Source organism: Anomaloglossus baeobatrachus, chromosome 3 (assembly GCF_048569485.1).
Source record: "Anomaloglossus baeobatrachus isolate aAnoBae1 chromosome 3, aAnoBae1.hap1, whole genome shotgun sequence".
NCBI classification, from domain to species: Eukaryota; Metazoa; Chordata; class Amphibia; order Anura; family Aromobatidae; genus Anomaloglossus; species Anomaloglossus baeobatrachus.
The window spans coordinates 607,081,547-607,153,635 of NC_134355.1; positions in this window are offsets into that span (position 1 = coordinate 607,081,547).

Below are 72,089 nucleotides of genomic sequence, written 5' to 3' on the forward strand. Positions count from 1 at the left end.
CTGCGCATGTGCACTTTGATCTGCCCTGCTGAGGGCAGAGCAAAGTACTGTAATGTGCAAGAAGCACGAGAAAAGGTTAAAGACCACCAACGTATACGCACTACAGTACTTTGATCTGCCCTCAGCCGGAGAGATCAAAGTGTGCATAGAGGCCTCACTGTGAATGGCGCATCATGCACACGGGGCTGGGCAAGAGATTGCTCGAGATGGAGGAAGTGTTTGACCGAGACAGCGACAACCATCAGACCAGACCGCCCCTAGGTGAGTATGATAAAGGAGTTTTTTACGTTATACAGCCCGGCCTGGACTCTTATATACAGTATTCTGTAATGCTGTATATAAGTTCTCACTGGTGATGGCCGCAGCTCACAAGGGATAAACCTGGTGACAGCTTCCCTTTAACTGTAAAATTATTACAATTACTACAATCTGTATGTGTGCCGCCCCCGCGACAGCCGACGTGCTGCTTGGACCCGGATCCACAGTGGCTCGAGGGGTCTCCGGATCCGTGAGGGACCACCGCTGCCGTTTGTGGGGGGAGCACGGGGATGATGGTGTGTGGCAGCTCGAGATGTTAACCCCTCCGTAGGCAGGGGGAGTGATGTCCCGGGACCCGGTGGTGGATGGAGTGGGGGACCTGTTGGGTGAACAGGGATATCAGGTACTCACACAGTCCAAAGTCACTGACGCTGACACCAGGTAAACCAAACTCTTGAGTATCCTGCTTTCTTTGGGCGATTACGCTGGGTCCGTGCAATTTTGGTATTGCAGGTTGGTCTGAAGACTTTTCCCTTGGCACTGTGTATCCTACTTGTGGATCCCTCTCACATGAAGCGATTCAGGTCCCGATTACCTGTGTGGCTAGCAGGGTGAGCCTGCTCTCAAGGTTCACGCTTGGGATTTTCTGGACGGTTGTGGGAAGTCCTATCCCCCTTGTTGCGCTAGTACCACGATTCTGGAGCGGGTGGGGAACGGTTCCTGAAGATTCCGTTCCCGTCGGGTAAATTACTGGGCTGCGTGAAGCTACTTCCCACTAGGGTCCGCGTACCCTGTCGTGCCCTGGCCCCTGCCCAGTTGTAGCACAAGGCAGCCGGCCCGCTCTCTGTAGCAGCACCGCAACCCCTGTCACTACCCTCTGCGACCAGGGTTCCAGCTCCTTCTGTTCAGGCCAACGTCTGGCACCTGGGACGGGTACAGGAGCCCAGCTCTACAGCGTGACCTGTCCTGTCACCACTGCTCACTGCTCCACCTCCACACTCCAACTCTACGACTGTACAACTGACATCTCTGCCCTCCCTCTTCCATCCCCCCATCTGAGTGGCCCTATTCCCCTCAGGCTGCCCAATGGGTGGTTGGTGGGTGTGGTGCAGAGTGTTCCTCAGGATTTTGATACACCTGTTGGTAGCAACACCAAATGGACAGGACCCGTAACCAAGGAAGATCGGGTACCATGCAGAAGGGCAGATTGCACGGCACCCTTGTGACGACCTGATAGGCCAGGGCGTCACATATGAGTTTCTTCAGCTTCAAAAAAATCTCCAACATCTAACTTTTTATTTGTTTTTACAAACATGGCAAAATAGTGTCCCAATTTTGGAATTTCTGGGCAGATGGCAACTCTGGTCGGATCTGAGACTCCTAAGAAACCAGAAGAGATGAGCAAGTTGATTTGAAGCAAATCAAATTTTCTTTGAATTTCAGAAAATAATTTGCGTTTACTATAATTCAAATTTTTGACATTCACATTACTCAAATCCAGCACACCATTATTTTGCTGGATTTCTTTTAGCGTCGAGAAAGAGTTAAAAAAATAAACATAATACTCACTTTTACCCAGCACTCATTTGTCTCATGGTGTACATCATTATGGCCAATTTTCAGGGCTCTTTAGTGCCTCCAGTACTAACTAAAGGCCGCTTTACACGCTGCGATATCGTTACCGATAACGCTAGCGTGCGTACCCGCCCCCATCGGTTGTGCGACACGGGCAAATCGCTGCCCGTGGCGCACAACATCGCTCAGACCCGTCACACTACTTACCTGCCTAGCGAAGTCGCTGTGACCGGCGATCCGCCTCCTTTCTAAGGGGGCGGTTCTTTCAGCATCACAGCGACGTCACTAAGCGGGCGCCCAATAGAAGCGGAGGGGCGGAGATGAGCGGGACGTAACATCTCGCCCACCTCCTTCTTTCCTCATTGCAAAATCGTTCATAGGTGTCACATGCAATGACATCACTAAAGCGGCTGGATGTGCATCACAAATTCCGTGACCCCACCGAGATTGTACCGCACCGGGGCTCGGCCGGCTGCCGAGCCACTCGGATCCGTGCTCGTCGGTGGGTGGCTCGAGCTCTTCACGAACCCGGGGGTCACGTCGCTCTGAAAGGGGGTTGGCGCTACACGTAGGGACTTCGGTGGGGAGGTCCACGGCCGGAGCCGCGGTTGTTTGTAGGGGATTTAAGTTTGTGACACCACCCACAGGTTGTGGTGAATGGATGGACACCACCGCTGCCGTTGACTAGGCTCCTGGGGACGGTGTTGCGCAGCTTGGTTTTGACCCCCTCCGTGGGTAGGGGGGATGATGGCCCCAGGGGCCCGAGGGAGGTGCTGAGGCGAGGGGATGGATGTGTGCTGGGGTGTCGGTGCGGTGCAGCGCGGTGCGCAGCCCGAAGGCACTGTTGTACTCACTATGACAAACACGCTGGAGTCTCTGGTAAACCAAACAAGATGGTGAATGGTGCTCACAGCCGGCTGCAGTTTTCCGCTTAACAGGTTGGTGGTTTCCGCCTTTCTCCTGCAGCTCATTTATGTAGAAATCATGACTCCTATGCCTGAGCAACAGTAGTCCGCTCCCTGGCTTGATATGTGTCGGGAGAGCCCTCTTTGCCCGCAGACGCTGGCCCCTCGGGTCTCTATGCCTGGGCGGTGGCTTTACCCCTATGGTTGGGCTGTTGTCTTCAGTCAGGTCTTATGTGAGAAAGGTCCTAAAGTCCAGTCCTCAATCAGTTGATTTGACTCAGCCCGGTTGTTTCTGGGCCTCGTACTGGGTCTGAGTACCCCTCCTGGTGCTCCAGTTTCCAATCGGTTCCCCGGTTCGATACCGGCGGGCCACTGCCCGTCCCTGGTCCCTACGGTTCCACCGGCAGTAATCCCAGCTCCTGCAGGTGGCCACCAACATCTGCCTCCTTGCCAGAGGTGACTGGGCTCCAACCCAGATGCCTGTTGTAGATTATGGCAGACCTAGGCACAGAGAAACCAAGGAAAAAAAAATGGTGAAAATATACCCTGCTGTAACTAAATAAAAGCATAGTGCATATAAACATAGGATACTTAGAAAACACTGTTTTTGATCAAAAAAAGCATAAAGCTATCCCACCAAACGTCAAGGTGTACCCAGTTGGGATAGTACCTACACTCTCTAATATTAAAACCTTACCATGGGTCTAAAATAGGCCTCAATGTGGCTAAGGGCTGAGAGCGACTGGGTCCCAACAGGACACACACAGTCAGGGGGATTCAAAGAATTAAATGTCCAGCTCGCTGAGAAGGGGGCCACTCCCTGTTTGTACTGAATACAAAAAAACGACATAAAAACAAAAAAGTGAGCCGGAGTAGGAGATGGTATACATGGTACTTGTGAGACCATGTTCACACTGGCCATGAGACAAAGAGAAACCAAGGAAAAAAAATGGTGAAAATATACCCTGCTGTAACTAAATAAAAGCATAGTGCATATAAACATAGGGTACTTAGTAAACACTGTTTTTGATCAAAAAAAGCATAAAGCTATCCCACCAAACGTCAAGGTGTACCCAGTTCTCTTTGTCTCATGGCCAGTGTGAACATGGTCTCACAAGTTCCATGTATACCATCTCATACTCCGGCTCACTTTTTTGTTTTTATGTAGTTTTTTTGTATTCAGTACAAACAGGGAGTGGCCCCCTTCTCAGCGAGCTGGACATTTAATTCTTTGAATCCCCCTGACTGTGTGTGTCCTGTTGGGACCCAGTCGCTCTCAGCCCTTAGCCACATTGAGGCCTATTTTAGACCCATGGTAAGGTTTTAATATTAGAGAGTGTAGGTACTATCCCAACTGGGTACACCTTGACATTTGGTGGGATAGCTTTATGCTTTTTTTGATCAAAAACAGTGTTTACTAAGTACCCTATGTTTATATGCACTATGCTTTTATTTAGTTACAGCAGGGTATATTTTCACCATTTTTTTTTCCTTCGTTTCTCTTTGTCTCATGGCCAGTGTGAACATGGTCTCACAAGTTCCATGTATACCATCTCATACTCCGGCTCACTTTTTTGTTTTTATGTAGACCTAGGCACAGGTCTGCCCTTGAACTTTACTCCACTCCACTTCACAGTCAAAGCTAATCTAGACTACTGTTTTTCCCGCCTCCGGGCTTGTGAACTCCTCGGTGGGCAGAGCCAACCGCCTGGCTCTGCCCCCTTGTGTGAACATCAAACCCGGAGGGAGGTGAGAAGGGTTTTGTAGTTTGGCTGCCATCACCTTATCACCTTACTAAGGGGGAGGGGGGGTGTATGGAACTACCTGTGACAACCTGGCTAGTCCAGGGCGTCACAAGATTGCTTCAGCGATGTCGTAGCGTGTAAAGCGGCCTTTAGCCTCACAATGTTGACTAGGCCTCACAATGTCAGGACATCATTACATTACATGAGGCCTTGTCAACGCCAAAGATCCCTGAAGAATGAAACATGGCCTGAGGAGCTGTGTTATAGGAAAAGTGAGGTCCGGGAAAATGTGAAAATTATATTTGGTAATTTCCAAAACCCTGCATTTATTATGGTCTGGTGTCTGAAGAGCTCAGCTGAGCACTCTTTTGCTCTCTATGAAAGAGTCACTGCCAGACTGCTCTGGCAGCGGCTTATGTCCAGGAGAACAAAACTGTTAAACATTGAAATTCAAAAACACAGATCTTTTTCTTCACCAACATAATCTTTTTTGGGGGTCCGCCATTCACTTTTTCATATACTGTTCCTGGATGGTCAAGCGCCAATAATCTCACCTCGTTTGAAATCACTCAGGTACCGTATTTTTGGTTTATAAGATGCACTGGATTATAAAACGCACTCCAAATTTAGAGGAGTAAAATAGGAAAAAATCATTGTTAATATTAAACTAAGGGTCCGTTTTATAATCTTAGTTTATCTTAATCCTAATGCTTACCAGGGGGGAGTAGCGGTGGTAGAGTGGCTCAGGATTGTCACAGGAAGCAGGATCAGCAATGCTATGGGCTCAGAGTAAGGAGTGTTGCATCTCAGAAGGGTCAGTGGACAGAGTGTCAGAGAGACCGCAGCCTCAGGGGTGTCACGGCGGTGGGTGCCATTGATCTGTCGGCATGCTGTCACTGCAGTGGAGGACTCAGGAGGGTCATAGGACAGGGTGTTGAGGTGTCGCTGCGGTGGTGGGCGCCTGATCTGACTGCACACACCATTGATTCGCCTGCAGTTTACACGATGGACTTCAAGAAAATAGCCGTGGAGGCGGCGCGTGCACAGAAAGGTCTCTGCGGCCATTTGCTTTAAGTCCAACGCGTCAATCTGTGTACGCGCCGCCTCCGCAGCCATTTATTTGAAGTTCATTGCGTCAATCGTGGGTGATTCAATAGAGTCCGCAGTCAGCTCAATGCACCCGCCGCCACCATGACACTGCAGTGATGCCCTCAGTATCGCCGACCCTGCCTCCACCACCGCCGCCCCGGTAAGGCTATGTTCACACGTTGCGTCGGAGTACCTGCAGTTTATTCTGCACGTTTTCCTTCCCTTCGTTTTTGACCAAATGGCTTTTGGCCATTTTTTAGCGCTAAAAACGCATGCGTATTTACCGCGCTTTTAGTGCGTTTTCAGCGCTTTTTACCTGCGTTTTCACCTGCGTTTCTGCAGATGCGTTTTGTAGATCAAGACACTGAGAAATAAAGTTGGAATAGTCAAAAAGAATGAAAAAAGAGAAAAAAAGGATAAAATTAACTTTTAATAAAAATATATGGAACATTATCAATTTTAATGAAATAATAGCGGTTATGCAAATTTTAACAGAAAAATAGGTAAAGTTTAATATTTTTTATCATTTAAATTTTCGGTTTTTGTGTGTGTGTAAAGGAACATTATAACCCTTTAATTTTTGTCCAGAAAAACATGCGTTTTTGAAGCCAAAAACGCAATGAAAAAGCAGGTAAAAAGCATGAAAAACGCAGGAAAGTTGATTTTGGTTGCGTTTTGCCATTTCTCATTGACTCCAATGTTAAGGAAACGCTGCAGAAATGGCAAAAACAACTGACATGCTGCTTCTTTTTCAGCATGGTTTTTGACCACAAATAAGCAAATTAAACGCTGCTGAAAAAAAAGCAAAGTGCAGACAGGAGTTCTGCTTTTCCCATAGACTTTGCTGGCAAACAAAAACGCATGCGTTTTAGTGCAAAAACGCTGCTGCTAAAAACGCTGCAGAAACGTGGAAAAAAATGCAACGTGCGAACATAGCCTAAGACAGTTTTGAGGGGAATAAAAGTGCGTCTTACAGTCTGGAAAATACGGTAATTTGTTTTTCCCTTTCTGATGTTGATTCAACTAATCTGCTCCACAGAAAATGTGCCCACATGATTGTTTGCTAGATGCCATGGTCACATTTCTCATTTTCATATAGAGGCTCTCTAATCATGGAAGTGTTTCTAGTAAAATGTCAATTCAATGTACAGTATGTCTTACTGCTGAGGGTTTGTTCACACATTGTGCTTTTGCCGCATTTTTTTTCCCTTAAAAAAGACAGTATTTTAATGTCTCAGTAAAGTGAATGAGAATTCTGAAATCTCATGTGCATATTACTTATTTTTTCTTTGTAGATGTAATTCAGTTTCAAATCTATAGCATGTAAATTCTTACAGATTTTTTTTTGGTGTTTTTCACCCATTTTAATAAATGGGGAAAAACACTTAGAAAAAAGCATCAAAAATGCGTAAAAAATGTGCGGGTTTTTTTACAGCTTTTTTTCCTGCCAAGAAAATTGTATTTGAAGGAAAAATGTCTCCAGCAAATACCGTACTTACATAGTTAGGTTCTTGTTCATATATTTTTGGACAGACAAAATTTTTCACATTTTTGTTCTGTACATTACCACAATGGATTTTGAACAAAACAAATCAGATGCAGATGAAGTTCAGACTTTCAGCTTTAATTCAATGGGTTAAATAAAATGATTGCATAAAAATTTGAGGAACTAAAGCATTTTTAAACTCAATTACTCAATCAATTGCAAAAATATTTAAATTTAAAAATAAATGAAACTTTTTAATTGTATATAATTTAAAAAAATATATAGGGTGAGCACCTGCTGAAATTTGCTATGAAACCCTAGTGTACTACTAGGTCACATTACACCTGAATTACATGTGTGCAGGATCTGCTCTTGTGTCTGATGTCTCCTCCCTTCTGGATTTTTGATCCTAAACTTCACCCTCTCTTATCCTTTTGCACAGTGCAGAGACATTACTGGTGACTGCAAAGTGATACTGAAATGTGGACAGCGACGGCTAATTGTTAGTTGGTGCTGCTCACTGTGTCACATGTTGCGATTGGATATTCAGACTATGACACGTTGGGGTTAGATACAAGGATCAGTGTAGTGGATCACACAATATGGGATTAGATATTTGGCCATGCTTCATCTACTTCAATGGGAGCAGTGGTGTAATGTGTGACTCCGCACCATCTATTCTTATGGGAGCAGTGGTGTACTATGACCCCTATGCAAGCAGTGGTGCAATGTGTGAGAGTTGTATCACAGATGATGGATTAGGTACATGGGTGGGGTGACCTGGTCACAGCTGAGTCTTTTTTATGTGTGTTGCCATTACTCAAAGGGGTCTCAGAGCACCGGACTTAAGAGTACTTTACATGCTGCAATATCGGTACCGATATTGCTAGCGAGCGTACCCGCCCCCGTTGGTTATGCGTCACGGGTAAATCGCTGCCCGTGGCGCACCGCATCACTAACACCTGTCACATGGACTTACCTTCCCTGCGACGTCGCTCTGGCCGGCGATCCGCCTCCTTTCAAGGCGGTTCATGCTGCGTCACAGCGATGTCACATGGCAGCCGTCCAATAGCAGAGGAGGGGCGGAGATGAGCGGCCGGAACATGCTGCACAGTTTCTTCCTTCCTCATTGCCGGTGGATGCAGGTAAGGAGATGTTCGTCGTTCCTGATGTCACACATAGCGATTTGTGCTGCTGCAGGAACGACGAACAACATCGTACTTGCAGCAGCAACTATATTTGGAAAAGGAGCGACGTGTCAATGAGCAACGATTTTTCACGTTTTTGCGCTCGTTGATCGTCGCTCCTTGGTGTCACAAGCTGCGATGTCGCTAACGGCGCCGAATGTGCGTCACTAACGACGTGACCCCGACGATATATCGTTAGCGATGCTGCAGCGTGTACAGCACCCTACACACCTCTAACTAATGCACTAATGCACCTCTCACTTTTCAAGGTTTAAGGTAGAAATGCTGGTTCAGGCCCTGTCCCATGCATCCATGGTGTGCCATTATGCTATTTGTACTACAGGGCAATTAATGCTACTTTAGTGGTATCTGCCCCTAATTTTTTTAAATGTGGAGACTCGAAGTTGGGTCTCCATCCTGTGTGTTGCCTGTAGTGGCAGGGGTCTCAGGGTACCAGGCCTACACCTGCCTCTCATCCACCTCTTCATTTTAAATTAAATTGAAATAGGTAAATACTGGCCCAGAATAGCTGTCTCATGCATGGCCTATGCCTGACTGCTGCGCCGCAACACTATGGGTGCTCTGGGGCAATTGATACCACTTTTCCTGGTATTTGCCCCTAATTTTTAAAAATAGGCACAGAGTTATCAATTAGTATTTCTCTCCAGTGATATATATGTTTTAGAGACCCACACAAGTATCCAAATCTTTTTATGGCTAGGTTCGCACACTGCGTCTTTTTGACGCTGCGTTTTTGTGCGTTTTTGGCCGCTAAAAACGCACAAAAACGCACCTGCGTCGAAAAAACGCATCAAACGCATTAACGCGATTTGGTGCGTCTTTGGCTGCGTTTTGCTGCGTTTTTGATCTCTGCGTTTTGCTGCGTTTTTCCAATGCATTGCATGGGGGGAAAACGCAGAAAAACGCAGGAAAGAACTGACATGTCCATTGTTTTTTTTTAACTCAAAAACGCAGGTAAAAAAAACAGATGTGTGTGGACAGCAAAAATGAAAACTCATAGACTTTGCTGGGGAAGCAAAGTCCTGCAGTTTTGAGGGCAAAAACGCAGCCGAAAAACGTGCAAAAACGCCGCGAAAAACGCACTGTGCGCACATAGCCTATCTCTGCTAATATACTGTGGCAGAAGCACAAAATTAACAATCAGTATTTATATGCTGAAATGTGGCAAGCCGAAAGACCACAGATTTAGCTATCAGAATTTAGATGCTGAAATTTCAATCGCTGGCAGGACCTCAGAAGTAGCAAGCTCTATTTAGCTAATAAAATGGCAATTTTTGGCTGTGCCACAGATTTTCCAATCTCTATTTAGATAATGAAATGGAAATTTTTGACTACCACAAATTTTCTAATTTCCATATTTAGATGATAAAATGGCAATTGTTGGCTGAATCACAGATTTTGCAATCTCTATTTAGATGATGAAATGGCAATTTTTGGCTGGACCACAAAAGTAGCAATCTCTATTTAGATGATATCGCAATTTGTGGCTGGACCTTGAAGAAGCAATCTCTATTTAGCTGATGAAATGGCAATTTTTGGCTGGACCACAGATTTTGCAATATTTTTAGATGATGAAATGGCAATTTTGGCTGGACCACAGATTTTTCAATCTCTATTAAGATGATAAAATCTCAATTTGTGCCTGGATCTCGCGAAGTAGCAATCTTTATTTAGATAAAGAAATGGCAATTTTGGGTTGACCCACATAATTTGCAATCACTGATGAAATGTGGATTTGTGGCACACAACTTTCCCTACACTGCACACCCCTGCACTTCCCTATTTTATATATATATATATATATATATATATATATATATACACACACATACACACATATATATATATACACATATATATATATCAATCCTCCTATCAATCAGTAAAAGTTAAAATTAAACCACCTTGCTAAGCTATCTGTCTAGCAGCAGCAATGTCCCTAAACTGTAACAATAATAAAATGGCGCTGACGCCGAATGTCAGCTTTTTATATGCATGGGGACATGTGTCATAAGCAGCCAATGGCACAAACCTTTGCGTCTGAACATTGTGGGTGTTTTCTGTGCCCTGATTGACTGCCGGAACATCCACACATAAAGTTAAGAGAAATTAAACAGTCCGCCGGTCCTCGGACCTCTCCCCACCCCCTCCCCTCATCAAAAATATCCCCCCCGCTCGTCATACAGCACCAGTATCCAAGCCAAAGTGATAATATGTTAGACAAAAAGCATTAGTGTAACTGCCATCAGTTACCGAACAAAGCCGAATGTTGCCAATTTTTGAGAAAAATGCTTGGTCATCTGAACACGATTCCGAACGGGCAAGGCTCTTTAAATTAGGTTCGTAGCTAAGAGCATTATCAATAGGGACTAGAATAGGATAGATGTAGGCTTGAAAGTACTTTTGATTTTACGTTGCAGCGACAAGGATTGTAAGGCAGTAACCGCTGGTTAGATGCCTCTAATGTTAAACTAGCCCTGCTACAGCAATTCTTACTACACTAAATACAGCTAAGAGAGGTATTATTAGAGAATAGAATAGATTTGTTATGTTGCAGCAGCAAGGACTGTAAGGCAATAATCCCTTCCTAGATACCTCTAATAGACTATCTAGTCTGCAGCAGGAAGTCCCACACTAAATGCAGCTAAGAGCGGTATTATTAGACAATAGAATAGATTTGATTTAGCCCAAATAAAGGACTTTGGGTTTTACATTGCAGCAGCAGGGACTATAATCCCTGCCTAGATGCCTCTAATACACTATCCCTTCTCCAGCATCTATCTCTACACTAACAGCAGAATTATTAGAAAATAGAATAGATTTGTTACATTGCAGCAGCAAGGAATGTAAGATTAAAATTGCTGCCTAGATTGGCCGGTAATCACTGCATGTTTAGTGGCTGAAAAACAGCTGCAAAACATACGGGTGAGGACTCAAGCATGACGCTCGAGCACCAGGGATACTCAATTATCGAGCACGCTCAAGCACCTCGATAATTAATCGAGCAGTGGCAAGCATGCTTGCCCATCACTAGTAACCAGGAAAACAGTGACATATTTGTCAGATCTCCTTGTCCCTCCTGTGTGTAACGCCTGCCTGGATCCACAGACTCAGATGGGCTGTAAAGGGGAGGCTAGAGGGAAACCACTCACCAAGCAGGACCCCCAGAACCCTGAAACCCTTTAACCCCTCTACAGGGATTTGGAATTACACAGGGAAATGGAGATCACTACCTGTGGAAGGCTGCAGTCTGATGAGAGTAGTAGTCAGGTAGGGTCAAACCAGGAATTGCGGAACAGGGACAGAATCGGCAGGCAAATGACGTAGTCAGCAAACGTAGCAGAGGTCAAATCCGGATCAGGCAGCGAGGTACAAAAACAGTAGGCAGGAGGGTAGTTAGAAAACACGCAGAAGTCAACACACAGGAATCACCAAACAGAATAGGACGTAACAGGAGCCAGGAAAATCAGAACTATCTCTGGCAGTGGTCATGTGACAGGAGGGGGAAGGGTTTGGTGTCTTCCCATTGGCTGTAGCTGAACGCTGGCAACTTCAGTTGGAAGACACATGCCACCCACAGTCAGCCAATGGTACTGCAGATCACAAGCTAACCCAGCCCAGTGGATGATCGGAGCCTGCGCCCACCGCTGGCATTGACTCCTCTCCCATTACCAGCACCATCCATGGCAGGAACATGGCGTCGCCTGGCGATCGGAGCAGAAGTCGCTGGAGCAGACTCCGGCGGTGATGTAACACTGTGCTAATAGTTTAATTGAATGTCTAGATTCAGCTGATGACCATAATAGCATCTGAGAAAATGGTTTCTAGGGAAATGCTGCTTGGTAACCCCATTGAGAAAAATAGGGTTGCTAAGTATTGTATATCCCGTAACAGCACTGTCAGACATTATTAAGAGTTTTAGCTCATAGCTGGTTTGGCATTACAGTGACAGTAGAGAAGGAACCAAACCATTCCTCACGTCAGCATGTGTTATTTAGGCAGCTCTGTCATCAGATTACAGCAGATTATTATCATGACAGGTCGACTCTGCTGTTATACCCAAAGGCACAAAAAATATTCTGCCATTTGTAGAATAAGTGCTAATGATGAATACAGTCGGCTTATAGATATAGTGCTTAGTTGTAAGGTCCCAATATAAAATTAGCTTGACCCTGCGTCTCCCACAATACTATGATGTATCTGCCTCTATATAGTATTAAAGAATACTATATGTTACTGTAATCACGGATCATGGAATTACAAAATTTCTTATTTCAGCTTTCTCTAGGACTAAGTGACACAAAATACATGGATGAAAACCTAAAAATTACACTGATATGAACTTGTTGAATATCCCAATCTCCAGATTTGGGGATAAATTTGGAGTTGGGTTGACTTTTGGAACGATCATCATAACCTCCACTCTTCTGGGCAGACTTTCGATTGTGTCTACTGGTCATTCTGTGTATTGAATGGGAATCGTTAGTCCAATTTATCAAAAAGGGGTTGAGGTCAGGACTGTTCAAGTACCTCTAGCCCAAAATGACAAATCATGCCCTTATGGACCTTACTTTGTGAAATAGTCAGGCGATTTGCCCATGACGCACAAACAACGGGGGCGGGTACGCTCGCAAGCGATATCGCTGGCGATATCGCTGCGTGTAATGGGGCCTTTAGACAGGACAGGAAGTATTGTACTTTAAGGACACTTCTTATCATTCAGAGGCACATTCATCACCGTTACATGAGAAGGCACTTTACTTATGTATAGTATTCAGGCTGAAGCAGATACGGTGAACCTCCATCTTCCCGGTAAAGGGCCACACGGTCAATGTGTTACTCTGTGAACCCTGCACCCAGACTACTGACTAATCTCTGACAAGGGCCACTCCAAGAACCGCTACCCTCTCAACATAACCAGAGCTGGGCAGATTCTTTTCCTCTCTAAGGTCTCCCACATCTGGCCGACACTGGACCCACTTCCCTTCCAAGGCTCTCTCTAGTAGGCTTCATCCACCTTCCTGTGTGCTGGATTTCTGCTGCCAATAATGGTTTATTTTTGCTTATCTTGCTCCCTTGTACTTGTCTGCTCTCTAAAGTTCTTCACAACACACTAACTAACTGGAAAAACAGTTTCTTTCTGTGCACTGTAGCCCCTCCCACTGTGGGCTAGTCCCAACTGTTAACTGTCTCTGACCCTGCAGTCTGTTGTTGGGCAGACGTAACATTCACCCAGTTACAACATCACGTGAGCCCCATAAGAGCCAGTGCCAACACCGCTGGAACGGAGGTGAGTGTTATTGTAATTATGTAGGCAAACACTCTGACTACTAAAAGATTGTCCGAGCAGTTAACAACCCCTTTAACCCCTTCACAACATATGACGTACATTTTGGATTAATACAGCTTGTACAATAGTGTAAGTTGGGTGTCAAAACTGCTGGCAATAAAAGTGAGTACACCCCTAAGAGAAAATGGCCAAATGTATCTGAAGTGTCAATATTTTGTGTGGACACCATTATTTTTAAGCACTGCCTTAACTATTTTGGGCATGGAGTTCACTAGAGCTTCACAGGAGCCAGTGGAATCCTCCTCCACTACTCCATGACAAAATCAGGGAGCTGTTAGATGTCAGAGACCTTGCGCTCCTCTACTTTCCATTTTATGCCCCACAAATGCTGAAAAGGTTTTAGGTCTGGAGACATGCTTGGCCAGTCCAGCACATTTACCCTCAGTTTCTTTAGTAAGGCAGTGCGGGTCTTGGAGCTGGGTTTGGGGTCATTATCATGTTGGAATACTGCCCCGCGGCCCACTTTCTGAGGAGAGGGAATCATACTCTGCTTAAGTATGTCACAGTACATGATGATATTCATGTTTCCCTGAATGAACTGGAGCTTCCCACAGCCAGCCGCACTCATGCAGCCCCAAACCATAACACTGCCACCATCATCCTTGACTGTAGGCAAGACACACTTGTCTTTGTACTTTTCACCTGGTTGTTACCACACACACTTGACACTATCTGAACTAAATAAGTTTATCGTGGTCTCACCTGCAAACTGTTTGAGAACTTTCTTGTGCATTATTTTTAGAAGAGGTGTCTGGGACAACAGCAATATAGACCAATTTATTTTTAAGTAAAGCAAAAATTATTTTTTTCAGAGCCTTCTTTGCCATGAGGTATCATGTTGAACGTCTACTGACCAGTATGAGAGAATGTGTGAGCCATAACACCAAATTACTTTACATTGTATCAAGGTGTCATATCTTCGGTGTTGTACCATGAAAAGGTATTATAAAATATTTACAAAAGTTGTGTGATACACTGTACATATATACACTACTCACAAAAAGCTAGGGATATATGGCAATTGGGTGAAATTTTTGTAAAATATAAAAAGTTCATGCTACAGAGATATTTTATTATGAAAGTAGGGCATCTAAGTTAAAGCATGCAATAGTGATTTCCTAATCTCAAACAATTTGTTAAAACAAAAGACAACAGCAGTGGTGATAAACATCCCCCCACCCCCCAAAAATGTCAATGTCTAAATAACTTGTCATGTGGCTTTGAGCACTAATGACAGCTTGACAGCGACGTCTCATGCTGATCTCAAATAGAGGTATTTTCCGCTCAGGCATGGCATCCCACTCTTCTTGAAGGGTGGCCCTCAGGTGATTGAGGTTTTGTGTTACAGAGTTGTGAGCCTCTACATGGCAATTAAGCTGATTCTATAGGTTTTCTATGGGATTCAGGTCTGGAGAAAGTGAAGGTGACTCCATTTGAGGTACTCCAGTTTCCATAAAAAATACTGCTAAAAATGTTTTCGTTAAACTTTTATTAAATATCAATATATTGAAACATAAAATGAGGGGGGGGGGGTGTTCAGAAAAATATAAAATACCCTAAGGGTCTAAAGTACAATATAAAATACATGCCAATCCATGCCTGATTTCTGACAGGAGAGGAGGACTTTTATCCACAGCCTTACATCCTTACAATCAGCTGAAGGGGACTTCTGTGGTTATTTAAACCCTCTATCCTCTTTTGTCTCTTCTTATCAATATAAGAAGCAGACTTACTTCTGATGAAACATGCAGAATGTTTTTCCTGAATGGATTTATAAAAACAACTGATTAACCATTGAAGGGTTCACTGACCTGTTATGGGCTGAGAGCCCTCTGCTGTGAAATATTTCATCAGAGTGAGGCTATATTTATGAATGGAAAAGAGGTCCCACTGATGAATTCTATTACATTGTAAAAATATCTTTAGTTGAAGAATGAGAATCTAAACTGATATATTACAACGTGTGATACACTATGGAACATATGTAATATTTATACCCCTGATGAGCCTCCACCCAAGGAGGCGAAACGCGTTGGGTAATATTTCTTGGGGCTAACTTGTTTATGCTTTTTTTGACATAAAAAGAATACTGTATGTTTTATCCCACTACAGTACTCTATAATTATATCTTCTTACACTGTCCTACCAATAATACATATAGTTCAAGTTTCTGTATTTGAGAGATATATGCCAAATCTATTTATAAATATACATTTTATGTAAGTCTCTTTTTCAATGCATGGTTAATTATTGGATCTGGATGATAATAATTGTATATTAAAAATGTTTCTGCAATGAATGTTAAAAAATTGATGTATCATCATTTGTAAAGTTGACTGGTGGAGCGATATAAGCCTTTCCCACCATTTGCTGGGATATACCGCTGGCTGGTCCACTAGACTGTATTTTATATTGTACTTTAGACCCTTAGGGTATTTTATATTTTTCTGAACACCCCCCCTACTTTATGTCTCAATATATTGATATTTAATAAAAGTTTAACGAAAAAATTTTTAGGAGTATTTTTCTGTGATTATATTTTTGGGTTACTCCCCTTTGATCGTTTTTTCTGTGATTTGTTACTCCAGTTTCCAACAACCATTCTCAAGTGATGTGACCTCAATGAGCTGAAGAATTGTCATCCATGAAGATGAAATTAGGCCAGTGTTGTTTATGCAGGGGCACAATCACTGGATTAATGAAGTTATTCAAGCAGTAGGGACTTGTCCCTGTGTAACGGGGTGCCAGGGGTGCCTCGGGGATTGTAGTCGTGGCCACTTCTGTTAGGCTTACCCCTGGTGCCGCCGTCACTTTTGGGACAGGAGATGACTTGGTGGGGCAGAGTGTGGTGGTGCAGACGCCGTCGTCAGTTGAACAGAGACTCTGCAGACATGGATCAATTGAACCAGCAGGCATTTTTATTACGCGCTTTTTCTTCACAGAGGCACAACACTTCAGGTGACTTCACACTTTTTGGCTGAGGGGAAAAACCTGCTCCTGACGTCTCCTCCGGTGGGGATGTGCCCGGCTAATCCACTTCACCTGGCTCCCACTACGGCTATCACAGACCGGACCCACACCAGTACTGCTTCACACTTGAGGTTCCGCCTTCTCCTCTTCTCTCCGGCTTTCCTATTCACCCAGCTCCCACACTCTTCCCCTTCTCTGCTTCTTCTCTCCCATCCCGGACTCAACTGCCCACTGGTTCTAATTTTTTCCTTTTACAACTCTCCTTCTCCCTCCCCTTTCTGCTGCCGGCTCCTCCTTTCCTCTGCCCTGTTTCTGTGGAGACAGCCGTCCCACCCGGCCACTAGGGGAACCCCTAAAAACAGTGCATATAACAATAAACCATTTTTATTAAATAACATCAACATTCCGGGGGAACTGTACCTCATTGTAAGGGGTCTGCCCACCCCTTACATACCTCCCCTCTTTAAGCCTAAGCCTCCCGGCAAGGCACAAACCTAAAAACCACATTTATGTAATAAAAATACAAACATGTCCACCTTAGGGCACACGCAAGGGGCGCACCAGTCCGGCGCCCGGAGTCCCTCCTGAGAGCTCCCGGTCTTAGAAGAAAGCGTGCCCGGAGGCCTTCAGTAAGCACTCCCGGTCTTTGCAGGTCTTCCGCCCGGAGGCTTTTGCAGCACTCCCAGTCTTAGACGGCAGGAACACAAAATAGCAAAGTTTCCTTTAACCACACGGATGGAGCCCTTGGCTCAGTCCAGCGTCAGGCTCCCTCCGGGCTCAGTAGCTTGAACAAATTGCAAACAGCAGAACTTCTCCGGCTCTGAACAATGCCGGTATCTAACATAAACAGGTCCACTATCTTCCGGTCACGACGATTCACTCGGGGTGATAAGCATGTTGCCATTCCGCCCGTTGAGCCTTCACGTAGTCAGACAAGGACTGACCAGGCAACCGGCGCAGCCTCCGGAAGGGTTCATAGTTGACGGCTGGCTCCGGTGTCTCAGTCTCCGGTCTTGTCTCCTCAACCCCCGACGGGGGCGAGGGGGTCGCTGCACGGGATGGCTGGGGGCTGCCCATGACAATCACCTGGTGAGTAACCAGGCTCTGTTGGATAGCCAGCACCGCCGGGGTCCCCTTCTCTGGGTCAGCGCTCGGTCCGGTCATGACTTCAGGTGCTACTGCCAGTGTGCTTTTCGGGCGGGAAATCTCAGCCAGTACCGGTCTTTGCTGTGCACGCCGCCGGTATTGGCATTCTTCCCACTCGATTTCTTGCTGCCATTGGGCAGCCTCTTGGGTAGTGGGCATCCAGGTCACTCCTACCGCAAATAGGCCCCGGCATCCCACCTCTCTCATGAACCGCACCTTCTCTCCCGGGTATAAAGTGTGAAGGCGTTGTGGTAGGCCCTCAGTGTTCAGGTTCACCCGATTGTAAAAGTAATGATCACCGGTCTCTTCATCCTCGATGAAACCATAGCCCTCTTTCTGGTTGAACTTTACCACAGTTCCGACGGTACACTGTCGTTCGAATTCTTCACTCCGGGGACCGGCCATCATTTCACGGGCCACGGTCTCGGCCAGCAACCTCTCCTGTACCGGGTCAGGTTCTGGTGATGGGGACTTCCGCCGAGTCTGGGACGACGGCTGCACTGGATCCCAGAAGAAACCCCACTCGTCCTTTTCTAGCTCCCGGGCGTGTGATTCTTCCGGGGCCGGAACTGTTGCGTGGGTTGAAGATCCCACCGCGACCGGCGGGGGTACCTCCGGGTACCGGTAGGGAGTTCCCAGGAGTCTGTTCCCCGACGGCAGCTGTGCCGTGTAAGTAGCTCGGACCTCGGTCGTGGTCTCCCCGGTTGCGGCGTCCCAGGTAGTAACCCAGGTAACCTTCGTGGGCCGCTCCTATCCTCCGGGCACAGCCGGTAAGTTAGAGGTGAGTCCTTCCGCAGCTGCAGCCGCAGTCGGCTTCTGGTGTCCTCTGCCCAGGCCAGTCGCGACCAACGCAGCCATCGCAGCTTGCTGTCTTTCGGAGTTCTCCATCTTGCTTGCAGTCAGCGTTTCTGGTAAGGGCGTCAGGGTCAGTGGAGATGCTGGAGGAAGTGGAGGCGGGCCTACTTTTTCCGCTCTTGGGTATACTCCACCCCCAGTCTCGCACATCAGATCGACCCCTCCGCGGCGGTTCTTCTTTTTTTCTGGAACACCGCCCACTTCACATGTTTTTCTCGGCATCCTGGGGCCAGCACCTCCCCTCTTTGAGCGGTGCACTCCGCACTTCTTTTTCTTCACCGGCCAGCCCCAGGCTCTTCTTTTGGCGCCAATTCTTCGCGCTCTCACTGTGTCCATAAAGACGACGGCCATCTTGCCGCCATCTTGTGCCCGGTCCAACGCCTTAGGCACCACTTCTTCCCACCATGGGATCGGGACCCTTTGCATATAATCCGGATCCTGCCGACTACGCCACATGTAACGGGGTGCCAGGGGTGCCTCGGGGATTGTAGTCGTGGCCCCTTCTGTTAGGCTTACCCCTGGTGCCGCTGTCACTTTTGGGACAGGAGATGACTTGGTGGGGCAGAGTGTGGTGGTGCAGACGCCGTCGTCAGTTGAACAGAGACTCTGCAGACATGGATCAATTGAACCAGCAGGCATTTTTATTACGCACTTTTTCTTCACAGAGGCACAACACTTCAGGTGACTTCACACTTTTTGGCTGAGGGGAAAAACCTGCTCCTGACGTCTCCTCCAGTGGGGATGTGCCCGGCTAATCCACTGCACCTGGCTCCCACTACGGCTATCACAGACCGGACCCACACCAATACTGCTTCACACTTGAGGTTCTGCCTTCTCCTCATCTCTCCGGCTTTCCTATTCACCCAGCTCCCACACTCTGCCCCTTCTCTGCTTCTTCTCTCCTGTCCCGGACTCAACTGCCCACTGGTTCTAATTTTTTCCTTTTACAACTCTCCTTCTCCCTCCCCTTTCTGCTGCCGGCTCCTCCTTTCCTCTGCCCTGTTTCTGTGGAGATAGCCGTCCCACCCGGCCACTAGGGGAACCCCTAAAAACAGTGCATATAACAATAAAACATTTTTATTAAATAACATCAACATTCCGGGGGAACTGTACCTCATTGTAAGGGGTCTGCCCACCCCTTACACCTGTACTATTCACAAAGTGTAGGTCAGTTCTGTATTGGCTAATCACACTGGCCCACACTGTTAAACAACCACCAGCAGAGGGTCGTCTGGTGACAACAGTGGCTGATGCGTAGCACTCTCCTTGATGTCTCTAACGTTGTTGGCTGCCAACATTTCTGCTCAGCATGAATTGACTTTAATCAGTGAACAGCACTGAGGTTCACTGTTCCCTTGTGAAACAAGACAATGATGCCTGTGGCCCGTGGTATGGTCAGGTACCCTTGCAGATCATCTAGCATGCAGACCACTCTGATGTAAATGTTTTTGAATGGTCTGACTTGACACTTGGTGCCTTTCACCTCCCTTAAATGTCTCCGGAGTTGTGTGGCATTCATCAAGTTCCAAAGGGCATTGTTCACAATTTAAGCGGTCATCAGTGTGGGCTGTGACCAAAGGATATCCACTTCTATGCCTTTTTGGGAGTCTTCCAGTCTCTCTTTATCAATGTTGCAACCTGGTGATGACAATTTGTGACACTCTAAGCACAGTGGCAACTTTCATCTGAGAATATCCTATTTGAAGCCTCGCAATGGCTTCAATGTTGATCAATTTTTAGGTGTCCTCTAGGTCTCATGATGTCCAAATGTGAACAGCATGATGAGGACTGCTGGAATATGTACTTCCATAGCAATTGGTATTTAAACACAGGTAAGGCATGTATAGCGCCCCACGGGGCAGGTGGTTAACCTACTCATTGCCGGGCCGTTTCGGGTCAGGTCAGGCATTGTCACAGGGTTGCCTTGCCCAGTTCTGTTGCCCTGATGTGTACAGTAAATGGTGGGGGAAGCGTGGTATTGGGGAAAGTTTGTCATGATGCCACCTGTGGTATGAGGCCACAGAATAGCCACTGCTGCCGGGTTCCTCTCCAGGGAAGATGTTAAGGCAGCTGGGATGGTGTCGCTCCCCACAGGTGAACCGGACCCTGGGTGGATGATGAAGGATGTAATGGCCATTGGGGCCTAAGCGCTGGGTGGCGCGGTGGTAAGGATGAGCCAACACAGTCTCTACGGGTTCAGGGTGTACTTTACTCACATCTTCGGCTGCCAGTCCGGTCACACTGGTCACTGCCGTGATGGGCTCAGGTTGATCACGGATCCGGAAGAGGTCAGAACCGGTCCGGTCATCTGTGGGCCCTTCCTCACTGCACTTTGTATGGCGGGTCTCTGTGACTTGAAGCACTTAGAGTCCCTTCCGTACTAGGTAGAGTACTGTTCCCTATGCCAGTAGCGGGGATCCCATTGAGTCTGACCGTGATCTAGGCCCCAGGAGTCCTATATGCCACCTGGCTCTGGAAACTTGTGTGGTTGAAGAAGCATGGAACTCCTCCGTCCGGCAGAATCTTGTGATGCAACGTGGAATTACACCATCCTTGGGTGCTGTACCCTGAACAGTGCCGGCCCCGGGGGAACTGACACAGTATTCTCCTCAGCGACCGTTAAACTCCTATGTCCCACAGGAGCTACCGGGAAAGACATCTGCTCACTGTCTCTCCTGCTGGAGAACGTTCTAAACTTTTATAAACTGTGTGTGTCTCCTAACTCCCCATGGTGGCCGCTCCTCCCCCTACCCAGGTCACAAGCTAGTGGATTGGGGCCCCTGTTGTGAGGCATCCTGTAAATGCCACATTGTTGGAAACCCCTTTTACACCCGACCCTAGCCTAGTCCCCAGCGGGGAAGGGGCAACCCATGTGTGTATGTGGTTGTGGATGATGAAACTGGTACTGAACTCCTTTTGGACCCATGATCAGCACCACACCCTGAATGGGGTGCAGTACCATGTGGCAACCTGAGCCTCAGGGGCGCCACACATGTACAGCTGCAGCTGCACCCTACTGGTTCCTGTACAGACTAGTATCCCTAGCTGCACAACACCCTAATGGCTCTTGCAAAGACTAGAATATGGAGAGTAAAAATAGCTCCACCCAGGATGTCATAGGACAGGGAAAATCTGCACGGGAAAACACCTGATAAGTACAAACCAAAATGGTAGAAGCAAAAGTAAAATACCATTAGGATTATAACATGGGTCGATCAGGATGTGGCTCAGCATGGAAGGAAACTTACCACGCTACAAGGTTACTGCTTCACGTCCCGAATCCGAGACATTACATCAATTCTAACTGAACCCCTAAATTTGTTTGGCGATTCATGGATCAAATACCTGTTGTGAATTTCACCATTAAGCTCCCTGTTAGAGAACAGCAAGTTGTGCAAAAAGTATTGAAACATTCATCAGACGGATATGTGCATTTAAAGGTGTAGAGAGGATTACATTAAGTTCACATGAAAAGGTTAGAGTGAAGTGTAAATTCATCCTGAAATTTCACCGAAACGTATATTTACCTTTACAGGTATATTTGTGAGTAAAATGTAAATTGTTCTTTTGTTCTGTAAACTACTAACAACATCTCAGAATTTCCAAGCAATACATTTTGTATATATTTTCTGAAAATGAGAACAGGTCAAAATAACAAAAAAAATGCATTGCTTTCAGACCTCAAATAATGCAAAGAAAACAAGTTCATAATCATTTAGAAACAACCTCTGGAATGTAATCAAAAGGGAGAGGGATAGTCACAAGCCATCAAACAAAGAAGAACTGCTTAGATTTTTGCACCAGGAGTGGCACAAGGTCACCCAAAAGCAGTGTGAAAGACTGGTGGAAAGCAGCAAAGACCCATGAAAGCTGTGATTAAAAATCATGGTTATTTCACAAAATATTGATTTCTGAACTCTTCCTGAGTTAAAACATTATTAGTATTGTTGTTTCTAAATGATTATGAGATGACAGATGAACAGGAGGTCAACTTTTCCAAATTGAGCAGGATTCCTTTAATATTACTTTTCAAACATTAAAGAAAAACTCTTTAATACAGTATGCCAAGCTAAGAAGTGACTCTTAGGGCGGCTTTGCACGTTGCAACATCGCACGTGCGATGTCGGTGGGGTCAAATCGAAAGTGACGCACATCCGGCGTCACTTTCAACATCGTAGTGTGTAAATCCTAGATGATACAATTAACGAGCGCAAAAGCGTCGCTATCGTATCATCGGTGCAGATTCCGACTTTTCCATAATTACGCTGCCGCGACAGGTACGATGTAGTTCCTCGTTTCTGCGGCAGCACACATCGCTGTGTGTTACGTCGCAGGAGCGAGGAACATCCCCTTACCTGCCGCCGGCGGCTCTACGGAAGGAAGGAGGTGGGCGGGATGTTTACATCCTGCTCATCTCCGCCCCTCCGCCGCTACTGGCCGCCTGCCGTGTGACGTCGCTATGACGCCGCACGACCCGCCCCCTTAGGAAGGAGGCGGGTCGCCGGCCAGAGCGACGGTCGCAGGGCGGGTGAGTGCATGTAAAGCTGGCGTAGCGATAATTTTCGCTACGCCAGCTATCACAGGATATCGCACGTACGACGGGGGGCGGGGACTATCGCATGCGACATCGCAGCATCGGCTTGTGATGTCGCAACGTGCAAAGCCCACTTTAGTTTGACTGGATGACCTGATACGTAACAGGAGGCAATTAAACAATCAGTGAAGGTATAAAAAGGGTAATTGTCATGCTAGGTATGGGGAAGTACCAGGCAAAGGGCAAAAGGGAAGGGAAGCTCTGTGTCTAGGCAGAGGGAAGATGGTGACCCTTGACCAAACCTACTGCCGGTCTCTGGAGTTCTTCACCACCCTAGATAGGTTCCTCACCTATGCGCCAAGCCAGATATTTGACCCTAGGTATACCTAGTGCTGGGCCCTAAATAGGGAACAAATTGGATGAGCTCTTCGTCATCCTCACTAAACTCTATAGAAGATACAAGGAGGACACACGGGGAAAATGCATGAACTACTTATCCACAGATGACTCAGGTAGAAGTTCAGCAAAGTTTTCAGCAATGATACCACAGAGGAGTACAAGACACCTGCTTGCACCCAGGGCTTGAATGAACTGAAAAATATCACCAGCACCAGTCCAAGGAAGGAAGGGGTATTTAAGTTCCAAGAGAATACTGATGATCAGCAGCCGGGTGGAAGACGAGCTCCTGCTGGGTCCAAAAGGAAGAGAGATGAATCCAGCAGGAAAGCTACCTATACCAATGAACACTGACAGCATGAACAATGGAAAGTCAGGGAGCATTCTGCGCAGCCAAATACTGTGACCTTCTATGGCCAGAAACCACATGACTGTCTGACACCCGTGACAGTAATAAGTGGAAAACAAGTTTACTTTTAGTTACCGTTAATTGTATTTTGTGGTGAAAAAAGTGTGTGAAAATAGTAGTGGCTAACAAACTGGTTGTGGTCACTAAATGGGGGGAGTTTAAAATGAGCATGGTTTCCAAATACAAATGGGGACTCGGTTATTAAAAATTTGAATCCCACCCCTGCTTATACACAGTACAAACATACAACTGCATATTTAGATACAGTTAGGTCCAGAAATATTTGGACAGTGACACAAGTTTTGTTATTTTAGCTGTTTACAAAAACATGTTCAGAAATACAATTATATATATAATATGGCCTGAAAGTGCACACTCCCAGCTGCAATATGAGAGTTTTCACATCCAAACCAGAGAAAGGGTTTAGGAATCATAGCTCTGTAATGCATAGCCTCCTCTTTTTAAAGGGACCAAAAGTAATTGGACATGGGACTCTAAGGGCTGCAATTAACTCTGAAGGCGTCTCCCTCGTTAACCTGTAATCAATGAAGTAGTTAAAAGGTCTGGGATCGATTACAGGTGTATGGTTTTGCATTTGGAAGCTGTTGCTGTGACCAGACAACATGCGGTCTAAGGAACTCTCAATTGAGGTGAAGCAGAACATCCTGAGGCTGAAAAAAAAGAAAAAAATCCATCAGAGAGATAGCAGACATGCTTGGAGTAGCAAAATCAACAGTCGGGTACATTCTGAGAAAAAAGGAATTGACTGGTGAGCTTGGGAACTCAAAAAGGCCTGGGCATCCACGGATGACAACAGTGGTGGATGATCGCCGCATACTTTCTTTGGTGAAGAAGAACCCGTTCACAACATCAACTGAAGTCCAGAACACTCTCAGTGAAGTAGGTATATCTGTCTCTAAGTCAACAGTAAAGAGAAGACTCCATGAAAGTAAATACAAAGGGTTCACATCTAGATGCAAACCATTCATCAATTCCAAAAATAGACAGGCCAGAGTTAAATTTGCTGAAAAACACCTCATTAAACCAGCTCAGTTCTGGAAAAGTATTCTATGGACAGATGAGACAAAGATCAACCTCTACCAGAATGATGGGAAGAAAAAAGTTTGGAGAAGAAAGGGAACGGCACATGATCCAAGGCACACCACATCCTCTGTAAAACATGGTGGAGGCAACGTGATGGCATGGGCATGCATGGCTTTCAATGGCACTGGGTCACTTGTGTTTATTGATGACATAACAGCAGACAAGAGTAGCCGGATGAATTCTGAAGTGTACCGGGATATACTTTCAGCCCAGATTCAGCCAAATGCCGCAAAGTTGATCGGACGGCGCTTCATAGTACAGATGGACAATGACCCCAAGCATACAGCCAAAGCTACCCAGGAGTTCATGAGTGCAAAAAAGTGGAACATTCTGCAATGGCCAAGTCAATCACCAGATCTTAACCCAATTGAGCATGCATTTCACTTGCTCAAATCCAGACTTAAGACGGAAAGACCCACAAACAAGCAAGACCTGAAGGCTGCGGCTGTAAAGGCCTGGCAAAGCATTAAGAAGGAGGAAACCCAGCGTTTGGTGATGTCCATGGGTTCCAGACTTAAGGCAGTGATTGCCTCCAAAGGATTCGCAACAAAATATTGAAAATAAAAATATTTTGTTTGGGTTTGGTTTATTTGTCCAATTACTTTTGACCTCCTAAAATGTGGAGTGTTTGTAAAGAAATGTGTACAATTCCTACAATTTCTATCAGATATTTTTGTTCAAACCTTCAAATTAAACGTTACAATCTGCACTTGAATTCTGTTGTAGAGGTTTCATTTCAAATCCAATGTGGTGGCATGCAGAGCCCAACTCGCGAAAATTGTGTCACTGTCCAAATATTTCTGGACCTAACTGTATACTCGTAATATCACAGTGTCCTCAGTCTATCTTGTAAATGCTGCGATTTCCCTTTATTAGAGATGGTAGACATTTAATTTAAGGTTAATGACTGTAATTTAAAAGGCAGGATAATATGAATGGTAAATACCTTGACAGAGGGAAGCCCAATATCAATATTGCAATTATTGTTTTCCTATTGTCTTCTTTTTGAGAGTTTGCGGAAAAAAAATAAAATCTGTAGCTTTTAATATGAATAATGTATCTATGGTAACAGTCATTTCTTGAGGATAATGACTCTGCGGCAATCAGTAAGTGTTCTAGATTCTTTCTGAAACATTCAATTAGCTTTATAACTGTTTACATGAATTCATTAATGAAACCAATATTTTATCCTTTATTATCACCATAAAATAAAATATTCCAGCTCAACCCCTCACTAGATTTTAGTTTATTTCTATTTTTTTACTTTTGCAAATATTTAAATTTATGTTCCATATCTCAATTGATGAAATCCCACTAGGACTTTACCAGTATGTAAATATTTAATGTAGTTATTAATTTATTGTGTTGTCCCATACCCACTTATAAAACACTTTTGGGCCCAAATGATAAAAATGTTTATGCCAGAAAATTGGAGTAAAACTTTGAAAAGTTGCGACATTTTTGTGCAATCTGAGGTTGTGCAAAAATTCTTGTGGTGCGGTCATGCCAGTTTTGGGCAACTCTGCCAAATTGGGTGGAGCTGGAGAGGAAATGAGGCGTGATGGGGCATAATAATGCCCGCCCATCAAATATAATAATAGTGGCAGTTTTTATTATGCTAGATATGTTACTCCACTCCTTGACTGGAATAGCATTTCTGGTGAAGAGCAAGAAAGCGCACACCACTGAAATGATGCACCTCTTGGTTAATTCAGCGCATGCTACTCCAAAAAGGCCCCTTCATAAATGGGGTTATTAAAAATAGTTTTTGTCTATGCATGGGGTATTGGTGCACTCAGGAGAAATCACACAACAAATTGTGTGGCTCATTATCTACTGTTACCCTTGTAAAAATGAAAGATTTGGGGTTAAGGCAACAGTTTTGTGGTATAAATGTACTTTTTCATTTCCAAGGCTCAAGGTTATAAAATTTTGTGGAGCACCTGGGGGTTCAAGGTGCTCTCCAAACATCTAGATAAATTCCTTGATGGGTCTAGTTTCAAATATGGTGTCACTTGTGGGGGAGCTCCAGTCTTTAGGCACATCAGGGATTCTCCAAATGCAACATTGCATCCGGTAACGATTCAAAAAGTCAAATGGCGCTCCTTCCTTTCCGAGCCCTGCTGTACGTCCAAACAGTAGATTTTCACCACATATGGGGTAAAGCCGTACTCAGCAGATATTTCATAACAAATTATATGATGCATTTCCGACTGTTACCATTGTGAAAAAGAAAGATTTGGGGTTAAAGCAACATTGTTGTGACAAAGAAATTTTTTTTCCATTTCCATGGCTCAATGTTGTAAAATTCTGTGAAGCACCTGGAGGTTCAAGGTGCTCACCAAACATCTAGATAAATTCCTTGATGCGTCTAGTTTTCAATATGGGGTCACTTGTGGGGGAGCTCAAGTCTTTTGGCACATCAGGAATTCTCCAAATGCAACACGGTACCCAGTAACAATTCAAAAAGTCAAATGGCGCTCCTCCCTTTCCAAGCCCTGCTGTACACCCAAACAGTAGATTTTCATCACATATGGGGTAAAGACGTACTCGGCAGAAGTTGCATAACAAATTGTATGGTGCATTTTTTCCTGTTACCTTTGTGAAAAGAAAGATTTGGGGTTAAAGCAACATATTTGTAATAAAAAAAATTTTTTTTTTCATTTTCACAGCTCAATGTTATAAAATTCTGTGAAGCACCCGGGGTTCAAGATGCTCACCAAACATCTACATAATTTATAGGGCGGAAGACACTGGCACTGCAAGGGAGAGGGAAGGAGGTTGGTGGACAATGAATGCTGAGGCTTTGAATGGGTAAAACTAATTAACATAATTTATTCGGAATATAATAACAGTAGATAAAATAATATAATGCAATGGGTAGATGTAAGGATGCATTTATAAACTGCGGTATGTATATGCTTCCAAGTTGCAGTTAGACTTTCGGTGTGGACTTCCATACACACGAGCACCATGGATTGAGCAAGAGGGCAGAGGCGCTTCCTGACAATCAGGAAAACAAACCTGATTTAACGTTTCGGGGAAACTCCTCTTTTCTCAAACGTGCAATCTTCCTTCATCATAATCTTTAATACAACGCACACCACGTGACCCAGAACCAATCCTTCCACCAGGTACTAAAACATATAAAATCAATTACTTATACATAGTGTATTACAAATATATAATGAATTCACTTTCAATTACTTCAATTACCATATCTACAATACTGAGTAAAATTGCATTGAATGTAGGGAGGTGCTGAAAGAACACACTAAAGACGCATGTCACCATTATCCTCCTTACAGAAAAACATTAAATCTACATTTCTCATTCATTCCTTTAGGAAAAATAGTATCAAGGGAATATATTCAATTTACTTTTCTTTGTAATAATTTCTTCTTTGTCTGGTTTACATCAGCAACAAATTTCTCCTCTAAAACCATCCATCTTAATTCTGCAACATTAGGCTTATGCTCCCAAAAATGCCTAGCTACTGTTGTTTCACCAAACTTTTTTGTATCAGCCTCATGTGGTTTTGCTTCTCAATATTTTTTCTAAATTTCTTTACGTTTTCACTATATAGTTTATTCGCAGAGCGATATTCTGTGAGGTGTATTTTAAAGTTATGTGATGTTTGACCCAACCATGGACACTTAAAAAAATAAACAACGTTGGTAGAGTTACTGGTAATAAAACCTTTCAAGGGTACCTTTATGCTCATTGTGGGATGGGAAATGTGGTCACCTTTATTAATGGCACTGCAAATTTGGTAATTCATACACAGGTACGTACTCTTATTTCAGGGTCTTAAAAACAGTTGTTTTGGTATAACTTTACAGGGGAATTAAATGAAAGTTTACTACATGACGCCACTTGCGGTTTGCGGCTATGGAGATGGAGCCGCCGCTGCACAGTTCTCATTGCTGGGGCTGGTGTTAATGGCAGCCTGGATGTTAGGCCCTCTGCAAACAGGTCCAGCTTCCAGAGGATAGGTGTCACGGTTCCACCTCCCCGTCCACATGGCTAGGGGGCAGAGCCTTCTCTCGAGCCTCACTTCTGGAGCTTGGATGCTTTAATATCTGTCATCTCTGGTGAACCAATGCCGGCTATAAGCTTAGCACTGCATTGCCTGTGATTGCTGGTCCCTGTAAGTATTTCCTGATCCGTCCTTCCCATGTGCTCTGTCTGTGTTCCATCCCACCTCCTTCCTTCCCAAAATAGCCCCAGTCTTTCCCCTGTTATGATCCGGAACCATGGAAGATCACCACAAATCATTGGCAAAAAGGTGACAAGAGCCTTGGCAACTAATCTGGCCGCCATCCCCTTACTAACCAACACAACTAGAAGTAGCCGAGGGGTGAACTAACATCCTGTGCACCGCGAACCCAGCCGGAGAACTAACTATCCTAAAGGTAGGAAAGATGAATAACTCTCTGCCTCAGAAAATAGACAAGAATAGCAAGCCCCCCACATTCAAAGACTGCGGTGATATAGGAAAAACACAATACACAGGTAGATGACAGGATTAGCAAAAGGTGAGGCCCCCGCTGACTAAAATAGGAAAGGACAGGAAAGGGACTGATCGTAGCCAGAGAAAAACCCTGCAAAATACCAACTTCCTGATAGTACAAAAAGGCCCTCAGATCGCTCGATCTGAACTCCATCCTATACCAGGTGCCCTTGTCATACCAATGAACAGAAAACAAGAATTATAACAAATTCAACAAGCCATAAACACATGGACCCAAAGGAGCTATACTCCACACAGAACTGCAGGGAGTTCCTCAACAATCCACTGAGGGGAAAAATCCCTGGAAGGAAATAAACTGAAACCAACCACAACAAATGACAAACCCAGATAAGCAAAAGAACCAGGCAATAAATAAAGAGCAAGAACTTATCTGGAGTGGATGTGATGTAGAGCAGGATTAAGCAGGCTAGAGATACAAAGAACAACTGTCATCCGGCAACAGCCTGCAATCAGACCAGGACTTAAATAAGCAGAGAGTTAGGAAAGGAAACACCCACTGCACAACCCACCTGGTCTCTGTCCAAACCCTTCCTGGCCACCAGAGGGAGCCTCCCAGCAGCCAATACATAACTAACATTCACAACAGTACCCCCCCTTTGAGGAGGGGTCCCCGAACCCTCACCCACGCCACCGGGTCGCTCGGGATGAGCATGATGGAAGGCGCGAACCAACCTGTCCGCATGAATGTCAGAAGCCACAACCCAAGAGTTATCCTCCTGCCCATAACCCTTCCATTTCACAAGGTACTGAAGCTGACGCCTACTGCGACGGGAATCCAGAATTTTTTCAACCTCATACTCCAGATCCCCTTGTACCAAAACAGGGTCAGGAGGCGCTGCTGCAGGAACTGCCGGCTCCACATGTTTCTTCAACAAGGACTTATGGAAGACATTGTGAATCTTAAATGACGCAGGCAGAGTCAAACGGAAAGATACAGGATTAATAATCTCCGAAATCTTATAAGGTCCAATAAATCTAGGCTTAAATTTAAGAGACGGAACTCTCATAGGAATATTTTTAGAGGACAACCACACCATGCCCCTACTTTAAACCGGGGACCAACAGTCCGACGCTGGTTGGCAAACTTTTGGGCAGTTTCTTGGGACTGAAACAATTTATCCACTACCTGCCCCCAAATCTGCTGCATTCTGTCGACCACCGAATCCACCCCCGGACAGTCAGACGCCTCAAGCTGCCCTGAGAGGAACCTAGGGTGATACCCAAAATTGCAGAAAAAGGGGGACACCAACGTGGTAGAGCTAGCTCTATTGTTAAGGGCAAATTCAGCCAAAGGCAAAAACGAAACCCAGTCATCCTGATCCGCAGAAACAAAACACCGTAAATAGGTCTCCAGGGTCTGGTTAGCCCTTTCAGTCTGACCGTTGGTCTGAGGATGAAACGCCAAGGAGAAAGACAGCTGAACACCCAATTTGGAGCAAAAAATCCTCCAAAACCTGGATACAAACTGCACCCCTCTGTCAGAAACAATGTTTTCGGGAATACCATGCAAACGGACAACATGTTGCAAAAACAAAGGCACCAACTCTGATGAAGACGCCAACTTAGATAGGGGAACCAAGTGGACCATCTTGGAGAATCTGTCACAGATCACCCAAATCACAGTAATTTTCTGAGAGATGGGAAGCTCTGAAATAAAATCCATAGAGATGTGCGTCCAAGGTTTCTTAGGTACAGGCAAAGGCAATAATAGCCCACTAGAACGTGAACAACAGGGCTTGGACCTAGAACAAACTCCACACGACTGCACAAAATGATGGACATCTCGGGACAGGGAAGGCCACCAAAAAGAGCGTCTCACAAGATCCCGAGTACCAAAAATGCCAGGATGACCCGCCAAAACAGAGCAATGAACCTCAGAGACAACTCGGTCTCTCCATTGGTCTGGGACAAACAGTTTCGCTGTAGGACATCTCTCAGGTTTATCCCCCTGAAATTCCATCAGTGCCAACCGCAGATCAGGCGAAATAGCCGAGAAAACTACACCATCATTCAGGATAGTAGACGGTTCGACAACCTCCAAAGAGTCAGCGCAGAAACTCCTGGAAATGGCATTGGCCTTAACATTCTTGGTGCCCGGCAAAAAAGAGACCACAAAATTAAACCGGGTAAAAAACAAAGCCCACCTGGCCTGCCGAGGATTCAACCTCTTGGCCGATTCCAGATAGATGAGATTCTTGTGGTCCGTAAGCACCACAACTTGATGCCTAGCCCCCTCCAACCAATGCCTCCACTCTTCAAATGCCCACTTCATAACCAATAATTCCCGGTTCCCCACATCATAATTCCGTTCAGAAGGAGCAAACTTCCGAGAGAAAAAGGCACAGGGTTTAAGTTTACCCGAAGTAGCGTCTCGTTGAGACAGAACAGCACCTGCTCCGATCTCTGAGGCATCCATCTCAACTTGAAATGGGAGAGACACATCAGGTTGCTGCAGAACTGGGGCAGAAGTGAATCGCCTTTTAAGCTCCTGGAAGGCCACAATGGCCTCAGGGGTCCAATGCTCAGCATCAGCTCCCTTCTTTGTCAAATCTGTCAGAGGTTTGACAATGGCAGAAAAATTGGCTATAAATTTACGGTAAAAATTAGCAAACTCCAGAAACCGCTGCAGGGATTTTAGAGAAGTCGGTTGCACCCAGTCGTAAATAGCCTGAACCTTAACCGGGTCCATTTCAATAGCGGAGGGAGACAGGATGAAGCCCAAAAAGGAAATCCTTTGCACCCCAAAGAGGCACTTTGACCCCTTAACGTACAGTGCATTTTCCTTAAGTATCTGAAAAACCTCCCGTACTTGCCCCACATGAGAGTCCCAATCATCAGAAAAAATCAAGATGTCATCCAAATACACAATCAAAAATTTACCAATAAGGTCCCGAAAAATATCATTCATGAAGGCCTGGAAGACGGAGGGTGCATTAGTGAGCCCAAAAGGCATCACTAGGTACTCAAAATGCCCCTCAGGAGTATTAAAAGCCGTCTTCCATTCATCACCCTCCTTAATACGGATGAGATTATACGCACCCTTGAGATCCAGTTTCGTAAACCATTTGGCACTCTGCACTCTAGAGAACAGATCAGACATCACAGGCAAAGGGTACTGATATTTGACTGTAATTTTATTAGGAAGACGGTAATCATTACAAGGCCTCAACGAACCATCTTTCTTAGCAACAAAGAAGAAGCCAGCACCCAAAGGAGAAGATGAGGGCCGAATGTGCCCCTTCTCCAATGATTCTCTGATGTATGACCGCATGGCATCATGTTCGGGCACAGACAAGTTGAAAATCCGCCCCTTGGGAAATTTACAACTGGGCACCAACTCAATGGCACAGTCACAGTCCCGGTGTGGGGGCAGAGAATCAGATTCCTGGTCATTAAATACAGCACGGAAATCAGACAAGAAAGCTGGAACATCAACTGCCTGAGCAGACGTGGACGACATGGAAAGGTCCTGATGCAAACCTTGACAACCCCAACTAACTACCGACAAGGATCTCCAGTCAAGAACCGGATTATGGGTCTGCAACCACGGAAATCCCAGTACCAAGGTATCCTGTAGATTATGCAATACTAAAAATGTACAAGTTTCCTGATGCGCTGGTGCAACTCTCATAGGCACCTGGGTCCAAAATTGGGGTTTATGTTCTGCCAAAGGGGTAGCATCAATGCCCCTTAAAGGAATAGGAGTTTGCAAAGGAACCATGGGAAAACCACAATCCCTAGCAAACCCAAAATCCATCAAATTGAGCGCTGCCCCTGAGTCCAAAAAGGCAAATGCAGAAAAGGAAGACAATGAGCAAATCAATGTGACAGACAAAAGAAACTTTGGTTGCAAAAAACCCACAGTAACAGAAGTAGCCAATCTCCTTTCACGTTTAGGGCAGACAGAGATGTTATGAGAAGCGTCTCCACAATAGAAGCACAGTCTATTCTTCCATCTGAACCCCTGCCGACTAGCCTTAGAAAGGACCCTATCACACTCCATAGGCTCCAAAGGCTGTTCCACAGGCACAAAACCAGCAGGTATCTTCCTGCGCTCACGTAAACGCCTATCAATCTGAATGGCCAAGGTCATAGAGGCATCAAGACCAGAAGGGACGGGAAATCCTACCATTACATCCTTCACAGCATCCGCAATACCCTTGCGAAAAAGAGCCTCAAGCGCATCATCATTCCATTTGGTAAGGACCGCCCACTTACGAAATTTCTGACAAAACATTTCTGCAGAATCCAAACCCTGAGTTAAGGACAACAATACCTTTTCTGCTTGGTCCACAATATTGGGTTCGTCATATAATAATCCCAAGGCCTGAAAAAAGGAGTCCAGATCATTGAGAATCGGATCATCAGACGCTAAAGAGAAGGCCCAGTCCTGAGGGTCACCACGCAGCAAGGAGATGACAATCTTAACCTGCTGTATGGGATTCCCTGAGGACTTAGGTCGAGATTTTTGAGCTTCAAAAATAATTGTAAATTATTTTTTGACCTGCGCCCTATCTCCCGAAAAAAATTCAGGAACGGGAATTTTAGGCTCTGCAAAGGGAGTCTGTGCAAGATAAGACTCTATATGATGAACCTTAGCATCAAGATGAGCAACACGCTCACCCAATTCATCCATGCTAGACAAAAGAAATCTTCCACAGAACCCAAAGAAGAAGAGGAAAAACACCAAAAAAAAAAAAAAAATTTCTCAGCAGCTTTTTTTTTTTTTCCCTTCTTAAGAGTACCCTTTAAATTTGTATGGCCGGATGTACTGTTATGATCCGGAACCATGGAAGATCACCACAAATCATTGGCTAAAAGGTGACAAGAGCCTTGGCAACTAATCTGGCCGCCATCCCCTTACTAACCAACACAACTAGAAGTAGCCGAGGGGTGAACTAACATCCTGTGCACCGCGAACCCAGCCGGAGAACTAACTATCCTAAAGGTAGGAAAGATGAATAACTCTCTGCCTCAGAAAATAGACAAGAATAGCAAGCCCCCAACATTCAAAAACTGCGGTGATATAGGAAAAACACAATACACAGGTAGATGACAGGATTAGCAAAAGGTGAGGCCCCCGCTGACTAAAATAGGAAAGGACAGGAAAGGGACTGATCGTAGCCAGAGAAAAACCCTGCAAAATACCAACTTCCTGATAGTACAAAAAGGCCCTCAGATCGCTCGATCTGAACTCCGTCCTATACCAGGTGCCCTTGTCATACCAATGAACAGAAAACAAGAATTATAACAAATTCAACAAGCCATAAACACATGGACCCAAAGGAGCTATACTCCACACAGAACTGCAGGGAGTTCCTCAACAATCCACTGAGGGGAAAAATCCCTGGAAGGAAATAAACTGAAACCAACCACAACAAATGACAAACCCAGATAAGCAAAAGAACCAGACAATAAATAAAGAGCAAGAACTTATCTGGAGTGGATGTGATGTAGAGCAGGATTAAGCAGGCTAGAGATACAAAGAACAACTGTCATCCGGCAACAGCCTGCAATCAGACCAGGACTTAAATAAGCAGAGAGTTAGGAAAGGAAACACCCACTGCACAACCCACCTGGTCTCTGTCCAAACCCTTCCTGGCCACCAGAGGGAGCCTCCCAGCAGCCAAGACATAACTAACATTCACAACATTCCCCCTTCTCCTACCTCCCCACTCGGTTGCTTCCTCTGGAACTGACCTCGGCCTGACCCTCGACACCGCTTTTGCTCGTTCCTCCAGTCTTCTTTATCACCGTACTGTGTATGACTTGGCCTGCCTGACCATCTCCCACACGCCCCGTGGCCTCTGTATTCTGGCTGACTCTGCAAGGCAGTGCTCCAGCACACACTGTGTGTCCATCTCCATGCTGATTCAGCTCTGTGTAATGTCTTTGTCTTTTCTTGCAGGGCTCCAGCTCCCCCTGGTGGTAGCTTGACAATAGGTGAGGTAGATGAGTGTTGAAAGAAGGTAGACCACACAAGGAGTTGCAGTGTAACTGGTTCCTTTACTCACAGTAAGATAGAAACTGGTCACCCGAGGAAGGCTGGTGCTGACCGCAGGTCCACTTAGTCCCAGTGCTGGTTTAGTGACCTTGTGGCTTTTTTACCCTGCACCTCTCTTTGCTTGGTGGCTCCCTGTAGCTTGAAGTGGCTGGGGGTCCCCTCCTGGTAGTCTCCTTTTAACGGTAGTCTGTTTGACGGTAGCATGAACCCTGTGGAGTCGGAGTCTCTGGTCTTGCTCCCCGGTTCTCCCATTGCTACTGAGTCCCAAACTTCAAGGTTAGTGAGGTCCTTGATGGTCCCCTCACTGTGCAGATTTTATCAGGTCTGCCTGGAGCATTTGCCTGACCTAGGATTCTGTACCCCATCGATGCTGTGGTTCCGGGAGTACTCCAGCATACGCCACCGGCAATCAACCGCCTGGGCCCTCAGGTCACTGTCACACTCCTGTCAGTCCCTCCACTCTCTCTCCTGCCTCTTCACCGACTCTCTCCGACTAACTAATTGACTGACCACTGTCTGCCCCCTCCCACCTGGTCGTCTAGTAGACTGGATCAGCTCCACCTCTAAGTGGCCATCCATTGGTCCAACCCTAGTCTGGTACCAGTCTATGGGGAATTTGTGGAAAAACAGGGATGAACGCGAAGGTTTTTGCTGTTACCGGCACTGGTCTTCTGGGTCCCTGGGGGTAGGCCCTGCATCCTGGTGGGGATGCAGTACCTTGTAGTTGCCTGATGGCTTCAGGGGCACTACATTTCTACTATACAGAGGGATGCTGAAGTGTCACTCTGAACAGCAGAAGCGATCGGACAGAGCAGGCTTCAAGTCTCCTAAGGAGACTGGTAATTAAAGAAAGTGTAAAACAATATTTTTAAAATTATGAAAAAATAAAAACACAAAAGTTCAAATCACCTCCATTTTGCCCCATTGAAAGTAAAACAATATAAAAAAACACACGTTTCATATTGCCGTGTTCAGAAAAATCTAATCTATCAAAATATAAAATCAGTTAATCTGATTGGTAATGGGCGCAACAAGAACAAAAATCAAAACGCCAGAATTATTTTTTGGGGTCAATGCAACATTGCAATACAATGCAGTAAGAGGCGATCAAAACATCACATCTACTCAAAAATGGTATAATTAAAAAAATCAGCTCAAGACACAAGATCCCAAAAAATAAGAATGTTCAGAAAATGGTGGCAAAAGCACAATTTTTTTTGACACGTTTCTGAATTTTTTTTCACCACGAAAATAAAAAAAAACCTATACGTGTTTGGTATCTATGAACTCGTACTGGCCTGGGGAATCCTACTGTCAGCTCAGTTTTATCATAACGGGAACATGGTAAATAAAAAACCCAAAAAACACTTTTTTTGCAATTTCACCGCACTTGGATTTTTTTTCCTGTTTTTCAGTACAATATGTGGCAGAATGAATGGTGTCATTCAAAAGTACATCTCATCCTACAAAAACAAGACATCATATGGCTAAACAGAAGGAAAACTAAAAAAGTAATGGCTTTTGGAAGAAAGGGAGGAAAACACGAAAATGGAAAATCACTGAGTGCTGACGGGGTTAATGTCTGCTTTTACAAGATTATTTGACAGCTATTTTCCTTTTCTATAAGTAAACTTAGGAAGATTTGTTGAAAAACCTTCCATACTTAGGATCATGCTGCTTGATCGGGGTGGAATGCAAACAGGGATAAAAACACACCTGTTTTCTTCCATTATTTTCTTCTTTTTCGTCACCTTTGATATTGAGTTCATAGCAACTTACTAGCTTCAATTATAGACCTTTTATCAGAAAGTTTTTGGACAAATTTATCAATCAAGGTTCTATCTTTACATAATCATTTTCCTTAGGACAGATCCTATGCAGACGTCTAAACTGCCCCTTTCAGGATAAAATCCGATTCCTCTGCGCTGCCTCAATGGACAAGAAGCATTCCAAATGGATTAAGTTGAAAATGGTTTATTTGTCTACATGTTTCAAGGCAATCTCACCCATTAAAACCATAGTATATAGCATGCAGTCACCATTGCTTTAGATAGAGACACAGTTCATGAGAAGACACGCCGAAAGATAGCACTAAGGCTGCTTTCAAACATCCGGATTTTGCTAAGCGGCACAATACGGCGCTTTACAGAAAAAACGCGACCGGTTTTTTTTTTTTTTGCCGCTGGTTGCGTTTTTTCTGCATAGACTTGCATTAGCTCCGTATTGTGCCGCATGGCCTTGCATTGCGTCCGCTTTTTTCCGGATGCGGCATATTTAGCCCATGCGGCGGCCGGATGGAACGTTGCCTGGCACGTTTTTTTTGTGCGGTGAAAAAAACGCATCATGCTGGATCTGGCACGATTTACAATGCAAGCCTATGGACGCCGGATGCGGCGTCCTGCGGCAAAAAACGCATCCGGCCGCCGGATGCGTTTTTTTGCACTGAGCATTTTCAGTATCAAGCTGCATCCGTCAAAAAACGGACGGGCCGCATGAAAAACTTATGCAACGGATCAGTTTTTTTCGACGCATCCGTTGCATAGGTTTTTGAGCCGGATTGAACTGCAGTGCAAAAACCGGATGTGTGAAAGCAGCCTAAGAAGGAGTCACATGAAGTGTCAGGGTTCATTAGAGACAAAATGTTATAGCAGACATACTATTGCAATTATAGTAAAGAGATTGATAGTCTCTGTAATAGTGGCTAAATTGGACAAAAAAAGAAAGAAAATAAAAATGAAAAAAAAAAAATTAGCAGTTGGTTCTGAAAGCAAAAAAATATTTTTATAAAAATAACAATCACACTTTGTCTCTAATGAACTCTGACTTTCCATGTGACTTTTTTGGTGCGGAGGAGCCGCCTTTGTCCTGATTGTCATCTATCTCGGTGTACATCACCCATGGATCTGCAGCAGCCTGTTATACACGCATTAGTAGTTGTGTCACACACACATCTATCTTAGGTGAGGGGATAAGTATCTCATCTCTACCCCTATATTAACAAGTAAAGACCCTATTGCGCCTGTTTTCTGCCTTAGCTTCTCCTAAACTGCCTCTCTGGTGAACCTTTTAAAACTCGTGGAGCACAACTCTTTCTATTAGGCTGGACTCACACGAACGTATTAAAAAACGGTCCCATTCTCGTTTGCGAGAGTCGGACGAATTTTTCTCACTTGTCATCAGTGTGCACTCAGTGTGCTGTCAGTATGCAATCCGTTTTTTTGCACAGCAGCTGTTACTCATTTACAGTCATGTACAGGAGAATTTACAGTGTTCTGTGCTACATGATAGGATTGTATTTAGAAAAACGGATGTCACTAGGATGGTCCGTGTGCCGTCCGTGTGACATCCGATTTTTCCTCGCACCCATTGACTTGTATTGGCGAGCCTCGGACGTATTCTGGATCAAATCGCAGCATGCTGCCGCTTTTCTCGCATCCAGAATCTGGATGCGAGAAAAGCTGACCAACAGCTCTCCCTCATTGACTAGTATTGGTCCAAGTGCAATGCGAGAATTTCTCGCATTGCTCTCGTCCGTTTTTGTCGCTCGTGTGAGCGTACCCTTAAGCTGGCTATTTTTGTCTGTTTCTTTAGTATAAATTGTTGTTCTCAATATACCATATGGAATTCCACACCTGAAAGTCTGACGGCAACTTGGAAGCTTTGTGAAACCCATATAGGAGTCTAGAGGTTTTTCACAACAGTGATTATAAATAACTGCAAAGTTTATTAAGACTTTGAATGTATATTCATGAAAAATATGAGGACAAAGAATATAAAGAAAATAATAGGATATGTCCGTGGAGACATGAGGGTCAGAGTCGCTCTTGACACGCACGTGCCGGGGCCTGGGGACACTCGTTACCGGGCCACGGTTCTGTTCTGGGATGCTGCGATGGCCGGGCCCGGTTCCGTGACCTCAGTGATGTTGTTTAAATAAATGGCTGATGATGATGGTGGGGATTATTTACAGGGGAGATGCCGTGACACCACCTGTGGTATGCAGCAAGGTAGATGACGCCGCTGCTGTTCAGTTCCCTGAGGTTAGTGGTGATGCAGTAGAGATGGAATAGCTCTCCAAAGGTAGAGCTGGGCCCCAGGGCTGTTGGAAGTAGTACTCTGTAATGGCGGGGCGCAGGGCCAGAGGCACAGGGAATAACCGGATGACACAGGGATGCAGTCATAAGGTCTTTACACACAGAGTTCCAGGCTAGCAGGTCCAGACAAATGCTGCCTTTGGAGTGCTGGGTCCTGCTTCAGCTGATCCCGGATAGTTCGGAGCACAACCCAGTACACCCTTCTGTGTCCCTTTCCTGGTCACCTTCCTGCGCTGACCTCTCCCGCCTGTCCCTCGCCTGCACACACAGAGCCCCGATCCAGTGTCCGTGGGCCCTCTCGGGTGGCTTGAAGCTCTATCCTTTTCGCCATATGTGGTCATCTTTTCACTGGATGTGTGTGGATTTGGCTTCGGCACTTGAAGTAACCTCAGCCTCCGGTTAGCTAGCTGAGTCTTGAAGTTCTCCACTGGTTGAGAGGCCGGTCCCCTACTGCGACCAAGTCCCTCCACACTGGTATGTCATATGTGGAATGAGGCTACGGGAGTATGGTCGCTTCCCGTGGGCTCTAGGACCCTTTCTGTCGTGTGCCTGGTCCGAGCTGCAGCAGCTCCAGACCACAGGTCATGACTCCTACACTGCTCCTTGCGACTGACCAACTTTCTACAGGCTGCTCCCACTAACTAGACTCCACCTCCCCAGTTTGGCCTCAGACTGTCACTAGGCCCTTACTATGGTCTGATGGGGTGTTGCTGAGTGAGAATGTCTGTGTTTTGTGTATACCGGTTTGTGACCCCCTCCTTACCTGGGAATAGGATACCACACCTCTGGGTGAGATGTAGTACCTCTGTGGCGACTGAAGCATCAGGGGCACCACACTCCCCCACAGCAAATACCAGCACGTCCTTGGGCTGGAACAGAAGCAAAAATACAGTGGTGTTATGACATGCATATTTTTGAATGCTGCGCAACAGGTAACAATAAACATTTTCTTCCCTTTATGGGAGGCATTATTTTCTTGAACGTTGTAAACATGATAAATATTTGTAATACAATATAAAACTCTGTAATATAAAACACATCAATATTCTGAAGGAGTCCATGATGCCAAAGTTCTTTGCACCACTCCGGTTATCAACTATAAGAGCAGCAATTTGACCAATAATATGGGGGACCTGTCTCCAACAAACCCCCAATGTAGGCTCTGGGCGTGACGGCAGAGCGTTCCAGACCACTCTTCAGTCCTTCGGCCACGCCAGACAGGTTTTAATTGTGGTCACACAATTCTGCTAGAAGGCACTGTAACCAGTGCAAACTATTTACAAAGGCAGTCCTGACCACATATAGTCCAGTGGTCCAGTTCTCCATAGTTAAGCAAAAGGGAAAAAAAACATTATCTTCACTTTCAATTAAACCGGTTATCTATCAAAGTTATTATTTCTAAGCAAGTTAACTACTTATACTCTGTACAACACTTTTACTTTTTACAACAGCTTGGCACCCGATCTGCAGCCTTCCAGCTGAGGGAACTCCAGGTGCTTAGGTAAGCTACTGCTGCAACACAATATTTGTGTTCCTTGGTCACAGGATGCAGGCTTTGGGACGCTAACCGAGACAGGTTCCCGGTTTGGTGGGCTGGTCGGCTCGCCGGTTCTGTTTCCTTCTCCCTTCCTGGGGTGGTGGGACTCCAGGGTCCTTTGGTAAGTTTTGTTTCTCTCCTGTTACTGTAGGGAGTGGGCACAGCTTTTCGCGACATGCTGCAAGCCAGCCCACGATGGGCGGACGTACTCAGCCTTTTTGATTGCACATGGCGACTGTTCTTTTCCAATGGACGCCAGCGCATAGTCTTTTTACACAGTCTTTTAGGCGCACAGCACTCATGGTAAATGGGCATGAAATCCTGTTCGTATCGCCAAAATTGACATGCCCACATTGGGGCCTGGGGGCACTCATTACTGGGTCGCGGTTCTGTTCTGGGATGCTGCGGTGGTCAGGCTCGGTTCTGTGACCCCGGCGGTGTCGTTTAAATAAATGACTGATGATGATGATGATGATGGTGGGGATTATTTACAGGGGAGATGTCGTGACGCCACCTGTGGTATGCGGCAAGGTATATGCCGTCACTGCTGTTCAGTTCCCTGGGGTCGGTGGTGACACAGCAGAGATGGAATAGCTTTCCACGGGTAGAGCTAGGCCCCAGGGCTGTCGGGAGTAGTAGTCTGTAATAGTGGGGCGCAGTGAATAACCGGTCAACACAGGGATGCAGTCACAAGGTCTTTACTCACAGTTAGAGTTCCAGGCTAGCACGTCCAAACAAATGCTGTCTTTGGAGCGCCGGGTCCTGCTGTGATGGGCTCCAGCCGATCCCGGATAGTTTGGAGGCACAGCCCGGTACACCCATCTGTGTCCCTTTCCTGGTCCTCTTGCTGCACTGACCTTTTCTGCCTGTCCCGCGCCTGCACACACAGAGCCCTGAGCCGGTGTCTGCGGGCCCTCTCGGGTGGCTTGAATCTCTAACCCTTTCGCCCTATGTGGTCTCCTTTTCACTGGATGTGTGTGGATTTGGCTTCAGCACTTACAGTGCCTCCGGTTAGCTAGCTGAGTCTTAAAGTTCTCCACTATATGAGGGGTCGGTCCCCTACTGCGGCCAACTCCCTCCACTCCGGTATGTTGTATGTGGAACGAGGCTACAGGGTTATGATTGCTTCCCGTGGGCTCTAGGACCCTTTCTGTCGTGTGCCTGGGCCAAGCTGCAGCAGTTCCAGACCACAGGTCGTGACTCCTCCACTGCTCCTTCCAAGTGACCAACTATCTACAGGCTGCTCCCACTAACTAGATTCAAACCCCCCAGTCTGGCCTCGGACTGTCACTAGGCCCTTACCATGGTCTGAGGGGGGGTTGCTGAGTAAGGGTGGCTTTACACGCTACGAGATCGCTACAGCAATCTCGTTGGGCTCACGGATATTGTGACACACATCCGGCCGCTGTGTGTGACTCCTAGGAGCGAATTTGGATCGTTGCAAAAACGTCCAAAATCGCTCCTCGTTGACATGGGGGTCCTCTCACAATTATCGCTGCTGTCGCTTGGGCGAAGTTGATCCTCGTCCCTGCGGCAGCACACATCGCTACGTGTGACGCCGCAGGAACGAGGCACCTCTCATTACCTGCCACACACCAGCAATGAGGAAGGAAGAAGGGGGCGGGATGTTCGTCCCGCTCATCTCCGCCCCTCCGCTTTGAATGGGCGGCCGCTTAGTGACATCGCTGTGACGCCGAGCGAACCGCCCCCTTACAAAAGGAGGCAGTTCGCCGGTCACAGCTACGTCGCCGAGCAGGTAAGTACGTGTGACGCTGGCTGCCGTAGCGATGTTCGCTACGGCAGCGATCTTCATATATCGGCATAACGATAGGTGCGGGTGCTATCACGCTCGCCATCGCTAGCATCGGCTAGCGATGTCGCAGCGTGTAAAGCCTGCTTAAGTGTCTGTGTTTTGTGTATACCGGTTTGTGACCCCCTCCTTGCCTGGGAATGGGACACTACACCTCTGGCTGAGATGCAGTACCTCTGTTTTCCAGTATTACACTTGAGCTAGGCAGGAGATTTAATTAGGCAGGGCTACAGACTGCTCTCTGAGCCATAGTAGCAGTGCGTAATGTGGCGCCCTGGACAAGCCAGGGGCCACAGAGAACAACACCAACACACCCCACACTCCCGGTCAGGCACACCGAAGTCAGACTAAAACCCTTGTTGCCTTCCTCCAGGGGCTGATGTTCACACCAGGGGGTGGGCCAGGCGGTTGGCCCCGCCCACCGAGGAGTTCACAGTCCTGGAGGCGGGAAAAGCAGGCAGATAGTGTTTTGGAAGTGAAAGAGGAAGGAGGGAAAGTGGTAGAAGAGCAGCCTGAAGTTGGTCCGGGTGTGTGGCCCGGACGGATCAGCAAGGTTGGCAGACGGTGGTGACCGTCTGCAGGAGTGACCTATCAGAGCTTACCGTAAAGACCGTGGACGGGCGGTGGCCTGGCGGTGCGTAAAGAGAAGCCAGCACCATCTGGCAGGGGCTTACGGACCCCGGCAAGGCTAGGAGTCGCCGTGAATTTGCCAAACTCGTTAGCGAAGGGAACCTCCTGGGTTTCCCAGCAGCCAAGTCCCGACAGAAGGCAACAGTCCAACCGAGAGAGGGAAACACAGTCACCACCAAGGCTAAAGTTCCCAGGGCCAGAGCCTGCGGACAAAAGGGGCTCCTTCAGCTCCCATCCAAGCTGGGGAGCGGGTTACCGGTGGGAACCCATTGGAACCGTTTACAGTACATAGGTGCAGGGAAAGGCAGTCACCATCAACCTGCCGGGAGAAACAACACCACAGCCGTCTGTGGGACCCGTCCATCCAGCCGTGTGTTTTACCGAGAACTGTGTCCTCATCATTGGCTGAGTGAGTACCACCGTGCCGTGCGACACAGCGCTGCCCCAGTGACCCTGCACCTCACCAGGCCCCGTAACCAGCCTGCCATCCATCCCTACCCCATCACCGGGCCCCGGGACAACCAACCCCCTACCCACGGAGGGGAGAATTAAGAACAAAGCTGCTCCCTGTCACCGCTCCCGGGATCCCCGTCCAAAGCAGCGGTGGTGTCACCAATATCACCACAACCGTGGGTGGCGTCACGGACAATAACCAAATCCCCACAATCAATCCCCTTTTCACTCACGGGCGAGGAGCGCCGCTCGAGTCCCCGGTATCCGGCCCACCGCTCGAGCCACCACCAAGCAGCGGCAGCCGCAGCAGCGTCCGGACCCGAGCAGTGGGAGAGCGCAGCGTCCCCTCCTCCGCCCGCGACAACTTGACGTCACGAACAGGATCCTACCGTTCTACCAACTGGTGGAAGTGCGCCTTGTGTTACCGCCGGAGGTGTCCGGCCGAAAAATTTGTGAAGCCGCCATCTTGGGCGCGAAGAATTCCCGCTCGAGCATCTCCTCGAGTAGTGGAGGCGCAAAGGCCAAAACCCCGCCCCTGTAAAGGAGGAGCCGGAAAGAGACTAAGGGGGATGGAAACAAGATGTCTGCGCCCGACGGAGCCGCTGGAAGAGCGGCGGACGCAGCCGTGGGAGCACCCGCAGATGGGAATGGGCCTGCCCAGGTCCCAACCGCGCTGGCGGGGGGCGCCACGGCCCCAGCTCTCGCTCAGGTGATGCCGTTCTCTTTGCCCTATGTGCCCGGAGCTGCCTGGCTACCGCAGTACGATGGGAAGCCTGATGCCTTGCAGGTTTTCCGGAAAAAACTTAGTCCGCTACTGGAACTGTACCCCCTGACTGATAAGCAACGTGCAGCGCTAGTGCTGGGGCAGCTAACCGGCGCGGCTGAGGAAGAGGCGGAGACCTGGGCCGAGGGGGACCGGTCCTCTGTAGCCACCATCTTTGAAAAGCTGCAGACTGCCTTTGAGACCTGTATCGAGGCAGAGTTGCGGATGCAGTTCTATCAATGCCGACAACGGCCCGCAGATAGCATTCGGGACTATGCCCTGCGCCTGCAAACCGCAATCCGCACACTGAAGCGGGTGGACACCATCAACAGTGTGGACAGTAACAAAATGTTAAGTGAGCAGTTTGTTCAGGGGATGAGGTCCTCAGAGGACCGCAAACAGCTTCGGCTGTGGGCCCTAGAACACCCTGACGTGGACTTTGCCATATTAAAGGAACGGGCCATCAAAGCTCTGCAACCCCCCGAATTTGAAGCTCCTGAGTCAGCCCCGTGGCCGGTCGAGACTGCTCCCGTCATGGTGGCCCCTACCCCACCAGCACCTCCAGTGCCTGCAGCCCCAAGCGGAACGATGGAAGAGCTCGCTGCTCACGTTCGCCGCATGGATGGGGACCTCGCTAAGATTCTCGCCGCACTCCAGCCTCCGACTAGATCCCAGGCCCCGGTGAAGATGCAGCTCGCCGATAGCCCTGAGGACATCCCCTGGATGCAGCGGAGAAGGGCCAATGACTCACGGAATGGGCCCCCAATCTGTTACAGGTACAGCAAACCCGGCCACTACTCCCGACGGTGTCCGTTAAACGAGCAACCCCTGGGGCCACGGGCCAAGCCTCAGGGGTAGACACCCATGGCCCCCCAGACTGGCAGGACCAGTACATCGGGGCCCGGTCCATCATCCCCGTGGCTGTGGACGGCATACCGGTGATGGCTCTCCTGGACACTGAATCACAGGTAACCACCATACCATACACACTGTATCAACGGTATTGGGGAAAAGACGAGCTGGCTCCCCCAGATGCCAGTATAACACTGATTGCTGCTGATGGACTCCCATTGACCCAAGTGGGATACAAACAAGTGGCCATGACTGTGGGGCGAGCTGAACTGCAACACCAGGGTATGATTGTTATAATAAATGAACCCAGTGATCATAACCCGAAGGTAGTGCTAGGGACCAAGGTGATGGAGCACTATATGAGTGACGTTCTGACCCTACTGCAGCAGCTGGCCGCCACGGCGGTGGGGAGCCGACAGAGAGCTGTGCAGCGTGAGATCCGAGCCTTGATGTACCGCCAACATGTGAACTCGACAGGAGGAGAGATTGGTGGGGTGAGAGTGATGGATGTTGCCCCTTTGATTGTGCCTCCCAGGAGCGAGATGATGATTTGGTGTAGGGCAGCGGTAGGGCCCCAGGGGTGTGACTACCCCGCCATGATAGAGCCCATGCCCTCTGAACACTGACCCACAGTAATGGCCGCCCGAGGGGTGGTAGATGTAAAGAAGGGGAGAGTGCCCGTGAGGCTGCTGAACTGCGGGGAGGAAGAAGTCAGGATTCCCCGGTACGCTACCCTTGCCAAGTTGTTCACCTTGGATCCCCACACCATCCACGAGGCCATTCCCCCAACCTCCCCACCTACTGCCAGCACTCACCCATCCCAAGGGGAGTTAGACGAGTGGTGTCGACAGCTACACGTAGGCACTGACGATACCCCTACACATCACAAAGAAGGGGTATACCGGGTGGTACGGGAGTATGAGTGGGTTTTTAGCAAACATCCCCTAGACTTTGGGCAGATTAAAGGGGTTCAACACCATATCCCCACCGGTGAGCATCCCCCTATCAAAGAGAGGTACAGGCCTATTCCCCTGCACACTACCAATGTGCCAAGGACATGTTGCGGAACATGAAGGAGGCAAGGGGTTATTAGGGATGTCGCGGGCGGAGGAGGGGACGCCGCGCTCTCCCACTGCTGCTCGGGTCCGGCTGCCGCGGCTGCTGCGGCCTGCCGCTGCTCGGTGGCTCGAGCGGTGGGCCGGATCCCGGGGACTCGAGCGGCGCTCCTCGCCAGTGAGTGAAAGGGGGTTTTTGGGTGTGGGGATTGTTTATTGTTCGTGACGCCACCCACGGTTGTGGTGATTTGTTGACACCACCGCTGCTCTGTATGGGGATCCCGGGAGGGATGGTATGGAGCAGCCAGTTGTTGTGTTGCCCCTCCGTGGGTAAAGGTTGGTGATCCCGGGGCCCAGTGATGAGGTGGGAGATGCAGGGCTTGGTGGGCGCAGGGATGCGGGGGCAGCGCTGTGCCTTGCGTCACTGTGGTACTCACTCAGCCTGAGATGATGACACAGTTCTCGGTAAAACACGCGGCTGGAAAGACGGTTCCCACGGACGGCTGCACTTGCTTTCCCCAGTAGGTGACGGTGACGGTCCCTCTGTCCTGCACCTATGTTGATAATGGTTGCGATGGGTTCCCACCGGTAATCCGCTCCCCGGCTTGGATATGGGCCGGAGGAGCCCTACTTTGCCCGCAGGCGCTGGCCCTGAGAAACTGGTGCCCTGGCGGTGGCGGTGTCTCTCTGTAACGGTCAGACTGTTGCCTTCAATCGGGACTTGGTTGTTTGGAGACAGACGTCCCCTTCACTGACGGATTTGGCAAATTCACGGCGACTCCTAGCCTTGCCGGGGTCCGAGAGGCCCCTGCCCTGGTGCTGACTGTTCTTCGTATACTGCTCCAGACCGCCGGGTCACTACCCGTCCGCGGTCCTTCCAGCAACCTCCGAGCAGTCCCCCTGCAGACTGTCACCGCCGTCTGCTGACCTTGCTGTCACTGTCCGGGCACACAGCCGGACCAACTTCAGGCTTTCTTCACTCTCACTTTTTCTGTCACTTCAGCTTTTCTCTTTAGCTCCACTACTACTTCACTTCCCTTGCTTAACTTCACTGTTTACTCCTTCACCTCCCTAACTGAACTCCTCCTCAGACGCTAGTCTGGCTTCAACTTCAACTCCTTCCACTTCCTCCTCCAAACTCTATCTGCCTGATTCTCCCGCCTCCAGGGCTGTGAACTCCTCGGTGGGCGGAGCCAACCGCCTGGCCCACCCCCTGGTGTGAACATCAGCCCCTGGAGGAAGGCAACAAGGATTTTGGTAACCTTGGTGTTCCTAACTGGGGTGTAGGGTGTGGTGGTGTTATGACCTGTGACCCCTGGCTTGCCCAGGGCGTCACAGGGACAGCTGTAGTCCCTGGGCCGCCCCGTTGGTACTGGTTAAGAAGAAGGATGGCACCATGCGGATGTGTGGGTATTACCGAAAAATTAACCAGATAACACATAAGGATGCTTACCCTCTGCCCCGCATTGAAGAATCTCTGGCTGCGCTGAGAACCGCTAACTACTTTTCCACCCTTGACCTCACCAGTGGGTACTGGCAGGTTGCTGTGGCACCAGAAGACCGAGAGAAGACTGCATTTGCTACCACTATGGGAATCTGCGAGTTTAATAGCATGCCGTTCGGGCTGTGGAATGCCCCTGGAACCTTCCAACGGCTGATGGAATGCTGATGTGGCGCCCTGGACAAGCCAGGGGCCACAGAGAACAGCACCAACACACCCCACACTCCCAGCAGGCACACCGAAGTCAGACACAAAACCCTTGTTGCCTTCCTCCAGGGGCTGATGTTCACACCAGGGGGTGGGCCAGGCGGTTGGCCCCGCCCACCGAGGAGTTCACAGTCCTGGAGGCGGGAAAACCAGGCAGATCAGTTTTGAGTGGAGTTGAGAGAGGAGTAACGTGACAGCTAAGCAGCCTGAAGTTGGTCCGGGTGTGTGGCCCGGACAGATCAGCAAGGTTGGCAGACGGTGGTGACCGTCTGCAGGAGTGGCTGATTGGAGTCTACCGTAAGGACCGTGGACGGGCGGTGGCCCAGCAGTACCGGACCGGTACGCAAAGAGAAGCCAGCACCATCATGCAGGGGCTTACGGACCCCGTCAAGGCTAGGAGTTGCCGTGAATTTGCCGAATTCGTTAGTGAAGGGAACCTCCTGGGTTTCCCAACAGCCAAGTCCCAACAGAAGGCAACAGTCCAACCAGGAAAGGGAGACACCGCCACCGCCAAGGCAACCGTTTCTCAGGGCCAGAGCCTGCGGGCAAAAGGGGCTCCTCCAGCCCATATCCAAGCTGGGGAGCGGGTTACTGGTGGGAACCCATTGGAACCATCTACCGTACATAGGTGCAGGGAAAGGCTGTCACCATCAACCTGCCGGGAGAAAACAACTACCGCAGCCGTCTGTGGGACCCGTCCATCCAGCCGTGTGTTTTACCGAGAACTGTGTCCTCATCATTGGCTGAGTGAGTACGACTGTGCCGTGCGGCACAGCGCTGCCCCCGCGACCCTGCACCTCACCAGGCTCCGTAACCCACCTGCCATCCCTACCCCATCACCGGGCCCCGGGACAACCAACCCCCTACCCATGGAGGGGAGAACTAATAACAAAGCTGCTCCCTGTCACCGCTCCCGGGATCCCCGTCCAGAGCAGCGGTGGTGTCACCAATACCACCACAACCGTGGGTGGCGTCACGGACATTAATCAAAACCCCCACAATCAATCCCCTTTTCACTCACGGGCGAGGAACGCCGCTCGAGTCCCCAAGATCCGGCCCACCGCTCAAGCCACCACCGAGCAGCAGCAGACACAGCAGCAGCGGCAGCCGGACCCGAGCAGTGGGAGAGCGCAGCGTCCCCTCCTCCGCCCGCGACAACTTGGCGTCACGAACAGGATCCTACCGTTCTACCGACTGGTGGAAGTGCGCCTTGTGTGACCGCCGGAGGTGTCCGGCCAGAAAGTTTGAAAAGTCACCATCTTGGGCGCGAAGAATTCCCACTCGAGCGTCTCCTCGAGTAGTAGAGGCGCGAAGGCCAAAACCCCGCCCCTGTAGAGGAGGAGCCGGAAAGAGACTAAGGGGGACGAAATGGCGGCTGGTCGCATGTGAGCGCGGCTATAAAAGCAGGGACGCCAGGACCCTGCGGCCATCTTGTTCCTGGGAGAGGCCGCCAGCAAGATGTACATGCCGTCCTGAAGCACAGTAGCCCCCGCGCCTGGAACCGCGGTGTGGGTGGAGATCCGGACCGCGCAGCTCCAACAACGGCTGCAGGTCAAAATGCAGCTCCTCTTGGAGGAGTGGGAGACCAACATGACGGAGGTCATAGCGACCGTGCGGAGACGCGAGGAGGAAGTTGCGGAAGGGAGGGTGAGTGACCCACGCCCCGATACCGCTAGTGGGTCGGTCATCGCGGCTGCGGGAGCCGGTCTGAACCCGCTCGCCCTGCTGCCTCCCTCGCTACCCGTCCCGGCTGCCGTGACCCCGTCACTAGGCCTGCTACCCCCGCAACCGGTAGCGATACCCCACATGTCCGCCCAGGCGGACCGACCTGTAGCCGGAGCCCGTAGCCGACCGGAGGTGCTCCCTTGGAAAGCCCAGAAGCCTGAGCCGGAGGCATTTACAGCGACTTCCCCCGAGCCGGAGCTGACAGGCCGCTCCGTGCAGAAGGCCCAGCGGAAGAAAGCCCCTGTGCCCATCCCCCACACCTCGGCTGAGGTTGCGCCGGGTTGTAGCTGCAAAGCGGCACCCCAGGCCAAGTCACCGCGGGACCTTTCACCCAGATCGCCAGTGGTGGGCAGTGTCCAAAAGGTCTCGCGGGGCCCGACCCGTGCGCCGGAGCTCGCAGCAGCACCATACTGGGATAGGGAGCCGGTACCGTTGGGCCCGGAGATCGAGGAAAGAGAAAGGAAGAAGGCGGAGTTGGTGGCCCGTGCAATCCGGGAGAAGGAGAGCCTCCGCCAAGCGACCTTCTGTGTCCGGGGCCCCCTGTATGAAGGGCAGGTGAGGCGGTTTGATGTCCGCCGGGGCTAAGGCTTTATATACGAACCGGGCCTGGAGGCCGAAGTTTTCATAGCTCGGAGGGATGTCAATGCCCACCTGCCGGAGGAGCACCCAGGTCGCAACCTGATGCCGGGCGACCTGGTGCAGTACACCCGGCACTGTGGGGAGAGGGGGTGGTTTGTGCTGGATGCCAAGCTGAGGGACAGCCAAGAGGCCCGGGTGCCACCACGTCCCCTCCCCCAGCAGACACCGAAGAGTCAGAGTAAGGGCAGCGGAGTCCCGTTGCAGTTGTCCCCCGTTGGGACCACCAAAGTACTGTTTAAAATGTTCTGACAAGTTGAAAGAGAATGAAAAAGAAGAATCTACCGATGAAGTCATCTGATTTGCTACTTGATTTGAAACGGGTCGTTGCCGGCAACTGGTCCCCGTTGGGACCCCCTTCACCATTTTGCATAAGGAACTCCTTATGAACAGGCCCGAGAACTAGCAGGGCAACCACAAACTAGTGGCATATAAATAATGTTTGTTGTGGCTTCTACCGTAACCGCCTCCGGAGAGGCAGATTGGAGGAAGGGCCCGCAGTGGAGCAGGCTGGGGCCCAGCCACCACCGGAACCGGTGGCGATCCTCTGGGGGTTTCAGGGGTTCCCCAGGGACGTGGGTCCCCTGAAAAGGACAGAACCCGCTCGGGCAACTTGTGCTGGACTGGGGTCAAGGGGTGCTGCCCGTTTGCTTAGGGGCAGCATCAGGGCCAGGTTGCTTGGGTGGGAGAGAGCGGAAGCCTTTTTTTTTACCGAGAACTATGTCCTCATCATTGGCTGAGTGAGTACGACCGTGCCGCGCGGCACAGCACTGCCCCCGCGACCCTGCACCTCACCAGGCCCCGTAACCCGCCTGCCATCCATCCCTACCCCATCACCGGGCCCCGGGACAACCAACCCCCTACCAACAGAGGGGAGAACTAACAACAAAGCTGCTCCCTGTCACCGCTCCCGGGATCCCCGTCCAGAGCAGCGGTGGTGTCACCAATATCACCACAACCGTGGGTGGCGTCACGGACAATAATCAAAACCCCCACAATCAAAATCCCCTTTTCACTCATGGGCGAGGAATGCCGCTCAAGTCCCTGGGATCCGGCCCACTGTTCGAGCCACCACCAAGCAGCTGCAACCGCAGCAGCGGCAGCCGGACCCGAGCAGTGGGAGAGCACAGCGTCCCCTCCTCCGCCCGCGACACTGTCTGGGACATCTAAACTTTGAGATCGTCCTGCTGTACCTGGATGATGTGATTGTGTACTCCCAGACATATGAAGCCCACCTGGAGCACCTAGCTGAGGTGTTCGCGTCCCTTGCCAAATATGGGATGAAGTTGAAGCCCTCAAAGTGTCATCTGCTGAAACCCAGAGTGCAGTACCTAGGGCATGTGGTCGGTGCAGAGGGTGTCGCCCCTGACCCTGAGAAAATCCCCGCTATTCAGGATTGGCTGAGGCCGACCACGGTGAAGGAGGTGAGGCAGTTCCTGGGCCTGGTGGGGTATTACCGTCGCTTCATCAAGGGGTACACGAAGATGGCTGCCCCCATGCAAGACCTCCTTGTGGGACAGACCAAAGGTGGTAGACCCCTAGGAGCCCCATTGGTGTGGGAAGAAAGGCATGAGGAATCCTTCCGTCAGCTGAGAGCGGCCCTGACCGGAGAAGAAATCCTAGCATACCCTGATTACAACCACCCCTTCATCCTTTACACCGATGCCAGCAATGTAGGCTTAGGGGCAGTCCTATCCCAGGTCCAGAACGGAAAAGAAAAAGTGATTGCTTATGCCAGCCGGAAGCTCCGACCGACTGAGATGAACCCTGAGAACTACAGCTCTTTCAAGCTTGAACTCCTGGCACTGGTGTGGGCTACCACCGAGTGGTTTCGCCATTATCTGGCAGCAGTTAAGTTTACCGCTTTCACGGATAATAACCCGCTGACCCACCTGGACACCGCCAAGCTGGGCGCGTTGGAACAGCGGTGGGTGGCTAGGCTAGCCAACTACGATTTCACCATCAAGTACAGGGCCGGCCGTGCCAACGTTAATGCCGATGCACTCTCTCGGATGCCCCACTTGTTGGAAGAAGGGCCTGATGATGACGACCTCGAAGAGATTGAACTGCCCGCATTTCATCAGCCACTGACTGAGAAGGTGCATGTCTATCAACAACGGGTAAACCTGGACCGCTGCCCAGCCAGGAGTGGCAAGAAGCTCAGGATCAGGCACCCGCTGTTCGCTTAGTCAAGATCTTGGTGGAACAAGGCGCTGCTGGAATAGACCCTGCCGCCCCAGCTGAAGCCCAACGCCTGTGGTGAGAACGGACCCGGCTGTATCTACACCAGGGGAAGTTGTACCGTGAGCTGATTAACCCGAAGACTCATGAGAAAATCCGCCAGTTGGGGATTCCCCAAGCTAACGTGCCCACCGTCCTACAAGCGTACCATGATGGTGCCGGACACTTCGGATGGAAGAAACTGGAAATGCTGTTGAGAGAGCGGTTCTATTGGAGTGGAATGCGGGAGTCTGTAGAGGCCTGGTGCCGAGAGTGTGGCCCTTGCACGCTGAGAAGGAAGGACGAGGCCAGCCAGAAGGCGCCCCTACACCCGATCGTTACACATCAACCGCTGGAGCTGGTCGCCCTGGACCATGTAAAGCTCACCCCCAGCCAAAGTGGGTACACCTACGCTCTAACCATAGTAGACCACTATTCAAGGTTCATGGTGGTTGTCCCAGTCAAAGACCTAACTGGCCGTACCGCCGCTAGAGCGTTCCAGGCTTATTTCTGCCGACCACATGGATACCCTGAGAAGGTGCTTATTGACCAAGGCTGGGCCTTTGAAGCAGAGGTGTTCCATGAATTTTGTCAGTTGTACGGCTGCAAGAAGATCCGGACCACGCCTTACCATGCCCAAACCAACGGCATGTGTGAAAAGATGAACCACCTGGTCCTGGGCCTCCTCAAGACGTTGCCGCTAGAAGAGTGGAACCTGTGGCCGGAGAAGCTACCTGACTTGGTCGATATGTACAACAATATCCCTTCTAGCTCAACGAAATGCACCCGAGCATACCTGATGAGGGCTCGCCCCGGCCGGCTACCAGTGGATCTGGATATGGGATTTGAAGCCCCAGAAGCACTCACTTCGACAGCTGAATGGGACACTCGGCGGAGGGTGCAGTACCGACAGATTCAGGAATATGTTGAGAAGAACTTGAGTCGGGGTCGGGAAAAACAGGAGCAGCGCTTCAACCAGAAGGCGTCTGCTGGCCCTTTCCAGCCTGGAGATGTAGTGCTGAAGCGAAAGAGGAGGACCCACAAGCTGGGTGATCAATGGGAGCAAACCCCATATGTCATACAGCCCACAGGATGGGAAGATGGGAAGGCCTACCAGATCAGTCATGACCAAGGGGGCACTTTGGTCACGGTTTCCCGGGACCATCTAAAGAGGTGCCCACCAGCATTGAGGGCAGCGGCTGAAGTTCCGGTTCCTAAACTGGCGGAGAAGGCAAAAGAAGTAATCCACACCATGATGGGTGACTTCCCAGCGGACTGGCCCACACAGAATGGCGCAGTGATACTGTTCCCACAACCCGTGGATGAGGAAGTGATGGAAGTGGTCGACCATGAGCCAGTGCCCAGGGATGAACCTGTACCCAGCTCCCCTATGCCTCCGCCTGCCCCACACGATAGCAGGGAAGAGGAACTGATTGCTCCCTCTGCCCCACTGCCTGTCCCCACTGACACAGGACCCCGGAGGTCCACTCGTCCCAACCTAGGTAGACCCCCACTTAGGTACAGGGAAACTACTCTTTAAAAGGGGGAACAATTGTGTGAGTGTGTGTTAAAAGTACCGTTTGAAAAAGAATGAGAAGAATAATCAACCGAGAAGAGTTACCTGATTGTCAGCTTGATTTGCACCGGTCGTTGCCAGCAACTGGTCCCTGTTGGGACCCCCTTTTCAAATTATGCGTAGAAACTACTACGAACAGGCCCGAGAACTAGCAGGGCAACTACAAACTTGTGGCAAGTAAATAATAATGTTTTATGGCTTTCACTGTTGCCGCCTCCGGAGAGGCAGATTGGAGGAAGGGCCCGCAGTGGAGCAGGCTGGGGCCCAGCCACCACCGGAACCGGTGGCGATCCTCTGGGGGTTTCAGGGGTTCCCCATGGACGTGGGTCCCCTGAAAAGGACAGAACCCGCTCGGGCAACTTGTGCAGGACTGGGGTCAAGGGGTGCTGCCTATTTGCTTAGGGGCAGCATCAGGGCCAGGTTGCTTGGGTGGGAGAGAGCGGAAGCCGTAACCATTAGTAACGTTTAAGTAAGAGTACCTCCCGATGTGGGAAGAAGTTAATATAATTGTAATGTGTTACCGTTTTTCTATCTTTTCAGTTGTGAAAATAAAACCGGTGATGGACGGGCAGCCCGCGGACGGTCTGCATTTTACTAAGGGGGAATGTGGTGCCCTGGACAAGCCAGGGGCCACAGAGAACAACACCAACACACCCCACACTCCCGGTCAGGCACACCGAAGTCAGACTAAAACCCTTGTTGCCTTCCTCCAGCGGCTGATGTTCACACCAGGGGGTGGGCCAGGCGGTTGGCCAGGCCCACCGAGGAGTTCACAGTCCTGCAGGTGGGAAAAGCAGGCAGATAGTGCTTTGGAAGTGAAAGAGGAAGGAGGGAAAGTGGTAGAAGAGTAGCCTGAGGTTGGTCCAGGTGTGTGGCCCGGACGGATCAGCAAGGTTGGCAGACGGTGGTGACCGTCTGCAGGAGTGGCCTATCAGAGCTTACCGTAAAGACCGTGGACGGGCGGTGGCCCGGCGGTACCGGACCGGTACGCAAAGAGAAGCCAGCACCATCTGGCAGGGGCTTACGGACCCCGGCAAGGCTAGGAGTCGCCGTGAATTTGCCAAATTCGTTAGCGAAGGGATCCTCCTGGGTTTCCCAGCAGCCAAGTCCCGACAGAAGGCAACAGTCCAACCGAGAGAGGGAAACACAGTCACCGCCAAGGCTAAAGTTCCCAGGGCCAGAGCCTGCGGGCAAAAGGGGCTCCTCCAGCCCATATCCAAGCTGGGGAGCGGGTTACCGGTGGGAACCCATTGGAACCGTTTACAGTACATAGGTGCAGGGAAAGGCAGTCACCATCAACCTGCCGGGAGAAACAACACCGCAGCCGTCTGTGGGACCCGTCCATCCAGCCGTGTGTTTTACCGAGAACTGTGTCCTCATCATTGGCTGAGTGAGTACCACCATGCCGTGCGACACAGCGCTGCCCCCGCGACCCTGCACCTCACCAGGTCCCGTAACCCGCCTGCCATCCATCCCTACCCCATCACCGGGCCCCGGGACAACCAACCCCCTACCCACAGAGGGGAGAATTAACAACAAAGCTGCTCCCTGTCACCGCTCCCGGGATCCCCGTCCAGAGCAGCAGTGGTGTCACCAATATCACCACAACCGTGGGTGGCGTCACGGACAATAACCAAATCCCCACAATCAATCCCCTTTTCACTCACGGGCGAGGAGCGCCGCTCGAGTCCCCGGGATCCGGCCCACCGCTCGAGCCACCACCGAGCCGCAGCTGTAGCCGCAGCAGCAGCAGCGGCCGGACCCGAGCAGTGGGAGAGCGCAGCGTCCCCTCCTCCGCCCGCGACAGTAATACCGGGAAACATTTGCCGTAGAGGTGTGCAGGAGAATGTAGGCATAACATTATGAGCCTTCCCTGTTAGTTTGAGGTTATTGTAATTAACCCCTGAATTGGATAAGAGAACTTTTGCCTTAAACTTAATAGCCCCTATCGTATCCACAAGTTGGGAGAAGTTATCTTAAAGGGGTGGTTCACCCATTTTTTTTATTTTCTCTATGAGTGTACCTTACCATTATAGGCGTTTTCTGCATTGGCTTCTATTTGCATTTCTGGCACTGAGCGGCGCTATCCTGCATGCTCAGTGCCGGTCGCATGACCCCCTGGTGCTGCGGGCGCTAGTATCTTCTTACGTCCCGTCAAGTTCCGGGCTCTCAAACTTGACGGTTACGTCAGAGGATGCTGGCACCACTCACAGTGATAGACAGGGCTGTGGGCAGTGACTACCGCACGTCACAGCCCCGCATCGAGGGAAGGATCCGGAGGGTGCCAGTGTGGAGCGGTGAAGACGGCTTAGCGTCCGGCAGATTGTGAGGCACGGGGCGCCAGTGTGGAGTACAGGGGGGGGGGTTCTTCAGCTGAAATCCCCCCTGTCACGTAAGTACTGATTTCACTCTCCACCCACCCGCTCTGCTCCGATGTCAGGAGAACTGGCGGTGTCGGGGGGTGTGATCATGTGCTCCTCCCACCAGCACCACAGGACGCAGCAAGACACTGACAAGCTGGTGACATGCAGCACCGCATGTGTCAGAGCAGAACATGTCACCGCTCTGCTCTGTCACCTGTCCTGCTGCATGAGACCAACTGTCTGCACTCTGTCACCTGCTCCACAAATCACAGAGTGGAGCAAGTTGGTGACAGAGCACCTCTCTTCCCCCCCTCTCTTTTTTCTCCCACTCTCTTCTCTCCCCCCTCTCTTCTCTCCCCCCACTCTCTTCTCCCACCCCTCTTTTCTCCCCCTCCCCTCTTCCCCCTCTTCTCCCCCTCCCCCTTATCCCTCTCTCCTCTCCCCCCCTCCACCTCTCTTTTCCCTCCCTCTCTCTCTTTTCCCTCCCTCTCTCTTTTCCCTCCCTCTCTCTTTTCCCTCCCTCCCTCTTCCCTCCCTCTCTCTTTTCCCTCCCTCTCTCTCTTTTCCCTCCCTCTCTCTCTTTTCCCTCCCTCTCTCTCTTTTCCCTCCCTCTCTTTTCACTCTCTCTCTCTCTTTTCCCTCCCTCCCTCTCTTTTCCCTCCCTCCCTCTCTTTTCCCTCCCTCTCTCATTTCACTCTCTCTCTTTTCCCTCTCGCTCTCTCTCTTTTCCCTCCCGCTCTCTCTCTTTTCCCTCCCGCTCTCTCTTTTCCCTCGCTCTCTCTCTTTTCCCTCGCTCTCTCTCTCTCTTTCTCCCCCTCTCTCTCTTTTCCCTCCTCCTCTCTCTCTCTCTTCCTTCCCCCCTCTCTCTCTTTTCCCTCCCGCTCTCTCTCTTTTCCCTCCCTCTCTCTCTCTTTTCCCTCCCTCTCTCTTTTCCCTCCCTCTCTCTTTTCCCTCCCTCTCTCTTCCCTCCCTCTCTCTCTTTTCCCTCCCTCTCTCTTTTCCCTCCCTCTCTCCCTCTTTTCCCTCTCTCTCTCTCTTTTCCCTCCCTCTCTTTTCCCTCCCTCTTTCTCTTTTCCCTCCCTCTCTCTCTTTTCCCTCCCTCTCTCTCTTTTCCCTCCCTCTCTCTCTTTTCCCTCCCTCTCTCTTTTCCCTCCCGCTCTCTCTCTCTTTTCCCTCCCGCTCTCTCTCTTTTCCCTTGCTCTCTCTCTTTTCCCTCGCTCTCTCTCTTTTCCCTCGCTCTCTCTCTTTCCCCCCCTCTCTCTCTTTTCCCTCCTCCTCTCTCTCTCTTTTCCCTCCCTCTCTTTCTCTTTTCCCTCCCTCTCTCTTTTCCCTCCCTCTCTCTTTTCCCTCCCTCTCTCTCTCTTTTCCCTCCCTCTCTCTCTTTTCCCATTCTCTCTCCCTCCTGCCATGGTCAGTACTGAAATCTCTTGATCGTGGCGTGAGAGGGAGTAATAAACATGGAGTCCCTACTGTGTCTGTGTATTTATTTCTAATAAAGTATTTTTCTCTGTGTGATGTCTTTTTTTTTAAACCCTTTATTGGAGATTCTTAATGGCCAGGTCAAACTTGGCCTGACATTAAGAATCTTGGGCTTTATACCAGCTGGTAAAACATAGCTGGTATTAACCTCTTATTACCCAGCGTGCCACCTGCCACCAGGGCCACTGGAAGAGTTGGATACAACGCCAGAAGATGGCGCCATTTTCTGGGGCGGCTGTGGACTGCAATTCGTAGCGGGGGCCCAGAAAGCTTCCATTTCCCCAGCTGCCTAGTTGTACCTGGCTGAACACAAAAAAATGAGCGAAGCCCATGTCATTTTTTTTTTTAATTATTTCATGAAATTCATGAAATAATTAAAAAAAAAGGGATTCCCTATATTTTTGGTTCTCAGCCGGGTACAAATAGGCAGCTGGGGGTTGGGGGCAGCCCGTAGCTGCCTGCTGTACCTGGCTAGCGTACAAAAGATATGGCGAAGCCCACATCATTTTTTTAAAAACGTTTTTAGTCAAAAAACTTTATAAAAAAAAAAAAAAAAGGCTTCCCTGGATTTTTCATTGCCAGTGAAGCTAACACCAAGCAGCGGGGGTTAGCAGCCAGTAGCTGCTTGGGTTACCCTTAGCAATAGAAAATGCAGCGGAAGCCCACACTTTTTTTTTTTTACCCCTAACCTTGTTATGTAATTTTTTTTTATATTTTTAATGAATTTTTAAAAAAAAAAAAAAAATCAACATGGGCTTCGCCCATCGAGCACCAGAGCATTTTACTGCTCATTCATCCCTACTCCTGACCACAGCACCAGCTGAACAAGTACAGATGACTGCAGTGTCGGCCGATTACTTGTTCTGTGTCCCCCTGCATCCATCGCAGCGTGTGCGGGCTGTGAGGTCACCTGAGTTCAGTCCAGCACTAGAGTCAGCTGATCTGAACTCAGCTGAAATCCAGCCCGCACATGCTGCGATGGATGAAGGGGGACACAGAACAAGTAAGGCCTAAGCCACATGGCGAGAAAAACAGTGCGAGTGGAGTTTGATAGAACATCGCATTCCATTCGGACCAATATTAGCCTGTGCATCAGCGCACATGAGCAATTATTTTCTCAGCCCTAATCGGACCGAGAAAACAATCACAGCATGCTGCGACTGTAATGCGAGGCTCTTTTCTCTCGCATCCATTCAAGTGTATGGGGTGAGAGAAAAATCGCACTGCACTTGCGGTACACCGGTGTAACGCGAGTGCAGAGCGAGAATCCGACTACAGAGGAGAGAGGGAGAGAAATCCCTCCCACCCCTCCTCAGTGCCGGCCCACCCCTCCTGAGTGCCGGACCGCCCCCCGCAGCTGAGGTCTGCTCGCACAGTCGGACCTCAGTCGCAGGGACACACTTATGACACTCAGCTCTGCTGTACTGAGCGTGAGCCGAGTGTCATGCGATGGGATCGCAGTAATACCCATGTGGCCCCAGCCTAATCAGCCGACACTGGAGTCAGCTGATCTGAACTCAGCTGAACTCCTGTACACACAGCCCGCACACGGTCACATGTGATCGGTAGCAGGCAGTGACTGCTGTTAAGGCTAGATTCACATGACCGTTCCGTTTTTACGGGCCGCAAAAAACGGTCCTGTTTTTTCACGGATGCATCCGTGTGGCATCCATGTGCCTTACGTTTTTTTTGCGGACCGCAAAAAACGGAAGCAGCAAGAAAGATAAATAGATGAGTAGATATAGAGATGGATAGATAGATATTGAGACAGAGAGATAGAGGGATGAATGAATGAATGAATGAATGAATGAATGAATGAATGAATAGAAGGATAGATGGATAGATAGATAGATAGATAGATAGATAGATAGATAGATAGATAAATAGATAGATAGATAGATGAGAAATACATACAGTATATAATGTCCCATCCCCCTGCATATTCTAAGCTGGCACCCTTTTGTGACTTTCATGTGGCACTAAGGTGCTTAGCCTTGTATTTAGCCAAAAAATAAATAAATAAATAATAAAAAAAAATGACATGCGGTCCCCCCTATCTTTTGTAGCCAGCTAGGGTAAAGCAAATGGCTTCAGCCTGCAAACCACAGCTGGCAGCTTCACCTTGGCTGGTAATCCAAAACAGAGGGCACCCCACGCTGTTATTTTAAATTAAATAATTTAAAACAAAAAACACGGGGTCCCCCCCAAATTGGATCACGAACCAAGGTACAGCGGACAGCTGTGGTCTGGTATTCTCAGACTAGGGAGGTCCACCATTATTGGACACTCCCCAGCCTAAAAATAGCTGGGCGCAGCCGCCCCAGAAGTGGCGCATCCATTAGATGCGCCAATCCTGGTGCTTCGCCCCAGCTCATCCATTGCCCTGGTGCGGTGGCAAATGGGGTAATATATGGGGTTGATACTAGATGTGTAATGTCACCTGGCATCAAGCCCTGGGGTTTGTGATGTCAGGCGTCAATCTGATACCCGACAACACCAACCCAGTCAGTAATAAAAAAAAATAGACAACAAACACATTTTTATTTGAAAAAACACTCCCCAACACATTCCCTCTTTCACCAATTTTTTAGAAAGAAAAATAAATCCAGGTCTGGTGTAATCCAAGGGGTCCCATGACGATCCATACCATAGTCAATGTCCCAGTGAATGAAGAACAGAATGTTTCCCATTGGCTGGGAGAGCCGTGCAGTTACCTGAGCTAACATCAATAGGTCAGCCCAGGTCATTGCAGTGCATGACGAGTGCTGCTGTCAGGAGGTTAGCGAAGTACATTACCTGCGGTGATCGCTGAACTCCTGACAGCAGCGCTGTCACTGAGTTCAATGTCCGCCGCCTTCACAAACCAAGTATCGCGAGCAGCCCGTGACGTCACCACTAGTCACAGTCTCGGGTCGACAGCAAGAGGTGATGTGACAAGCGGCGGGCATAGAAGGCAGTGACGACCGCTGACGTCAGGAGTGCAGGACTTCATCACCGCAGGTAATGAACTTACTAACCTCCCGACGGTAGCGCTTGTCATCCCTGGGGCTGCTGACACTGCAGTGCGGGCAGCTGCTGACACTACTGTGCGGGCAGCCACGGGGCTGGGGCTGGAGCGGGACACAGACTGCAGCGGCACCCGACGGAAGTCACACGGAAGTGCTTCCGTGTGGCTTCCGGGAATTTTGCGGGCCCATTGACTTGTATTGAGTCACGGTCCGTTATTACGGAACAGAATAGGACATGTTCCATAATTACGGAGCGGATATACGGCATCCGATGTGTTTTTTGTAGGATCGGATGCACATGGAAGTGCTACCGTGTACCATCCGATCCTACACAAAAGACATTGAAAAGATGGTCCTGTCCGTGGGTACGCAAAAAAACAGGAACTGACCAGGACAAACGGAACGGTCATGTGAATGAGCCCACCTGCAGCTATTGCAGCGTGTGCGGGCTGTGAGATCAGGAGTCAGCTGACTCCAGTGCCGGACGATAAATTCTGTGTCCCGCTGCAGAAGGATCCGGTAAAATAACAGTTGCATGCGTTGCACATTTAATCCACAGGATCCGGTTATATGCGGTTTGCGTTTTTTTGCCTACAGGCAAAAAAACGCTGATGTGAAAGTAGCCTGCAAAATGCATGCCACACAGATGATATGGACGACACACAGACCAATTATTTTTTTCACATGTTGCACCGGCTAATAATCATAATTTCTGTATACACACACACACACTCACACACACACACACACTATGAACTATATGAGAACAAGCAGGAGATAGACGCTTTCTTTCCTTGGTTGTGCAGAGCTGCTGCTGTCTCTGCTGTGATTGCTCTCAGTGCATCCACAGGGAAGAGGCAGGGAGGAGACTTTGGGTGGAGAGGAGAGCTGAGTGGGTGTGTTAGACACAGTGGGTTTGTTAGATACAGCCCTAGAGCCACAAAGAATTATGGGATGTAGGAACTGAACCCAGGAAGTCAGAAGAGAGATTAACCCCATCAGAGCTGGAGCCAGCAATGAGGATGTGCTGCTAGAACACAATAAAAGGTAATATTGCTGAAAAAAACATAATAGATGTGTGGAGAGACACATATTAGCAAGATTTATCAGAAAAAAAAAATCAGTTTTGGTAACTTGACAACTTCTTTAAATAAAAGGTGCTGTCACTTTTTATGAGAGTAAATGTGGAAGATAGGTGAATGCTATCTCAATACAGGCACTAGTCACTTCATCAGGCCCTAAAGAGTGATAATTTAGGGGGAAGGTGGCTAAAATAATCAGTGTCAAGGTGCGATAGGAATTAATGATTATAGGCATAAATCACTTTATTAAGAGGTGCAATAGAGTGAAGGAATAAGGCACAAGTCACTTTATAAAAAGGTGTGGGATATTAAATTATCAATAATATTCTCCAATAATATGAAGTTGAATATTACAATAAGGTCCATAATAAGTGAAAAATATTAGTATCTGAGTCCGGTTGCCTTGAAAATTACTTGGACTCAGATAGGCTTCAGATAAATTGTGAATAGGTAGTGCATTATAAAATTAAAGTAATAAAAGTTTAATTTTAATAGAATTTGTTCACATTAGCCAGTGAATCTATTAGTGGACAATATTATCTTGGTCGTCACAGATATATATGTAGAGATATGGCTGCAATTTTTTCAGGGCCCAGACTATGGCCAGGTGTTATTTTTCTATTATGGCATAGCCTCTTTCCTGGTCCAACAGCTTCCAGGAGATATAGGTTATTCGGTGTACCGGACCGTTTGCCCCTACCTGGCTGAGTATGGCTCCCAGTCCAGTAACCGTCTGTTTAAACAATGAACCAGCAGCAGAAGGTGAAAGCAGTCAGGACTGGGCTCTGGGCTAGCTGTGCTTTCAACTGGAGGAATGCAGACTCGCATACTGGGGTCCGGATGAGGATGGGAGCATACTTTTTGGTAGTGAGGGGCTTGACTACTGTATTGTAAATGGGGATAAACTTTCGATGATAACAGATTGCAGTCTCTAGGAATGCGCTGACCTGTTTTTTTGTGGACTTGGCGGGGCCACTGGATAATGGCTTTCACTTTTTAAGGTTCTGGACAAATGTACCCACCTCCCACCTGATGTCCCAGGTATAGCACCTAGGCCTTCCCCTTCTGGCATTTGTCGTTTTGGATGATGAGCTGGGTTTTGGCTACTATCTGCAGCCCCTGGAACACGTGCTGAAGATGCTCTTACCAGATGTAGCTGAAAATAGTAATTTCATCTAGGTAGGCCTGGGCATACCCTTGAGATCACTCTAGTAACTGGTCCATCATTTGTTGGAGGGTAACCAGGGCATTTTTCATTCAAAATGGCATGTTGGTGAACTCATACAGGCCAAAAGGGGGGATTCATGTGAACGTCTCTTGAGCTTCTTTCGTGAGTGGGATCTGCCAGTATGCCTTGCAGAGATTGAGGGTAGATATGAATTGAGACACCCCCCCAACCTGTCTAGTAGTTTATCCAGCCAAGGCAGGGCATCCATAACGGTGACCTCATTGAGTCACCTATAGTCCACATAGCAGTGAGTACACTTGTTCTTCTTGGGCAAAAACACTACATTGGCATCCCATGGGCAATGGAAAGAACCTTACATTCAACATATCATCCATGTTGGCCTTCATCATTGCCAACACTGGAAGTGTCAACTGGTAGATTTCTGAGTGGAGTGGCTGCCCTCGGGTTGATTTGGTGCTGAACCAGAGTTGTTCAACCAGGCCGACCCATAATCAGGGGTCCTTATGTTCCGAGCAGGTTTGTTAACTGCTGCTTCTGTGATGGACCTAGCTGCTCCCCCAATGGGACATCCATTACCCCCAATCCCCTTTTGGACTCCACAAATAAGTTTGGGATCTGATCCATATACGGGTCATCTAAAAGGTAACAACTGCTGGTGACCTCACTTTCCTAAGATTTTAGCCTATTAACATGGTAGATCCGTTCACAGACACCTACTCAATTCAGGGCCACGGTGTAGTCAGTATTCCTGCATTTCCTGGACAATAGGATAATGCTACCCAAACTATGGGCAGCATGAATCAGGCACTGTGTCTCTCCTCATGTGTCTGTAAAGAGAGAGACTTGGCAGTCTGGGGGAGTGGGTTTAAAAGATCCTGTCATGTAAAAAAAATGCGTGCCGCCCCATGCCATCAGTCGGTGCTGCTCGGATCCGGATCTACGGTGCGGCTCGAAAGGTTCTCCGGACCCGGGGGTTGCGCGGACACTCCGAATAAAAGGGAGACGTATTTATACGGGATTGGTTGTAAAATATCTCTGACGCCACCCACGGTGTGTGGTGAGATGTAGCACCACAGCTGCCGTTGCGGGGCTCCCCGGAACGTTGGGCTGGCAGCTGGATGTTAACCCCTCCGTGGGTGGGGATGGATGTCCCAGGGCCCAGTGTCTCTATGCCAGGCCAGGGATGTTACTCACGGTCGAATAAAGCACACAAGTCCTGTGGTAAACCAAGGTGATGGTGGCTGGCTGCCGCAGACAGGTATATCTAATCCCACACCCGGGTTTGTAGTCAAAGTCTCTCTCCTCTGCACTCAGTGTGTTGTAGGTAGAACTTCCCGGTGTGAAACGTGGGAGTCCGCTCCCGGTCCTTTGGTTGGGAGCCGTGCCCGTTTGACACTGACCCTTGGGATCAACGGGCCCTGGCGGTTGCCCTATCCCTCTCTGTGGGTGGTTGTCTACTTTTCGGGACTTAGGTTGGGACAGGACCCAAAATCCTGCCCTCAATTGGTTAATTAGCTAGGCTGTTGGTTCCGGTCCTGGCCTCAAGGTCAGAGTACCCCCTCTGTGCACACGGTTTCCGGGTCGGTTCTCCAGTGTCGGTACCGGCGGGCTCCAACCCTGTCCCGGTCCACCTCGGATCTCCGGCAGCCGTCTTCCCGTCTCCTGCAGACTCTGGCTACCATCTGCCACCTAGCCAAGGTGTCAGGGCTCCGACCCTGGCACCTGTCAGCTGGTACCTCCACTCCAAACTTCAACATCAACTGCTCTCAACTACACTGAACTGACTGTTTTCCCGCCCCAGGCTCTCCAGACCCCTAGGTGGGCGTTCCCTATCCACCTGGTCCCACCCACTGGTGTGTTCGTCCTTCCCTGAGCGGGGTGACTAAGGTTTCAGGTTGGCTGATTTAACCCTTCGTGGGATAGGTGTTGTGCGGGGGCCTACATGTACATCTACCTGGTTTTCCTGGGCGATACAAAGATACAAATGCTATTAACTTTCAGATCTGGGGTCAAGCTTTAAGTTAATAGAGTTCTGGATGACGACCACACTGAGAGCCCCTCTCCCTGCAAGAAATTAATTTTATTCCTCCCGGGAGCCACTGACTGACAGCTGTTTCTGTACTGATGCAATGCTGAGCGGGCTGTTAGTCAGTGCTTGTGGCGCAATTACAGCCGCCACTCACTTTGCATCTATTTATGAATGAAATTACAGCGGTCGCGCCTCTATGACTCAATGACCGAGGCTGCCTGGAGGAATAAGGTTCATTACTTCCCAGCAGCAGAGCTCTCAGTGTGGCAGCCGCATGGTATTAGAACGCTATTAACTTGCAGATTAAACCTATATCTGCAGATTAATAGCATTTTTTATACATGCATGGCAGGTTCCCTTTAAAGGGTCTAAATTTCCTCTGGGGGAATTTGCAACAAATTTATTATTACTATGTGCATAACTCCTAATAAATTTGGCACATCTTTGAGCTGTCCATGCTCCGGAAAATAAAATCTGTGACATAGATTATCGCTACAATGTAAAGTTTATATCATAGTAACATTTTTGTGCTGCAATTGGCCACACACTTTTTTACTGTGACGTACCTACTAACTTAACTGCCGCTAAAAGGCAAAAAGTCTTAACATTTTTCCACAAATACCCTTTTGTGTAACATTTGTGACTTTTTCACAGCAGAGCGCAGATGTAGTGGAATGAGAAATTACCCTTAAATGTTTAGCAATGGTAAAATAAGATTATAAGCACTTTAAGAAAATATATCCATACACCAGTTCCAGTTGTGTTGTGAGAGGGGAGGAAAAAATACAGAAATCACTGTAAGGACTGGCTCACTTCAGCCTATAAATAAGCCGTGTGCAATCTGATAAAAATCGTACTGCACTCACACCAGTGTTATTCAATAAGGCACTGCTGATCTGTGATTTTTTTTCCAGCTGTATTTGGCCTGAGGAAAAAATTGCCGCATGCTGCGTATGGCTGAGACTCACCTAAGTCTAAAGGGTGCTTTACACGCTGCGACATTGCTAGCGATCGCACCCGCCCCCCGCCGTTTGTGCGTCACGGGCAAATCGTTGCCCGTGGCGAACAATATCGCTAGGACGCGTCACACATACTTACCTTCACACAGCGGCCCGCCAATAGAAGCGGAGGGGCGTAGACCAGCCGCATTAACGACACGCCCTGCTCGTTGCCAGAGGACGCAGGAACGCTGTTGTTCGTCATTCCCGGGGTGTCACACATGTGATGTGTGCTGCCTCGGGAACGACTAACAACCTGCGTCCAGCACCAGCAGCGATATTTTGAAAATGAACGACGTGTCAACGATCAACGATTAGGTGAGTATTTTTGATCGTTAGTGGTCACTCATAGGTGTCACACGCAACGACGTCGCTAACAAGGCCGGATGTGCGTCACGAATTCCGTGACCCCAACGATATCTTGTTAGTGATTTCGTTTTGTGTAAAGCAGCCTTAAGGGTGCAAGAAAAAACTGACTGCACACTGACCATCCATATTCCATCTGATCTTTATGGACACATAAAAAATCTGTGTACAATTATTCATGGTGTGGCTGTTGCTAGATAGATAGATAGATAGATAGATAGATAGATAGATAGATAGATAGATAGATAGATAGATAGATAGATAGATATGCATATCTTTCTCACTATCTAACATGAAATCAGAATAAACCTTTTAGGTCAATTAGGAACCAAAAATATTTATATTTGCCAAATGCCAGAATAATGAGAGAGAAAATGTTTGAAAACTTTTTTATTATTTTATGCAAAGTCAAAAGTTTCCATACATTTCATTAGCATTTGGTACCATTGATCCTTAAACTGTATGACTTGGGTCAAACGTTTTAGATATCCTCCCACAAGCTTCTCATAATAGTTGGTAGGAATTTGGGCCCATTTCCCCTGACAGAACTGGTGTAACTGAGCCATGTTTGTAGGTCGCCTTGCTTGCTCAGGCCTTTTCAGCTTTGCCCATAAATTTTCAATAGTATTGAGATCAGGGCTTTGTGATGGCCACTCCAAAACATTGACTTTTTCCTTATGCCACTTTGTAACCAGTTTGGCAGTATGTTTCAGGTCATTGTCCATTTGGAGGACCAATTTCCACCCAAGCTTTAAGTTCCTGGCTGATGTATTGAGATGTTGCTTCAGTATTGCCACATAATCTTCTTTCCTCATGATGCCATCTTTTGTGTGAAGTGCACCACCCCACAACATAATGCTGTCACCCCCATGTTTCACAGTTGGGATGGTGTTCTTGGGCTTATTCCTTTTTCCTTCAAATGTAACAATGGTCATTATGGCCAAGCAGTTCAATTTTAGTTTTGTCAGACCACAGGACATCCCCAAAAATTAAGTTCTTTGTTCCTGTGTACATTTGCAAACATTAATCTGACTTTTTTATGTTTCTTTTAGAGTAATGGTTTCTTCCAGGCAGAGTGGCCTATCAGCCCATGTTGATACAGTATGAAACCTAAACCACAATATATAGCTAGATAATGGATAGATAGATAGATAGATAGATAGATAGATAGATAGATAGATAGATAATGGATAGATAGATAGATACATAGATAGATAGATAAGGGATATATAGAGGGATAGAGAGATGGATAGATAGATATGGATGGAGACATTTATAGATAGATATACTGTAGATAGATAGAGATGGATAGATAGCTAGATGGATAGATAGATAGATAGATAGATAGATAGATAGATAGATAGATAGATAAATAGATATGGATGGAGAGATTTATACATAGATAGATAGAGGGATAGATAGATAGCTATGGATGGAGAGATTTATAGATAGATAGATAGATAGATAGATAGATATGGGTGGAGAGATTTATAGATAGATAGATAGATCGATAGATAGATAATGGACAGATAGATAGATAAGGGATATATAGATAGAGGGATAGATAGAGGGATAGAGAGATGGATAGATAGATATGGATGGAGACATTTATAGATAGATATACTGTAGATAGATAGAGATGGATAGATAGATAGATAGATAGATAGATAGATAGATAGATAGATAGATAGATAGATAGCTATGGATGGAGAGATTTATACATAGATAGATAGAGGGATAGATAGATAGCTATGGATGGAGAGATTTATAGATAGATAGATAGATAGATATGGGTGGAGAGATTTATAGATAGATAGATAGATAGATAGATAGATAGAACATATATATTCTTGTTTAGCAGTAGATCATATTTCAGAAAATGTTTTACCAGCAGCTGAGAATAGTACATTTAGTCTATTGTAAAACATTTTGTGGTATTACAAGTGACCCTAAAAGGGAAGGTCAGGACACCCCCAAGGCAGTTATAAGGCACAATGCACTTACTCCTTCTCAGCTTCCTGAATGTGAAACTTGATTAGCATAGAATAGTATGGCACATCAAACAGAGTTTTCACAGCAGGCAGCAGGTGGAGCACTAGCCAAGATCTAATTAGGGGATCCCATGCAACCAGAGCCTCAGGGGGTGCCTATAGGAAGATAACCCACATTGAGCTGGATTCAGACATCAGCCATAAATCAGCATTTGCTGCTATACTGAGCCTACATACATGAATTATTAAATAGAAGAGAATCTAAAGAACAAAACATAACACTTCCTATCTCCGCAGATGGTCTGTGATTATACCATGCAGAATGTTTCTTTTTATTCCTATTTCCTTTACACTTGGATGTAAATTTTCATTACAATAATATTTTCTCAGTTAAAGTAAGAAAGAAAATTGGAAAACACAAAGAAATCAGGGGATTTTCAGGAAAAAAAAATGGCTTTAAAGGAGCTGTCACCTACCTAAGGGAAAAAGATAAAAGATACATAAATCTATCTGGGTGAGGAAATATCAAGGCAGCAGCCAATCAAGAGCCACTAATTGGCTACAGTGGTCATGAGACACCCTCCACCTGATGTTGATCCGCAGGGGGCAGCACTGAATGTCAAACAGTGGCGCTGGTCGGGGTGACCTGTAATTATAATTTTTTTTTTAATTTCTTACACTACAATGGACTTATTAAATGTAATTTTTAAACAAGTCGACAACACCTTTAAATCTTGGCCTATTCTTAAGATAAGCAATGACTAATTAACTCTCAAAACACAACATTTAAGGTACCATCACACTAAGCGACGCTCCAGCGATCCCAGCGATCCCACCAGCAACCTGACCTGGCAGAGATCGCTGGAGCGTCGCTACACGGGTTGCTGGTGAGCTGTCACACAGTCAGATCTCACCAGCAACCAGTGACCAGCCCCCAGCCAGCAGTGACGCGTGGAAGTGTGGCGCCCTGGACTAGCTAGGTCGTCACAGGGACTACAACACGACACCCCCCACCCCGAGATAGGCACATCAGTCAGACACAAATCCTTGTTTCCCCCCCTCCAGGGGCTGATGTCCACACCCGGCGGTTGGCCCCACCCACTGAGGAGTTCACAGTCCTGGAGGCGGGAAAGGAAGTTAGTAGAGTTCAGCTCGGGCAGAGCTCGAGTGCAGTTAGGGAAGTTGTAGTAGAGGAGCAAACTGACTGTGTCCGGGTACGTGCCCTGGCACCGAGAGCAAGGTTGGCAGACGGTGGTGGCCGTCTGCAGGAGAGGCAGATCGACGCGGAACCGTAGGACCGGGGACGGGCGGTGGCCCGCCGGTACCGAACCGGGGAGCGAAGTGAAGCCAGCACAAACCGGCAGGGCCTGCGGACCCCAACCAGGCTTGGAGTCGCCGTTAAACAGGTCAAATCTGTTAGTGACCGGAACCCCAGGGGTTTCCTAACAGCCAAGACCCGATTGAAGGCAACCGTCCAACCAGCAAAAGGGAAATACAGCTACCGCCACAACTAGAGTTCCCATGGCCAGAGCCTGCGGGCAAAAAGGGCTCCTCCGGCACATATACACTCTGGAGAGCGGGTTACCGGTGGGAAGCCATCGGGACCGAACATACACAAAAGGTGAAGGGAAAGGCAGCCACCACCACCCGTCCGGGAGAAACCACAGCAGCCAGCTGCGGGACCCGTCCATCCAGTCGTTTGTTTTACCAGAGACTTTGCATCCCTTCGTGGCTGAGTGAGTACTACCGTGCCATCCGGCACCGCGCTGCGCAGTCCAAGCGACCCTGCACCTTGCCAACCCTGCCTCCCCGTCACCTCACCGGGCCCCGGGACCACCAACCCCTACCCACGGAGGGGGAAAACAACATCCCAGCTGTGGAGACACGGGGCTCAGTGGGCGCTCTCGTCCACTAAAACCCGCCGCCTTTAGAAAGACAGCGTGGCTCAGGGCTCATCCCAACTGAACGCCGGCCTCCCTAACCGTGGGCGTAACACTACTCAGACAACACAGGGTGAGGGAACCACAATAATTAGACTTTATTGGATCCCCAAACAATTAACGGCACATAACACATAACCAGCAAAACACACAAAATGTAACAGGCAACAGAGTCTCACCCTTCCGCTGGCTCACCAGGGATTTAGAATGTCCATGCCTCACAGGTTCCAAGCTGTCTGAGGTCTGCAAAGTCTGTAACAGGTGACTGAACTGTCCCAACCTGCGTGTCCTCCTTAGGTAGTCCTGGTTTGATGTTACAATCCTGGCAGCCGGAGTCGAAATCCCTAGGCTGTGGATATGGTCTCCAACCGGATCCGGAGTCCCTAGATTGAAGCCATAAGATGTCCTGATCCTCCAGTCAGCTCCAAAGAGCTTAGACTGAATCCATCAACTATCAACAACCCTGGTAGCTTAAAGAAGTCCCTTTTATAGCCATAACTTTCCCTTAGTATACACTGTGTCCTCATCGATTGGTTGGACAAGATTGCTTCTCCCATTGGAGGAATTTCAAGCTGCATGGGCAATGTTCATTTAAATGATATGGGTAGAAAGCCTGAGGGTGTACATGTAAACTGGGAGTCACCGTCTAGACAATGGCTACTAAGGTAATTACATTATCAATACACAACTACAATACGTCTATCTTTCAGTGGCCAACACAAGTACATTGAGTCAACAAGAGTCTTGTAAAAACAATGAGGGACTTCTCCCCCGTCTATAGACAATCTATCATGCTGTCTGGCTGGATTTTAAGAAACTTTAACCCATGTCGTCACACCAGCTACTCCCTACCATCACTCCCGGGATCCCCGTCACCAGCAGTGGTGGTGCCCATCTTCACCACAACCCGTGGGTGGCGTCACGGACTAAATCCCCAAACCAAACCCCCCCCTTTTCACTCACGGGCAAGGAGCGCCGCTCGAGTCCCCGGATCCGGCCCACCGATCGAGCCACTGA